This window comes from Condylostylus longicornis, unplaced genomic scaffold (assembly GCF_029603195.1).
Source record: "Condylostylus longicornis isolate FDR11 unplaced genomic scaffold, ASM2960319v2 ptg000077l, whole genome shotgun sequence".
In the NCBI taxonomy this organism is placed as follows: domain Eukaryota; kingdom Metazoa; phylum Arthropoda; class Insecta; order Diptera; family Dolichopodidae; genus Condylostylus; species Condylostylus longicornis.
This window is the reverse complement of record NW_026578045.1, coordinates 45,793-106,740: the sequence shown is the minus strand read 5'-3', so window position 1 is coordinate 106,740 and position 60,948 is coordinate 45,793. Positions and strand designations below refer to the sequence as shown.

At 26.0% G+C, this 60,948-nt stretch overlaps 1 protein-coding gene across 1 annotated transcript; it reads right to left on the bottom strand.

The window, feature by feature from the left end:
* Window positions 1-906: 906 nt before the first annotated feature.
* On the bottom strand, window positions 907-35,528 carry LOC129612739 (uncharacterized; the record flags this gene model as incomplete). Its single annotated transcript, XM_055526499.1, has 12 exons — window positions 907-1,041; window positions 1,988-2,090; window positions 7,739-7,901; window positions 10,428-10,493; window positions 10,590-10,644; window positions 13,410-13,621; window positions 13,705-14,046; window positions 25,540-25,661; window positions 27,984-28,154; window positions 28,370-28,497; window positions 29,109-29,265; window positions 35,353-35,528. Coding segments are annotated over 12 exons (1,830 nt in total), but the record flags the coding sequence as incomplete, so codon positions are not given.
* Between the last annotated feature and the right edge of the window lie 25,420 nt (window positions 35,529-60,948).

Genomic DNA, 60,948 nt, shown 5'->3' with positions numbered 1-60,948 from the left:
TATATTTTAGTTCTATAAGTACCTTTTAAATTCGTAATAAATTGTTGTTAATAATGAACTATTCATTTAATTTTAGATAACTGAAGATTTTGAAAACTAGGAGGATTTTTTAATAATTCGCATGCAAAAAATCACTATTTTCAATTTAATCCGTTTGATTCGGAGAACAATGTCTCGGAAAATTACCGTTCCTTATAAAGACTAATCTTACCTTTAATAGTCACAGTTTTAAGCTATAGCATGATCAACATTTTAGGAGGTCAACTATAAATAAGCTAGGATTTTTTTTCAAGAAAAATTAGGTAAAATTCTCCACGACATATTGTTATCAGAAAAATACTGCATTGAAATATTGTTATCTTAATGTTGAATAATTTTAGAATTCAAATTGAGTTGAATATAATATGGTGAGGTACATGGAGTGTTGTAAAGTTTGTGATAAAGGAATTTATAGCAGAATAATATTAATATTCCGAACGCTTAAAATTTAATGGCGAAAAATAATTACAAATTCTTAAAATTTTTAAAAAGTCTTGCTCAATATATTTTGTTCAATTATAATGACAAACCCTATATACGTTATATATTATATTCCTTCAATTCCTAGTCTTTTTGCTTATTCAACAATAATTCTAAAATATAACCATTATTATTGTTATTTTTATTTTCCGCACTTGAATATTGTATATGTAAAAGGTGAATTTGACAATGATGTCTACGAAAAAATTTCTAAGCCATCGTATTTTAAAATATATCAAGGAGGCCCCCGCCCCCCCTTATATTTCAATAAATAAAAATAAGAAGAGCACGTCTTTTCAATTCAGCATAAAAAGACAATATTTTTGTTCCTGTTTTTTTTCTTGGTTGTTTTTGTTTTTCATTTAAAATGTATGTGCATATAGTCTTCTATTTGGTGATGATGGTGGTTGTACTCCTGATATAGAAAAGGTTAAATAATATTTCAAATATTAAAATAATCAAGCTACTAGCAAATCCAAATAGTAAGATAAAAAATGCTGACAAAAATGTCTGCATATCAACCTGAAATATACAAAAAAAAAAGAAAATATTAAGAAAAGGATAAAGAATATTTTGCAAAGGAGGCGATTATAGATGTACAAAAAAAAAATAAATTTCAATGTTCATAAATTTAAAAACAAAGTCAAATAGAGTTAAAGGAAGCATAATTTTGCAAAGATTTAGAAAAATAAAAATAGTGGAAGAGTTAAATTCAATTTTAATGATTTTTTTTTGGTATTTTAAAGAACATTTTTTTCTAGATTTTCATTTCTTTAATTTGTGTCGAAATTTTGCACAAAACAAGTGATAAAATCCTAGGCCATTTGAGTAAAATCTCACAGAAAACTGCAAAATTGCTTTTTTAATAAAAACTAATGAACACTAATGTGTTCATAACCTTATGCCATTGAACAAAATACGAAAAACGAAACATTAATCTTAAATGATGGAACGAAAAATGATGGTGCTGTTAATTGAAAACTTCAAACATTTTCGGATCCAATTGGAAATTCTACGTAAGTTGAGTTAAATGAGTGGTATTATACTCAACAAAAATACATTACTCAATCGAAAATTTCGAAAAATTTATAAAATTTCGAAAAAGTTATAAAATTTTTGAAAAGTTTATAAAATTTCGAAAAATTTATTAAATTTCAAAAATTTATAAAATTTCGAAAAATTTATAAAATTTCAAAAAATTTATAAAATTTTGAAAAGTTTATAAAATTTCGAAAAATTTATTAAATTTCGAAAAATTTATAAAATTTCGAAAAATTTATAAAATTTCGAAAAATTTTCTAAAATTTTCGGGTTTGATACTCGTATTTGTGTATGGCAAGTATGAACTTAAATTATTGCCGAAAATTATGTTGCTTAAAATTTTTACAAAATTATAGCTTTATTGTACTTTTTCAAACACCTAGTGTACAAAAGCATTTATTATGAAAGAATAATAATAGCTACATACCGATAAATCACTTTGTTCAATTTTTTTAGTACAATGTGGTTTTCGAAAACTCCAAATTTTTCTTTGATAATCCATTAGGCCAGATTCATAAGTACGTCGCAATCTGGAAAAAGAAATTTTAAAGAAATTATTTATGTAATGAAGTAATAATAGTAAAGAAATTTGAAAATTCAATTATCAAATCCCTGGATTTCAACTCATATTATAATTATGAGATAATATTGCATAAATTTAGGAGATCTCACGAAATAATAAAGATTCAATTGAATTATTTACTAATTTAGTATAAGATTTTACTATATTAGAGGTATAAGATTTTACCATTGGATTAGAATACGATTACTTTTATGGTTTTGCTTTCATACAAGTTCGGTAGAGAGTTTAGAAAATAGGTAAATGATAAGATGGCTTTTATTAAGGGTTTAAGCCATAACATCGAAATATCGAAAAATCGAAATATATACCAATGAATTTTTTATGATATTTACTCGATATAATTATAATCTCAACATATCGACATTTCGATATATATCAGTTTATTTCAATATAAGTTTTTCGGCACCATAATTGTTCAATATCGTAAATCAACTTTCAAAATTCTAAATCGAATAAAATATTCATTTGATATATCATATTGAAATTTTTTCTAGAGTTGTAAGTCCCAACTCTAGTTTTTATGCAAATTTTTGAGGGTTTAATAAATATATTATAGTGTACACTATATGACTATAGTATGAAAAACTGCTATAGGTTCCTATTATTCAGCTTCCTTTATTTTCTCTATACAAAAATATGGAATAGGATATTTTTAATAAAATTTTAAAATTTTTGAAATTATAAATAAATTTTTCTAACCAATCCAAAATTCAGTAGTGTAAAATTAAATTGATAAAATTGCATAAAAGTTAAATAATATTGTGCTCTCTATAATCGTATAATTTTGAATATAAATATATGTGTAATCTGTGTATCTTGCATTTTTTTGAATGTATATGAAAATTTAAATATTTTTTTCACAGTTTTTGCCAAAATATTTTAAAATATAACAAAATCTACTTGGAATTTTAAAAAATATTTTAAATTTATTACTGAAAATATCTTCAATAGAAAGAATTCATTTAGGACCTCTAGAAATTCTGTATTACAGTTTGAAATTTGTATGAAATTTTCATTATATTTAGTTTTGAAAGTGTATATGGGTTTGTATGTTAAGTTGAAAATTTAGAATTATTTATGAAATTTTCCCAAATGATTAACTTGAAAAACTTAAATTTTATTAAAAAAAAAATTTCAATTAAATGCTAACACCATCTCCGCTCATACAGCTCTTAAAATTAATTACCACAGTGCATAGTTCAATTTCATTCCACATATGTATTTATAACAATAATTATATAAGTATTAAATTTTAGAATTATATTTTTATAAATATCCTTTGTATAAAAAAAGGATGTGCTTCAGTCATTATATGGTTGCGTTATATTGCATTTGAAATATAAAAAATATTTCTTTGAAAAATTTATTCTTATTCTATTGAAATACTCCATTCAATTTTCATATTATTTAAGAATTAATAAAGAAATAATTTAATAATTTTGTGATTTTTAATCAATTTTTCATTAAATTAAGAAATAATTTAATTTAATATTTAAATATAATCAAATAATATATTTAAAATTTATATTAAATTAATTTCTTTAATATATTTGAATTTATTAACTTTGAATTTTATGATAATTTAGTATTATATATTGAGCTATATATATATAAAAAAATAAAAAATTGAAATTAATAAGAATTTGTTGAGTTGGAGGGGGGTGAGATACAGAGTCGCGCTCAGAGCGGATTGCAATATCTGCAGAATGGCTGTGTATTGGGTTCCCATACATAGCGGAATAGAGGAAAATAAGATTTCGTACCGTCTTGTTAGGGCTGCTAGTTTTGTGTGCCGACATCACTTTGAGAATGAATAGAAAGAGTTGGAACTCAGCGCATATTGATGTGGGTGCTAACTGGGCACTGTCTTTTGAAAAGTACGGCTAAGTGATTGAGAATCGCTACTACAGAATTCTGTAGACGATGTCAGGATATTGTGTGTAGTAAAATAATTTCTGTGCCTGTCCATCTCTAATGTGGAAGAAGAGGTCATTCTTTTGAGGGCCTTCTTTGACTTCTTTTGGACGAGTTGTTAAGGGTATCTTTGTCTTTTCTCTATATCTGGCTGAAGGAAATCAATTGGTTTCGACATGTAGTTGGGAAGGTTTTTATTTTCGCCATGATTGATTTACGTCAGCACGTAGTCAAATGTTTAGTATGAAAGTTGCCAATGACTGTTCTTGTTGGTCTAATTCATGGGCATCAAGAGGGTGACTAGACGGGACTCCTCTTCTTTTACTAAGACTATATAAGCCTAACTATTTAAATTTTCAAAATTTGCTTAAAAACACACTCTCTTGCTCTGAACGCACTATTACAGGGGAGTTAACATTTTTCTCTTTAAGTATATCAATCATTATATTCTCTATTTAATTGGATAAACTCCTTAAATTCAATTTAAATTTTTTCATCCTATAGTTTAAATATTTTTTTAAAATTAAGTCATAAACTTCATAATTTTTTTATATAAATTGAAATATTTTTTGTTGTGAATTTATATATACTGTTATACAATATACTCGTATGTATGTATATATCTCTGAATTAAATTTTAACATGTTTAAATTTACTTAATGATTTTATTTGTTTATTTTTTAAATTACAAAATATTTTACGTTTTTATACACAACATTAGAGCATCCGTTTTACCAAAATAATAATAAATTTTTTTTTTCACAAAAATATTCATTTTTTGAACAATTACCATTAATTTGTATTCATATAATTTCCGAATTTTTTAACATGATCTATTGTATATAAAAATTAAATTCTCTATAAATTTGTGTAAATATTTTTAAAGTTTTGTGTTTTGTTTATTAAACTGTTTTATATATGAAAAAGGGGAATAGTTTTCGACGGCACTTTTGGGAAACATACGAAATATGCCACTTCATTTATAAGACCACGAATAATTTGATTTATTTTAATCAGGACAAAGTGGTTATAGAGTTTAATCTCATAATGCCGCTGAAATTCTGTAAGAATAAAGTAAGAATTCTAACTTTAAGGAGTTCTAGTGAATCGAATCCATGTCGATATGTAGAATTTGTAAGATAGGTACATTTTCTTTTAGTTTAGTACTAATATTTAAAATAGAGTCTTATTAATTTGAAAACGATGATCTGTTAAATTTATTCCCTTCTTTTTATTTCAGATTGCATATGTTTAGGAGGAATAATACAATCGAATATTTATTTGTAATTGAAAAAATTGTGGAAAAGACAGCTTCATATTGAGTGAGTATTAAACAAATTTTTATATACTGTTGTAGTAAGATTAGATTACATTAGATTACCTGGAGTAAAAATGGACGGCGATCAAAGAAGTAAATCTATTGTGCCTCCACTTCTACCTATCACGCCAAAGTTCTGATAAATTCGAAAATCTCGTGAGGATCGATTTGTGAGCACGTAACCGCTTTTTACCTACCAAAAAGGGTAATCGAAATTTCCTCCGCATTTCCCCACTTGTAAGAACTCGCAACTGCTGTCGTCATTCAGGCCCTACCTAAATTTAGGGATCACATGATAAGATCCCTGTGAGTTGGCAGGGTTTCGTTGAAGGATCCGTGTGCATTCTAACCTTGTTCCTTGTTTTGCAACTGCGACATGCCAATATTCAATTTCGTTCCAAAATTACTCAATTTTAATATTCTCTGGATAAGATCCTATTGTTATTCGATTAAACTATCAAACTTTTAACTTTTTCCGAGACTCTAAATACACAATAACAAATAAAAAGTGTGGCTCTATTTCCATGTACCATAGAAAATTATATAATTATCCTTACATATATAGATACGTAAATATATGTTGATGATAATTTATGTAGAAGTAAATTATTTTGAATAAAATGTAAATTGACCACTATATAACAATAAAAACCGGTAAATTTTTACATTCGTTCGTGTTTTATCTGCTTTTTGTTATAGAGAAATTAAAAAAAAATGTTTCGCCTTTTAACCAAATATTTTTAATTTCAACGCGTAAATGTTATAAAAGTCCTGTGCGAGTTTAAATCCGCATGTGTAAATGTATGTGTGAAGTTCACAATGCCTGTATATTTTTATTAAAAATAAAAATGTTTTAGCTATTCATTTTGTAGGTATCATTAGGCAGGTCCTTTAACAAAACTAAAAAATTAAATGAAAATTTTCTAAAAAAAAAATTGTCTATTACAGAGTGAAATAATAATTTAATTTGAATATGGTTTTTACCTTTTGAAAAAAAATAAACTTTTTGTTAAAGAAGGGTACCGAAAAATATCGGAAAAAGTAATTGTTTTCTCTCTTCCATTCTAGGAAGGCAAAAATAAATAATTTTTTTTTCTTTCAAACTATTTTCCAACAAAAACATTTTTATTTCACTATTTCAACTATTTAAAATATTTTTTCATTTACATTTTTAGAACATAAATCTTGCGTTACGTGTAATTTTGAAAATGTTGGAAATTCTGTATGAAAAATTGGTCTAAAAATTGAATTTTATCAGTCCATTTGTTTCATACCAAAAATTTAAATTCATTCCCCAACTAAATGAACAATTTGTTCAAATTTCTTGAGACGGCGAATTCGCTAGTACTTGGTGTTATATACGGCGAATTGGTTTCTTTATTAATTTTTTTTACACAATAGCAGAAATGTACAGTATTTTAAAACAAACAATCACAGTTAAATTGTTTATGATTTTGACAAATTCGTTTGCCTCTCAAATTATATTTCCACTCACTAGATTTTTTGGCGAATTCGCCATTTATAATATCACGATATTACATTACCAAAATATCTTAATGAATTCGCCATACATAACAAGTCTATTAAGAACGGATAGATCTCTAGAATATAAAAAGCAGTATAATCGCATCTGTGACATTATCTAATTAAAAATTACCTATAACGCAATTAGATTTAGTTTACACTTAAATTAATTAAGTAACATTGTAGTTAAAAGTTAAAGTGCAATTAAATATACGCCTTAGGAGTGCACCCTAAATAAATGTTGGAAATTTATATTTATATAAGAAAGCGAGCTTAAAAATGCTACATCCATGGAGCAAAATTGTTATCTAACAAACGCTAATATAAGAAAATAATTTCTAAGCATCTATGTTTTTAGTTTCTGGCTCTAAATTATAGCAAGGATACAATGTCAGATATAAGTTTTGAATCGCTACTGTAAGTAGAATTAGTAATTGCTGAGGCTACAATCCATCCTAGGGCCTTCATCTTGCTTCAGAAAATTGAGAATGAATTATATAAATTTTTGACAACTTAATGTGCAAAATATGGTATATTTTATTGAAAAAATGTGAAGTACAGTTTAGGACCTCCTACATACAGGCAAAGAGCATTTGAGAGCGAAAGTTCTAACATTATTTTAAATTTACATATAGTTATAAATTGTTTTTAATTGTTATACCTAAAAAATGAGAAAAAAATGAATTAAAAATAGCATCTCATGCTTCAGCAAATTAAAATATTTTAACATTTTATAATTTTTGTAAAATTTCAAAAAAATAATATAGCAATTAAGTAAATTCAAATTTAAATAAATATATTCATAATTATATGTAAGTGTATAAAATACATATACTTACCCGTACATTATAACTTTTCTGAGAGGAGAACCTTTTTGTACAATATTAACCATTTTTTGTGATGGAAATAGTTGAATTTCACTTAATTCGCATATTTCTTTTTCAGTAAATATTTCTGATATTATTTTATATGCAGCACTAACATCAACATGAAAAGCATAACCTATATGGTAAATATATAAAGTATGTAAAAAGGTGTTTGAAAAATATACAAAAGTTATACATAATGTAGAATACTCGTATTGTTTGAATAGGTTTTTGAATGTGTATAACAATATATTTTTGTTTGTTAAATTTTTCATTTCCAAAATTGAATTTTCTAATGGGATTTAAAGTTTGTGATATACTTAACAATATATAAATTAGTTGCGTTAAATTTTTAAGGTGTATAACACTTTAAACGTATAACAACTTTAAGTGTATAATAATTTAATGTACACCATCCTTTGTTCCGATATTATATATTTATTACATATTTATTCCAATAGATGGCTTTATATTTTTATATGGAAAATTTGAGAGAAATATTTTTTTTAATACCGCCGAGATTGATCACACATCAAACATTTAACATTTTAGATATATAACATTTGCTTCTATAGCGTTCTATGCAAAGGAATAGCCGAAGGAAGCAATTACCCCCTTTAATATTCCGAATAAATGTTCATAACATCCCATTTTATTATTCTAAATAAATGTTCACTCTTATGTATAATAGAATTTCCATGTAAATCACAGTTTCATTTACAGATTGCTCTGAGTTATTCCAGAGATTTTTGAAGCGTTTTTTTTTGTTCCTTTCCTGTATAAAAGGAATGTACCTAATGACGAACTTTTAATTATAATAAATGCTTTATATAGATTTCGAATTGAAGAAGGGGCCAAACATTGTGTTGTAAACAAAGGTCCTCTAAATAATTGTTCCGGATTATGTTCCGAATAAACTTACGAATTTTGCAATTTTGTAAATCATAGGGTATCTTATAGCTGAGCAAGTTAAGTTCATCTAATTTCGGTTTCTTTTTAATTTTAATTCATAAATTTTGCAACTAAAATTGTTGATGTTATGAAAAAGTGCATGGTTTCTTTTTACATATATAATGAATTTTGGTTTTGTTTTTAAAGTTTTCTCTGCTTTTCTTTTAACTTTAGCATGTAGAGCATATTTACGTTAATGAAAAGGTATATGTGTATGTGCATGTGCTGTTTTTGAGTCAAATTCATATGGAATTTCTTTTTCCATAATTTGTTTTTTTTCCTCAAACCACATTATATAAGTTAAACCACATCATCATTATCCAATAAGAACAAATTTTCTTTCTGCCAGGATTCAAATCCTTTTCAAATACAAAGAAAAAACTTAATGTTTTTTTTGTTTTTTCGTATTTTTTTAATGAATATGCAGCAAAATATCAAGAATAACAAAGAAAGCAGTAAAAAAAATTTTTCATATTTTTGTCTAGTAATGGTTGAGATTTTTAGTTGGGCAAAAGAAACACTGGTAGTATTTTCAATGTAATGTGAGAACGTTTTTTTCTTTTGAGAATGGTAAACCTCATATTAGGGTTTTGGCGAATGTAAGAAATTTTGTTTATAAACAAAGAAAATTAGAAAAATAAAGGTTATTTGGTCGATGTTTAGCGTTTCAGTTTCTGGAAAAACAGGAAAAGTTTTTGTTGTTTTTCTTCTTGGTCCTAGATTGCGTATGGGAAATATGTTATAAATAAAGGTTCTTATAATTTGTAATGCCATCATGAAGTATAAAATATTCGAAAGATATAAAGTTACTGAAGTTATTTTTTGGCAGAATGATTCTCTATTAAGCTTACCGCGAATTTTTCCACGAATTTTGGAAAATATGTAAACTTTATATTGGAATAAAGGATGATAATGCAGTAAATCTACGATATTGAATGTGTAAAAAGGCTGGCAACACTATTTTCTTAAATGACTTAGAAAAACAATTCTGTTCAATGAGCCTTCCACTTTCAGAGCCTTTCACTTTCTCTAAATAATTACATTTAAAGTAGAAATTGTGGCTGTCTCCCCGAATTTGAGAAAATTCTTTAATCTTTATTTTAATTTTGCACACCATATTGTTTCAGAGCGAACTGCACTTCAGAACTCATTCTAAACGTGATGACAATTTTTATAAGACTAGAATATTTTACATAAATTTTTTTTTCGGAAATTTTAAAAATTTGTTAAACTGACATTAAGTTAAATTTAGAAAAAAAAAAATTGTATTACATGACCTCTGGTTAAATTGGAAAAACTTTTTCAAAGATGTAGGAAAATGGTTAGTATATTCTATGGTTAAAGAAGCAAGAAAAGCATTTATTCACATTAGCATGAATTTTTTTTTTTTGGAGAAACCTATGCTTTTCATCATATGAATTCGGTGGGATTATTATTGTATATAGACGAGTTAAATAGTAAGGTTTGTGTATGACTTTTCAGAAGTTTTGAAAGTCGTGACCTAAAAATTTATTTTCCTGTAACAAAAGCAAGTTTCAAAACGTCCAGAAAATTTGAACTGATTTTAGAAAAAAGAATTACATTTGATTTGTTTTTGCAATATTTCCAGGAAAATGTCTGGTTATTTTATATATGTATGTGAATGGGTATGCCACTATTGCAAATACCCGGAACCGTGCATTAACTATGCTTTAAATTTTTTTTAACTTACCACCCAATTTAACTAATCTCATTCCAATTTCTGGTGTTAACCACATAGATTTTTTATTTGATTTCGGTTCTTTAGTCCCCTTTTTCCAAATCAATTCATCTTTAGTTTCAGTTTTGAATGGTAAAATTGAAGAATATGTTGTTGATGAATTATTTAAATAATCTTGGTGTCTTGTAAATTTATTATACAATTCGATTGCATCTGGATCTGTTGTACGCTTTAAGAGAAAATATAAAATAAAAGAAGATTTATGATTTTTGTTGTGTAAATAATTTTAAAACTAGGAATATATTCATGTAGCTGGGGCCTAGGAACGTTCATGCATTTATGAAAATCAAATATTAAAATCAAATTCAGGTCCCTGTAAACGTATATATTAATATCTTCTGTGAGTTTTCTTAAATGTAGATAGGACCCTCCAGAGATATTATAAAATTATGTCGCCTATATAGTAAGTATGTGGTCTAAAAGTGAAAAATACAAGCTTTCAAATAACTTAGAAGATAATGATTGTGGTATATAGGGGTGACATAAAATAGTTTTCCTTTTGCTTGCGTGATGTATTTTATTAAGTATACAATAAATAGGATATATCCCGTTAAATAATTAATCCACTCTCGGCTCCGTAATATCTTCCACCTGTACTACTATTGCTATCACGATAGTATGCGATCGAAGCAATGTATCCCTAAACAAATTGAATATAAACTTCTTATTATTAGAGAAGCCATATCTAAAAGTTTTGTTCCACCCGATATCAATCGACGGAATGACTCACTCTTTGTAAAAGAAGGCTTTAAGCAACTTATGCAGCTTATATTTCACTTTAACTAACTTTCTCTTAACAACTCTGAAAAGAACTTTTTTGAATATGAAGCAAGAAAATTCTTCAAATGATAACATTGTGCCACAGCTTTCACTTTACAACTTCACAACCCACAACTTTATCGCCTAATTACCTTTGAAATATTTACTAAATAATGAAGAACTAATTCTGTATTTCACTAAATTGATGTGCTATATCTCTCTCATTCTACACATTTATCAATATTATATGAAGAGTAAGTGCATAATCTAAAACATTCATTCTGTTCACAAAGTACTCAATTATTCAAAAAATTTCTAATGCAAATTTAGCTTTTTTTTCTAAACTCAATACTCATACAATATTGTAAATTATGATGGTGATTCAACAAATGAAATTATTCTTAGTTTCCAAGAATATTCTTATTTGACTATAAAATTAATTTTTTCTAATTTATTCATCTATAAACTCTGACTGGCAGGGTTTCGGTTACATATTTTTTCCTTTTTTTATTTAAAAGGTGAAATAAAGATGAATTACAATGATGAAGACTTACTTAGAATGCGTTATTCTAAAGATTTAAGTTTAAATTTGAATAATTTCTTCTTTTATTTTTTTAGATGTATGTGTTTTTTGAACTTTTCATATTGTTGTAGCTCTTGCATTATTCAAGTGTAAAATGGTAAAGAAAAAATTGCATTTATATGTGTTAAAAGAAAGTGATAAAAATTTAACCTTAAGAAAAATATTTAAATTAAATTAACATTTAAACTTTGAATTTTAATTTGATTGAAAGTACTAAATTAACATGAATTGTTATGGAATGTACAGAGTAACCGGAGTGTATAGTGTTAGTCATCCAAGGGGAGTTAAAGTAGTTGAATAATAAAAAGCATTTTTGAATATTTTTTCTAGTAAAAATTTTCATTTAATCTTTTGATTGTCTCTTGAATAAAATTAGTCAGAAGTAATTTTGGAGAAGAGACTGAAAGTATAGCAATTTAATTTGGTTCCATAAATGATCCGAATAAATGTATTTTGGAACTCAGATGAAGAATAAAATTGTTTACAAAATTATATTGTACATATAAATGAATAATCAAGCCGGGTTAAGGAAATGATGTGTAAACAAAATCTGATGTGAATAGCATGTAATCGCCCGGGTCCTTTCATCATTTATTTCAAATTCTATCAACAACATAGTTACTAGAGGCTTTCAACAGTCAATGTATCCAGAAAACTCAAATTTTTTTTCATAGTAGAAGTTGATTTTCTGTGATCCGGTATCCCCGAAAAATTCGTCAGTTCCGGCAGACACAACTCAAAAATTAAATCTCAAACTTGATCAAAATCTTAAAGTCCGCCCATAATAAAGGCCCAATTCCTGAGATGTGGAGTTCCTGTACCACAAAAATTGATTAATTCGTGATATGGCAGAAAGTTTACTCACATATAAATTTTTTATCAAAATCTGTTCAGCCAAAAATTAAGATACACGAATGCATACACAAAAAAACTGAGACACCGATATAGAGACATGTTTACAGAAGTAGCTTATTTTTTGTTTCAATATCACCGAAATTTGCTGCCATCACATAAAATTCTTTATTACTCGTTTACCCAATGCGCCCAATTATAAGTAAAGCTAAAATTAAAATTCTCTTATTACGTTTTCAAATTGCTTAGGAGGAAAATAAACACTTATTAGAAGAATCAACATAAAATAATTGAAAATTCTGATCTTCTTTTTTAGGAGTTCAGAAATTTTGTGGATCAAGATAAGAGACGAATGAATGAAAGGAGTTAAGGTAATAACCTCATTTTCTACAAAATTAAGAATATTAGAATTTTTTATTCATAACGCTTTAAATAGTGTTCAGAGACTTAAGCTTTATCCAATTTTCAAAAGCTTTCAAAGGTAAGATTAAGTCTGCCTTTATTATGAGCTGTATAAAATCTAACTGTGCTTCAATAAATTTTAACTTTTAATTAACCTCCTAAGCTTAAATGATAAAATTCTTAAAGCTGCATAAATTTCAGTATTCATCCTTCGTTCTTTTACGCTCTAAAAAGCCAAAACGTATGGACTAAGTCCTAGAATCTAATTTATGGATAAACGTCCCTATATACAAACAATTTAACATTAATATAATAAAATATAATTTTCTTTTGCTTACCCTAAAGAAATCCTTATTATAGACAATATCTTCAATACCCAAATTTAAATCACTTTTAATTAAATCACGTAATGTTCTAATAGTTTTCGGTGATTCAATTAATAATGAACCAACAATACTTGCTGAATAATATTGAAATATTAGGAAACTAAATAATAAAGTTGAAAATATTATTATACGTCCTGATAATAATTTCGTATTTATTGAAACACCTATAAAATATTAAAAGAGTTTGAATTTTTAAATTTCTGAAAAATATATGGTAAAAGAAAAAAGTGTATAGATTTAATATCACCTTGTAAACATAACATTCCAATAACAAATACAATAAAATCGAAAATATTAATTTTAAGAAATTTTTCATTTTTAGATTTTCTCAGACACTGGTTTTTATATGAAATCCAATTGCTCCAGGATAAAATAGAACATTTTTTATTAATAATTTTTTGCTTATGATATTGTCTACAGTTAGTTCTATCTTGAATTCCAATTATTTTTGGTCTAAATTGTTGTTGTTGTTGGTGCTGCTGTTCCTGTTGCTTATGATGATACTGTTGCTTAATATGTGGTAAAAACTTAGTTTCAAGTTTTCCAATATTTTTCTTATAATTTTCATTTTGAGTATTATAACTGGTCTCTGTATAAAAAATTTCTTTAAAAAAAATATTGAAAAGAGAAATTATTACTCATTTTTTTGCCATGATAGTAATATGGAGGAGGAGGAGGAACAGAAGGAAAAAACATTGGTTATAAGTTTTAAAAAATAATTTTTTTTTTTGTTTTGAGGAACACAGAGAAGAATTTTGTATATTATTTTAGGCATTTTTATTTATAATGAGCAAGGGCTCCAGCAGATATGCAATGTGTGATTTTACAACCATTTGATTGCTGCTTATTTTTATTCCATTGTCCTATATTCAAGTGCGCACATATGGAACTGTATGATCGGATGCAATTAACAATCGATTAAAATTGACGCAATAGTGTATAGTTACTTAAATTTGCGCTCAACGATTTTACAATCAAGCAGTAATAGCAAAACCAAAAATTTCATGTCTGCCTGAGCTCTAATTTTCATTTAAAATTGATACAAATTCTTATGTTAGTAAGTTATATATTAAATCCATTAAAAGTGAAGTCTAATGCACATAATTAGTGATTTGACGCTTAGTTATGTGAAGGACCCTCGATTTATCACTTGTTTTATATTGTTATAATATTATTATTGTTAATATGACTACGGCGAATCGGATCTTATAAGTAAAAAGAATTGAGGTTGTTTTTATTTGGTCTCACACAGCGTGTAGACGATATGCTCTTTATTATCTTTAAGCAGATCTGAATGGTTGTTAATCGTTTTCCTACAAATTATTGGCGCTTTTGAAAAACAAGAATATTTAATTTAAAGTATCACAAATCGAACATAATTTCTGCTTAAGAACCCTTTAATTACCATGTAGAAAGCCGGTCCCATATAATGTAGAACTTTAGTTGAAGTTTGTCATTTAATTTTGTTAAGCTGCATAATTTTCAAGTTTTACATATTTTTTCTCTGTGTATTTATGAATTTTAAGAGAAAAAATGAGTATGATTCAGTTTGTTAAGAAGACCGTAAAAAAGGATAAAAAATTATTTATAACTGTATATTATATTGCATTTACAATAATAACAGTAATAATAATAATGATTATATGAAAAAGAGAAAGAAAATCATAGTTTTTATTTAGAACGAGCGAGCGAGCGAGTTTTATATAATCACAGCGTATAAGAAAGAGCTGCTCTATTTTAATAATAATATTTCTTTTCTTTTTAATAAATTTTCTCTTTATAATATTTTACAAAATGTCATTGTTGCATTATTGTTAAAGTTATAAATCTAAACGGAATAATGTATAAAATATAGGGTGTTTTTTTTAAATTAATAGTTTAGTAAAATTAATAGTTGAATTTATTGTTGTAGTGGTGTAATTAAATTTAAATGAATTTGAACTTTTTAACAAAGTAATTTTTTTTATAAATATTGCTATATTTATGTAATATGCTTAGCACAAGAAGTATTGAGTGATATGCCACTCGGTGACAACTGTATAACAGTTTTCTGAATAACAAAATTTTCAATCAAATAAATGTCATTCTGCTGATCATTTTAAAATGAATATTCTTAATGTAAAAACCAAATATACTTCAGAATAATATGCCGAATATTTTGGACAACATATATAAGCAACGAACACCTTTGGATAATAACAGGTGAAAAACCTATCGGTAGATAAATAAGAAGAGATGAACCAGACACACTCTAAGAAAACCCTTCAAAAATATTGCTATTATGAGCTTGGAGTGGAATTCCCAAGGTTCAATAAGACTTGAACGTCACAAGAACACTTGACGTAGATTTGTAAAGTCAGAATTAAAAAATATTCAGATCTAGCAGAGTGTCAAATCAAGCAAATAGCAAAAAATGAGCTGACAGATCAAGTGCTCCCAAGACGAGACGAGAAATCTTTTGCTTTTAAGATGAGTAAGTTGACAAAAAGAAAACCAAATATAGAATAAAGAAAATACAATTACAAGTGTAAGATCCACATTCACTACAGAATAAGACGATTTCCTTTGTGTTGTAAAATGGTTGATGTAGTCTAAATAAATTGCACCCTATATATACCATTGTTGCCGATAATTCAATAGAATGAAAATTTACTACCTACGGTATAAACATGGGTAGTCAATATGTTTTCGATTTTGAAAAGTAGTTTTTTCAATATTCCAATATATTTTTTTCTTCTTTAACTATTAGATCCTTCTCTAACTAGTACTATTATTCCGATATTTTTATATTATATATCGATAATATATGAGATTTGTAATGATTTCAAATAATAATAATAATATCCTGGGTTGAATTGAAAGTTTTTTTGATTTATAATGTGTGAAGATTTTGTTGCTTGTATTCAAAACACAAGTTTCCATCGATTTCGTTAATGTTTTGTTCTTGTATCATGGGAAGGATCTTTTAAAATAAAGGAACAATTGAATCCTGCCTTCATTTTAAGGTTTTCTTTTTCTATTTTATTTCAATGGATTTTTTTTTTTTTTGGACATCTAAAGAAGAATTTTAACGTGTTAGAAGAATAAATATGATGAAAAAATGGTATTATGCTATAATAAAGGCAATATAATAGTATTAAAGGTATATTATTTTGTTTTTTGTAGATCATAGAGAGTGATAAAAAATAATAAAGGATAAAATTGTAAAAAAAAAATTGTAGGAAATTAGAAAATAGTTTTGGTTACGAGCAGAATTCTCTTTGGAATAAAGAGGAACTAGAAAAACACAAAAAAGTTGAACATTAAAAAGGAAATGCTTTAAAATAGACCTTAAATAGGATGAGAATCAAAGAAAAAAATATTCTCTGGAGGCAATAATTTAAATTTCATTTTTCTACAAAAAAAATTAAGTGAAATTTGGGTATAAAAGTTTTGGATATAATCAATGGTAAAGTTGAAGAGTTTGCAATGAAATATTGAAAAATTTTTAAATATTCAACAAGATATTTTAAGAAAAATACCGAGGTTAAATGGTTTTTATTGTATTCGAGCCTTTTTTTGAAAAATTTTTTCCAAAAACGATTCTATTTATGAGTGAATTTTACATTTAATTCAATTTTATGCAAAATTTTAAGCCTAGTGAACCTGTTAAAGGTAATCAATGTTAAAATATATTATTAAATTTTTTTATTTATCGCATTAGATCTCTTAGAACCACTCTTGGAGCTCTTGAAATTGCCTTTTTTTTTTTTGTTAATTCCACTTATTGATTAATGTGTTCAATTTAGAATGTAAGTTTACACCATGCTTTTGGGATTTATAAATTTTTGTTCCAATTATGTTATTAGTTTGCAATACATTTTTAGTGTATAATTTAAATGAGAGCATGGCATTATGCAATATTTTAACTATGTAATAATTGACCTGCTTATAAAGAATAGTAATAACATGAATAACATTAAGACCTAAAAGTTCTTTTGTTTTATTCTGCGATTTATTATTTACTCTGTGAAGCCATAATATTTCTAGGACGAACCTGTCTTAGAGACAGTCAATAGCAGTCAATTTTATTGAAAATCAGTGAAATTCTTAAATGATACTAAATTCAAGATGCAAATGCTGATTTTCAAGCTCAGCTGCTATCAATTTCAAGCTCATAAATGCAACTGAATAGGGAGCTGTTAATTTACTTGCAAAATTAATTGAGAAATTAAATTATTTCAACCCTTTAATATACAATTATTTAAACAAATTTATTTACTCATATTATAGCTTTTTATATAGTAGCATTATTCGAATATGATAAGTGTGGCATCCAGCCATATATCTTACTTTCTCAAATGTCTATTAATTGAGAAAAAAAGTTGCGAAAAAAATATTGCTTTAGCTCTAACAACTTCGAAACTATTACAGGTATCAAGCTTCAACAACTTCAAAGCTGTTGTAGGACAGATTTTTTTCAATCTGATTTTCTCCAAAATACTCCCTTAGACGACCGTGTTCCCGATACCCTATCTTCTAAATGAACAACATTTTTTCTCAATAAACTCAAAAGAATCATCCAATAAGAGCTCTAATACCAGTTCCGAACCCTTTTGTATAATTTATTAAAATATTCCCCTAAAAGTATGCAATAATTTTTTAATACTTAATAAAAAAATTTCCATACAATATTTTCCGATTACCATTATTCATTCAATATTTTATTTTCCATATTTTTCAAAATTTTTTTATATTTCCTCCATCACTTTTCCTACAACACTATATAAACTTGAGTATTCACCAATATCCCATTCGTTTTTATACTGTATAGAACCACTACAGGATATTATGTTACGTATAAGTACTTACAAGTTTCCTTAAATTTTCTTTTTATGATAAAATAAAAATATTTTATCGTTCGCGATAGTAGTAAAAGTGTGCATAATATTTTCAAGATTTATGGGAAGGGAGGGGGAGTATAAGTGAAGAGCAAGTTGAATTTTTATAAAAGTAAATGTAATTATATATCGATTACATTTTCATTTTGAAAATTTGTTTTTCTGATTATATAGCAAATAGCAGATAAGTTGTATAACAATAGTTTTAGTTCTTTTTCGTTTTCTTTTTTTTAAAGGATAAAAGAAATTATACGTTTATCTTTTCTGTGAAGCGTAAGATTTGTGAGAAGAACATCTTCTCATAATATTCAAAAACCGTTTTATATTATAGGGTATAATTGTATTTTGTAAGGAGGAGGGTATTGTTTTCGTAACAAATTTTTTTTATATGATAGATTTTTAATGATAGTTTTCTTTAGTCTGTTACGGTTATATGAGCTCTGCTCTTAATAGATTCGAGAAATTCAGCTAAATTTTGGTTGTATTAGCAATTCTTTAGAGATTGGACCTAGAGGTGTCTTAGGCGGCTCAAATCAATTTAATTGTAGTTCTGTTATTTAATATATAAGCTTTGCTAAATTTACGAGAAATCAATTCCAGCTTTATTTCTACATTAATTATTTTGTCAATAGTGGAATCCAAAAAATTTTGTACCGAAACAGTTTGTTCTTGTAGACGAATAGATGCAATTTCTCTCTCATCCCCCCAAAATTGTCTAAAATAAAATTTAAATTTTGTCGATTATAAAACTGATCAAATTTAAAAATTTTCCTTTTAGTTTCTCATTTACAATTTATATAAGCAGATTGAAAATATTAAGAAGACAAAGTTTTTCACTTCATTTTTCAGATTTTTCGTTTGATTTTCTTTAATAATTTTTATTATTTGTTATCCTGTGTAATTTCATTTTATTTTTCTTTATTTTTTATTTTTTATCTTGTAAAATTATTATAGGTATTTGTAAAGTTTAATTTAAGAGTATTGTATAAAGAGAAAAAAAAAAATTGAATTATAAGTTTATTATTCTTTTCCGATTATATTTATTTTCTTTATATATGGTTGGTAAAGATTTTATTTTATTTTCGACAAACAAAAATAATGAAAAATAATTAACCCCTTTAGTTACAATGTGAAATTTTTTATGTTGTAGCAAAAGGGTTAAAATACTTTCAAGTTAAAGTTAGAATATATAAGTGAAAATGTGTTGGAACAATGCAGTAAGGGTGTGTTAGGGTGAATTTCAATCGGAAAGAAATTATTAAACATTCCTGAATGGGTGCAGCAAAAGTGTTTTCAAAATTCGACAAAGTATTTGATAATTTTAATAAAAACAAGTAAAAACGTTTTAGTCGATCTTAACCAACTTAATTATTTCCAACACTAAATATTCAACATTTACGGGCGGACCCCGTACAAACTCGAACCCACACCCGACTCCGTTTTAGACTCGTCTGCATACCACACACTCGAATCCGACTCAAGTACCTGGCCACCCCAATCCCACGTCTATCGATCGGGATACAGAACCCTGTACTTGCGGTCGAAGTTGTACCGCGGCAAACAGGCATGCAACATGGTTATTCTTAGAATCGGATCGCTCTCAATGAAGTCTCTGTGAGTCCTGTGAGTCAACTTTCGCTCTGGCTTGTCCTCGCCAGAGACACGTCGGTAAGTCACTAGCCGAGCTTCCTTCACTATATGGAGGTGCAGTGGTGGCAACTCATTCATCACTTCCAACGCAGCGGTAGGAACCGTATATAGCCACAGTGCTATCCTGGGACTGATCCCCCAGGTCCCATCGATGAAGCCCCTACACGTCCATAAGGCCGCCGTAGCGCTCCCGATAACTCTATCTGTATGGGTATTTTAGGAGAGGCGATCGTCCAGGGTTACCCTCAGATACTTCACCTCCCTAGAGTAACTGTAGGAAGATCAGAAATATCTATACGATCTACAAGGTATAAGGTACAAGTGTCTTATTATAATACCTAATTTGACGCTAATCACGGGAATTTCAACCAATTAAAACCTTTTCAAAAATTGCGGGAACTCCATCGTCATTTGAGAAATAAGAACAATTATTTAATTGCTTTTCTCGCGGAGTCGTCTTAAAAAATTAATTAAATATCAATGTTTTGATCATGAAACACAAAAAAACTATGGTATTAATTCAAGAACCAATGGAATTGTTTTGGTATTTTACAATTATTATTGTCATAGACTTTCTGAATAATCTCAAGCATTAAAGAGTTAAACCATACCAAATTTTGATTTCTTATTTTTCTATGTGGTTTTGAAAAGTTATTATTATATTTTTTTGTTTTTGGTTTCATGTTGAGCAAAAAATGAAAAATGTTGAATTGAAAAGCTTTATTATTACCATTCAAATTCAATAAAGTTGAAATTTTCCTTCTTTTATGGATAATGAAAATTGATAAAATTTTTTACTATAAGAAAATTATAAGAAAGAAACTATAAAAAAATAATAATAAAATAAGCGGAATATTTTAGTGAAATTAAAATGCTACTAAAATAATATAAAAAACAAAAAAAACATAAGAAGTATTTACAGGATTCTGCAGGATTTACAAGAAAAATTTTTTTGATGAAAATGAAACTATTATTATTTTTAATATCATAAAAAAGAGAAAAATAAGAAAATTTTGAAAAATGTTTTTAGTAAAAAATCTTCTTTTAAAATATTTTCGAAATTTTAATTTCTATAGCGGGCGTTCAAAATAGTGTAAGTCCATTTTTTTCAAAAACGGTAAATGATAAACAAAACTCATGCCCCGTCTTCTTTAAAAACATTATAGCTCAATTTCGTTTAGAACACCTTCAAAAATTAATTGATAAAATTAGTAATTAAAACCCCTACAAAGTTACGCGATCAAAATATTTTGACTGTATATGGGCACATACTGTTACAACTACAATAATTTAATTTGTTGCTGCTATTTCAATTGTGACCAATTGTACTCATTTAACCACTAAGTTTTGAATTATGAATCACACATAACTTTTGTAAAAATAAATATTTTAAAGCCAAAGTTGCATTTTATTTTTTGAAATTAATTTTTACTCCTTTTAACCGATTGCATTGCATAAAATAAGGGTATGTTCAGATCAATATCTCAAATTCAGCTTCTTTTTAAGAAAATACTCAGTGAATTTCCCTGAAATTTCGTAAATAATATAAAAGTTGACGGAATTGAGTAATTTGAACAGTACAAATCGCCGCAGTGATCGATACTTAAATAAAGAAAATTTATCTTTTTTTTTAAATTTCTAAAAATGCAGCAAACCTTTAGAAAATTATTAAAAACATTAAAGTCTTTTTTATGAATTAGTAGAATTATACGTAACACATAAAATTTCATTCAATTTTTTCTTCTTCCTGAAAATTTAAATTTTTGGAGTTATACTCTTTCGGATGCCTATTATAGAATTTTTCTCTTGTTTTTCATGTTTGTTTGTTCTTATTGTTTGTTTGTATATATAAAAATTTAGGTTATTGGATTTTGTTGGAAGATTTTTTTTGAGAGAAAATTTTATTCAATCTAAACGGAGAAAAAAAATTTAATTTCCATTTTTATAAAATTAAAATTAGAATAAAATTATAAAAATTAAAATTTAAAAAAAAAAAGGAAATGGAGCGCAAAAGGAAAATTTTCGTGATTGAATTTTCATCATTTTACATAGATTTTCCTGATATATATAAAATTAAATGTAATTAATTTGAAATGTTTTTAAAGGATTTTATTTAATTGATTGGTAAAATTTTGAAAAACTAAAAAATTAGATTATGAATTGTTAGTGAAAGTTTTTGTACAATTATTGTGGGACAAAGTATAAATATTCCCGTTTTTCTAATTGAGTTACTAGAAAAAAATTTTACACAACATTTCAAAAACGAGAGGACTATGTAATATTCTGAGAGTGGAAAGCAAAAACCATTTTACGATTCACATATAAATGCGGTATGAAAGTATGAATGTAATTTTCATATTTCATTTGAAATATGCTACAAAAAAATCGGAAATTGTTAGGAAGGAATCGCATTTCTGAAGAATGATTTAGAGGAGCGGACTAAAAACGGAGTGTAGAAGGGGTGATGAAATATTACAAGGGAGATTATAAGAAGGAGAGGATCAGTTCATAATCCATATAATTGTAAAAAATTTTAAAAAATCTCGTGTATTTTTAAAAATTGCAAAAAAAATTTTTAATTATTATGTAAAAAATGTCAGAGATTATAATAGCAATTGGAAATCTATACCATCATTGTCCAAATACACTCAAAAAAAAATAATTGTAATTTTTACTAAGTATTTGGTAAAAAACGCTGTACAATCATTTTTTGGTAATATTTACAATTTTTTTGTCAAATTTACCAAATTTTTCCACAATTTTGGTTATATTAACAAAAAAATTTGGTAAAAAAGATAAAAAAACATGGTAAAATTATAATTTACGATTAGCTTAGTAAATTATGCAAAAAAAATTGGTAAAAATAAAATTTTTTTTGGTAAATGAAACAAATTTCTTAGTATAAACAACAAAAATTATTGGTACCGTACATACAAACGAATTTGTTAATTTCACAAAGTAATTTAGTAAAATATTACCATGTTTTTTTATTAGAGAAACAAAACTTTTGGTAAAATTTACAAATGAAATTGGTAAAAATTACTTACAAAATAATTTCTACCATATTTGCTTTTGTAAATTCCACTAATTTTATAAGTTTTACCATGTCTTTAAGTAGATTTTACAAAAGCTTGGTAAGTATTACAAAACAAATTCCTAATAACTTTTGGTAATGTAACGGCTTGTTGTATCACGTCATTTCGTTGTTCGTTCGTCAAAGAGAAAGAAGTGTTTTATAACTTAATTATAAAAGTTTTAACTACAATAAAATTAAAAAATTTTTAGTTATAATAAAATTAAAAAAAATAAAACAAAGTGAAATTAATTATTTATTTACCAATAAGTCTACAAATAAAATTTGAGAAGAAAATTACAGTTTGACAACAAATAAATGTTTGAATATATTTGGTGGTGGTATCAATTAAATATAATTTTAGGGACTGTATTTAACTTAAAAAAACCGTGTTAATATTTGTGCTCAGATTTAGTTTAAAAATTTTAATGTGTTGTACGTAATCTAAAGTATTTAAAATGTTTACTATAGAATGTTTTAAATGTAGGAAGAATTTCGATAATTTAGTAATTTTTTTGCGTCATTTAAAAACTTTCCATTACTTAAATAAAAATAGTGATTATAAATGTATATTTAAATCAATATTTAAAAATTTTAAAAGGTCCATCATTGACTCACACAGAGCTTGAAGAAATCTGGAAAAAAACTAGCAATTATAGGTTGACACAAATATCCGCCATGACCTCAACTAATGACATTTTGAAAGAATGGTTACAGTACAAAGATCCATTGGGATATAAACTGGTAAGGAATCATATATAACAATATTTATTATTTAATATTAGATACGTTATGTGATTGTATAATTTCAAATATTGCAGTTTGATATTGATTTTTTAAACTTGTTTCCCAATGCAAAAAATGCACTGCAAGATATTTCAAGTTTCCATTTGAAAATGAGAGAAATATTCACAGAGAGAATAAAAGACGAAAATTCAAAGGAACTAATCGAAGTTCTGCAAAATTACGAAAATTTTTCTGAAAGTAAGATTTAATTACATGACATAAAATTTAAACTTTACTCTAATACAATAAATTACACCTTAAAGCGTAGTATTCAAATTTTTTAAATTGATTAACAAAATATTTACAATATTTCTATTTTAGATGGTATAACACTCACAACGATGTATTTACTGCATAATATTGTCAGACCCTGTGGACAACTGTGGATAAAGGGAAAAAAAATTTACCATTCGAGACTCACAAAATGCCTTCGTAATTATAGGAAGGACAGCTCAAAACGTTGAAGATTTAATTCAAGAAAAAATTCAATCTCAAGATTCTATTCAACCTCTGCTGCTTGTTCAAGGTTGTATCTCTAATCCAGAGGCAATATTAGTTTACTTCGATGGAATAAGATACAAAATGTATTCCATAGCAAAAGCAGTAGATACATGTTTTAAAATTTTTTACATTTTTAATTTAAAATTTCCAATTCAAGCCAATTTATTTTGGAGCTTCGTCGCCAATTTTTTTTATGGAATATGTAACAACACTAATCATTCATCAGTTAATATTCTAATTGATGAAATAAATCAAAGTAGTATTACTGAAAAGTAATATTTTAGCATTGTGTATCTGCTATGATTTTTGTTAAAATTTTCTAAACTTTTTTTTTGTATAGTTTATTTAAAACGTTATTTTTTAAACACTAAAATGTTTCCTTTTGATATTAACTTTATATAATTAACAATAAAAAAAATTGAAGTGAATTAAATGTTTAAATAAAAATTTAAAATAGAAAAACAATTTATTAACAAGTTTTTTTTAAGTAATTTCAGATTCCATAAGTATCATCTCAGTTAATATTAAATGAATTGGTAAATGAAAAGAAAACTCAAATAAAAAGACGATTCTTGCCATATCACTTTTACTTGTACGTTTGGTAATAATTAAAATTTCCAGTTTTATTATTACTATATATATTTGTGAAACTTACTAGTACCATTTCTTATTTTTACCAAAGCGTATTGGTAATAATTACCCTTCTCATTTGTTATTGTTACCATATGTACTTGTAAAATTTACCAATGCCATTTTTTATTTTTACCAAAGTATATTGGTAATTATTACCATTTGTTTTTGTCACTTTTACCATGAATGCTCGTCATTCCTACCATTTTTATTAGTATAAGTGTCAATTTTAAATTTTAAGACTTTTACCAAAATATTTGGTAAAAGATTTGTCGTTTTTACCAAATTTACTTGTTAGCACAAAAGTACCATGAAAAATAGTAGTTTATACTCAGTTTTTGGTAATTATTACTAAGTTTTTTTTTTGTGTGTATTTCAATTGAATTACTCAAAACTACCTATGTTTTTTAATATTCAACAAGGTTTCGTTCTAATATTCAATATTTTACAGCATAAAATGAAAAAAGGAAAAAAATATACAAACCTGGAACCGCTCTTTTAATAATTTTATTAAATTTTTTCCTTTTTCTTAAATTTTCCTCATTTAAATTTAAAAACCATCCAATTAAAATTATTATTAAACAGCATAAACTAATTGATATCCAAACATTTTTTTCGAATGGTTGTAAAAAAACAATTCCCTTTAAATTTGAAGTTTTCGGGTGGCGAAATATGAAACAATTTCTATAAAATGGAAAAAAATAATATTGATTAAATTCAAAAAAATATTATTAAATTACAAATTTAACTATGGGTAAATTAGTGAGGGATCGAAGTCATTAAAGAGAGTATTTTGACTAAATGAAGCAAAAAATGCATTTGTAATTTAAAAAACATTCCAATTCTAATTAATTGATTTCGTATATTATCCGATTTATTGAAGTGGAAATGAAGAAGAAACTATTTTCAATATAATTTAAAATTTTAAATATGCGTAAAACTATGAAATATGACCCACTATTTTTATTCATTCACTAATGCATATTGTGAATATAATTGATTAATAATTTTCATATGGTGGACATCTTATTTAAAAATGTTGAAGGTGAATAATGCTTGAAAACACTTACATAAATTAAAAAATTACTATATGTTCTTTACAGTATTACTAAGTTACATATATTAGAGGAAACGTTAAATTAAAAAAAGTGCATAAAACAGGATGGTCTAGTAGAGACAATTTGTTAGTTATATTACAAGTCTTATAAAGTATTGTACCGAAATCTGCCGGGTAAATCTGAAAAACATTAATAAAGCTCAGGTATTCATCAATATATGCCTAAGAATCATATGCAAAATTTCCAAGGATAGAAGAATTAGCAATAATGACCTACATATATAGGGGCAATCATTGATTATTGAAAGGAATCGGTGCATGCACAACGCCACAAAACAGTCGAATGGAACCCATAGGTAAATGGTAGGGTGCAGAAATACCTCAGATATTGACAAAACACGGACACAAATTAGAGTATTGACGAATAACAGTGTTTGGTAGAGAGGTAATCTGGATGCTTTATACACTTAAAGGGGTGAATGCATTTGATATAATATCCGCATATGCAGATATTTAAAAAATTTTCCACCTATTCGTAAATTTTTTCAAATTCTTATATCGGCATTATTCAAACGGCCCCAGAAAAATTAATTATAATGAATAATTCCATAATTAAATATTAGCAAATTTATTTGAATTTAATTAAGAAATTGATGTCTAGTGTCTAAACCCTGTAACCATATTTGGTGACTCAAAGAACCTCAATATAGTTCATCCGTGTCGCAGATATATAACAACATTAGTACAGTATTGAATAATTGAATAAATATGACAATATCTCTTCTGTTTCTACTGGTGCACCCTTTATTAATTTTCTCTCATATTGTATTCCGCTATATAAATGGAACTTGCATACATGCAAACAATATTTTTGATAGAATTTATGATAATTTATCTATTCATTTTATTTTTATGTTGACAATTTTTTATATTTTCCACTTAACGTAATAGTTTTTTTTTTAAATTGTCAGAGTTTAGCATCTGTGCTCGTTTTGCAATAAAGGTAACCGTCCATCATATTTATTCAATCAATCAAATGTTCAAATAATTTCAAAAACGTTCTATCTAATGTTATTGTCTCTTTAATATAAATATTTTTATTTTTTTTTTATTAAACCTTGTATACATTGTACATACTCTTAATGCTGTTCTTATTGCTGGTTGTAATTGAAGATGAAAAACAATTGCATGTACTACACATAGACTAAGCAAATATATTGTGAGATGTCTTGATCTTAAAACCCTTCTTTTAATATCCTTTCAATTTTCAAATGCGTCTGTAGTATTTTTTTATGTTATTTTTTTGTTCATTTACCATTTTATTTTATGAGTTTTATATTTGGAATATTATGGTGTCAGGCGTGTATAATAAAAAATAAAATGAAATTTGAAGAAATATTGATCAAGGAATTTTGATTGATAATATTATGAAAATTAAATTGAATTTATGACAAGAAACTAAGATGAAACGGGTGACATGCAATACATTTTAAATTAGTTTGTTTTAAAAATTCATTAATTTTACCGATAAAATAGGTTATATGTAAATTTAACACGTTAGAAAATTCAATAGCGAAAATATATTATAAAATATTTTATTTTTATTGCCTATATTTAGGCTGAAAAAAAAAAAATTCTTTAGACATTTTATAAATGTGCTCAAAATTTTTTTTTATATTGGGTTCGGTGTTAAAATTTGGGGTACTATTTTATAGGTTGAGAATTCACTCAATTTATCATCTGAAAAAATTATTATTAGGATTCCCGCCATTACTGTCAACGTTGCTTTTATATTGATATAAAAAATTACAAGTGTACATATTCCTTGATAGCTATAGAGTAGAGAATTCAGATAATTAATTTTCTAGAGAATACATTAAAGGCCTTACTAAGTGTATAATATAAAAAAATTAAGTGTAGCTAGGGTATGTGTAAAACGCAATACATACCTTGATATCCAAGTTTTATGTAAAGTATAATGAATAACTTTTGCACGTTCTAAACGATAAAATATTGGTGAGCCACCAATATCAGTTTCATTTCGAATTAAAGCACCAATCATACCATCATATGTACCATTTATTAAATAACCCCATGAATTTGTTGTAGTTAAATTCAGTCTGAAATTTAGGGTAATTTTTTTAAAGGATAATTGAATATATTTAAAGGATATTTGAGTTTATAACGTATAATAGGAGTAGGTTACATTTGTAGTAAATTGCGTGTACAAGAAGGTTGAGGAATATTTTTACTATTTAGTCCTGGAAATTAGGCTCTTATATATAGTGTTATGTAAGTATAAGTATATATATAAATAATAGATATTTGTACTTACTTAAAATTAAATATGTCACTCACGTGTGATAGCAATGCAAAACTAAAATGATGCATTGAATCTAAATGAGCATTTGTACGATTTTCCAAATATTGAACTAGTGATTGATTTTCAACATTTTTTGTTGTCTGCAAAATATTATAAAGAAGTTAAATTAATAACATGTATGTTAATATATTATATTATTAAAATTATGGTGTAGGTTTTTTAGGTATTACAATTCTACTCAGTCGATTCCACTGAAATTTTGGGGAAACATCTCATGGTTATCTTTGTAATTTTGCATAGATGAAAGTGATTTTTCGTATTTGTGGTACGACACTGCTTTTATTGAAATTTTTTTTAAAATATCGTATAAAAACCCCTTATATATTAAACCCCTGTGTCATTTTTTGTTAAGCTAGAAAATGCCTTTAAAGATTTTCAAAATTTCACGGGTTATATGGTACCTTCCCTTATATGTAAGCTAATATAAATTTTTTAATATCTGTTATACGAATGTCAGTATTCCGTTCGCTGGGAATCGTCAAACCTAAGAAGGGATAACAAAACCTCGTCTAAAGCAGCCTGACCTCAAATGCTCTGCTGTTTTAGCCTGTTCCGCGCATAGATAATACAGTAGACTTTCAACCTTGACCACTCTTTTCGATGAATACAATGTTTACAGCACTTCAACCTTACAGTTACTTTAATAATATTCGTATATACAATTACAATAAATACTTATATGTATACTTACCACAATCATACAACGAATTGGTACATTTTGCATATTCATTCGACGTATAACTGTACTTTGACTTCTATACCATTTTTTCAAAATTAAACCATGATCATTTGAAAATATTCCAATTTTTGTAATATTTAATTTACCACCATAAAAATGTCCGGGATTCCTGTATATATTTAAGAAAAGCTTCATCAGTTTTGAATGTTAACCAAATAATAATTATTTATGTATAATACCCTATTATAATGTTATACAAATAAAAAAGATTAGACTTTGCATATATAACACTTATACACCTGTAATTTTTATTATAAATTTAAAAAAAAAATTAAATAGAGAAGATTATAGGAATTTTGCGGTAAATATTTTTCCATGTAGCTATTGTGAATTAAAAAAAAAAATTGAATTATATTTTAAATATTATTTATTTTTAAGGATTCACAATAATATTTCCATTTAAATTTTACACAGCATTAGATTTTAGAGAAAAATGAGAATAATAAAAACCCCATTTATTAAAAAAAAAAAATAAGGATTTTATTTTTATTGTCATCTAAATATGAAATTTGCTAAATATGAATGTGAAAGGATTCTGTTTTGGGTCTAAATGTAATATGTAAAACGGAAATAGTTTTTATTGCAAAAAAAGAAAAATAAATAAGTAAAATTTAAAATTATTAGTAAATATTTATCATACCTTAAAACTTTTATATGCTTTTTGCATATATTTAGGAGAATATTTTATAATAATAAAACGAATAAAGGTGATTTGAATTAAGGTTTTAATTTCATTTATTTATGCACCATTAACTGAACTGTTATATTTTAAAGAAGTTTAATAATAATAGGTTAGGTTATGTTGACGCCCATATGCTAGATACCAGATGAGCACCTTGTGATACCGCTGAATTCACAAAATCCCGCAACCTTATAAAAACACCAACTCGAACTTTCCAAAAACCGGCTAAGGCCTCTGACATTTACATTCAACCGGTCTGTCAAAAGAAAAAAGATCTTAGGAATCTCCGCCCCGTTTCTTGCCAGCGCCGAACATTGGCAAAGGGGAAGGACAATTCCTTCTAATATTTCTTATTAACAGTCTTTTGTTGTTATTTGTTTCGGAATATCGAATCATTTGCTTCGATTAATTCAAATTTAAATAGGTGTGATTACTTTTTAGGGGTACTATATAATCTAGATTTTCTAAATAAATATTATACGTAAAATAGGTAACATATTTTGTAATAAAATTTTAAGACTTTTATTTATTTTTCATAATTTAAAGGAAAAAATTTAAAAATTCTCTTTATTTATTTTATTCTCAATTTTCTACCTTATATTTTGTCCTTAGATCTTATCCCTTCCCCCTCATATTTTGTGTTACATGCATACTGTACAATAAAATCTAAAAGTTTATTTGATAAACGTGATTTTCCGAAAAAAAAAATATGTATTAAATTTAAAAGGAATAAAGTTTAAAATAAAGAATAAAAAGAAATTCAAATCTTTTTGATATTAGAAAACTTATGTTTAAAAATAACTCTTATTTTTTCCTGGGGTTTTCGAAGAATATTTTAAGAAAGGGATAAAAAAAAATTTAAAAAGTTTTATAGTACATGCATGTTTTCGAATTTTTTTCTTTAGATTATGTAACTATTATATTTTGTATATTGTTTATGAATAAATTTTATGTTGTAAATTAAGGTCCGGCTGTACACCAGCTTATAGGCATTTGGAAAATTATAAGATTTCCGTTGCTTCTATCCGATATCTTTTATAAGTTCATTTATAAGCACAAATTTTATTTATAAGCAAAATTTTCTACCCAGATGTGTATGTAGCTTGACATTTTGTACTAAAATATTTTTTAAATAAATACTATTTTAATATAAAAACAAATTTGTTTGACTACTAAAGGAGCTTTGCTATGGAGTAGCTATGGATTATGTGCTACAACAAAATTAGTTACAACAAAACTAACCTACCTATAATATACATTTTATAAAATTCTATCGTTTGGAATAGAAACTGTCTGTCCCAAACCACAGAAGGTCGATTTTGGAATTCTTAGTTTTATTATTTCGAGTTCAAATTCTCTGTTTTAATTGTTTAGTTTGTATTATTTATTTGTGAATTCTTTAGTTTGCGAATATGTCTTGGTTAATTTATTTACATGTCTGCAGAGAAGAGAATTCAAAGTGAGCTTGAATGATGATTTTGTTTTGATGCCTCGTATAATAAAAGCTAACTATATAGATCTAGTATGTCTGGTTTAAAAAAAAAGATGCAGTCTTTAATCTTGTTCCCCCAGAATTATCGTGTCCCAAGTTCATAAAATTAATTGATCTTTTTTAGAAGAAAATCGGCTTTGATAAAGTCCGTATGTAGCGCACGAAATATATTAGCAAAATCAAAAAGTATTTTATTCCGAATAAAAGGGAGTTTTCTTTTAAAAGTAACAACAGTTTAGGAATTAAATTTTAAACTTAATTTACTTAAAATACCTCAGTACACTCTCTGGGAAAGTATGTTGCTCTCGCTCGCAAGAGAAGTGAAATTGTGGAGGAATTGCACTCAAGGCGGCAGCGTTGCGGTCTTCTGTGCCTTACACCGTGCTTTAGTTTATTAGGAAACTGGCCTTTGAGCGGGTGCTCGATTTAACTTTAATTTAACCTATTTTATGATTTTTTAATGTATTGAGAAATATACTGAGATCGGCTTCCCATTACGACTTGTTCGAAATTTTTGGTCTGAACTAGTTTTATCTAAATGCAAATCGGCCTGTGGCGACATTGTACCCCTAAAGATAGAGAGAAGGCTCAACTTTGCTAGTTATGCTTCTATCATAAAAACGATTCTAGATTGAACTCTTTTTAATAAATGTTCCTATTTTCCCTATACGAAATTTATTTTCGAAATATGTTTAATGTAAAATATATTTAAAAATTTAAAAAAGAAAAAAATTTTTTTAATAATCTAGTTCAATAAAAGTTTTAAAAGTTTTGGAATTTTCGGAAGAAAGACTACGAAACTGATAGAAAATGTAAAAAAAACTTTATTTTTTCTTTTTAAACTTTATGAATTTTTGTCATTATTTAATACTTTTGTTCATAAAAAAGAAGGAAGAAGTAACCGAAAAGTTCTTGTACAAATTTTAAAGATCAGCAAAATATTTTTGTTTTATTTTTATAAATTGTAGAAATCTAACGAAAAAATTATGATTTTTTAAAGTTTTATTTGAAATCTTTAAAAATTACAACTTGAATTTCTTATTTTTAAATATGTTTTCTTAGTATGAACTTCATTATATAGCGAACCTTATAGTATTCTCCAGTGTTTTAATAGTTCCAAAGAAATTATTAACAAATAAATACAAATGAGGATGACATGATTAAGTTTACTAGGTTTATTTTTGAAGTTTTTCAAAGTAACATAGTACAAGTAAAGTTTAAGATTTGTAAGACTGTTGGGATAAATATCTAAGGATAACTATCTAAGGACTTATAATAAAAAGGAAGGTTTGAAATCAAAGTTGTTTAGAGTAAAGGAATTCAAAGGAATTTGTTATTATGTTGTGCCTGTGTAGTATTGATTCTTAAACTGCAAATTATTGTTTTTAGTGAATTTGTGAGGTTTAACCCAGTTTATGTCGTATGTGCATTGCAACTACCTATATTGTATTAAATTTTGAACTATCTATTTTATAAAGTTTCAACTTATCTGTCTGTTCGTTTGTTTGCTGAACTGGATATGTAAGAAAACCTATCCCTCTGTAAAGAAATGTCTATCTCCCACACTTAAAATTTTAAATGTTTTAACGCCTCTTTTAACAATTTATTGTGTTTTAATTGAAACCACTGTAAGGTATTATGTCCTTGGCTTTTTTTTCTTAATCCGGAGAGTAGAAACTCCTCGTTTTGTCATAGTAGATGTAAAATAGAGTAGTCAATTGAGAGTTAACTTTTGCAATTTTGATTCTTTTCATGACAGTTAACTGTGTTGCAAATGAATGTTTTTATAATTTTACTCCTTTTTCGAATTATTGCCTCTTAAACTAGCAAATGTTCTAATTTTCTGCAATAATCTGATTTCATCGAAATTATAAGGTTAAATAAAAAAAGTAATATAAAATAAAAGTTAATATGCAACACTTTTTCCGTGAGAACTTATAATTTCGTGTCTTAAATTTATAATCGATCTGATTCGCCCTTGAATGGTAATGTTTCTTTAATTTATATTCTTCTCCTATAAGTATGCAATAAGAGAACTTTAATAATATAGAAGATTTAGACAACAACTAGTCTGAAAAATTATGAAAATCGTGTAATTATTAAATTGACGAGGAAAGGAAAAATTATATTTATGGTATACGCATTTTAATTTAAGAATATATTAAGTGAGCTCCATGAATCGGATCTTAAATAAAAAAAATAATTTTTATTAAATATAAATTTAATATTTTTCTGACCTCATTTCAAAATAATAACCATATTATAATATATATGGGGCAAATATACCATAATTTAATGTTCAATGTTCAATGAAAATTTTCTCGATTTATATAAAACAATAAAAGAAAATGTGAAACAAATGAAAAAGTTTAAGTCGAAGGATATTTGACTTTCTCTTATATTGTCCTTTGTTTTCTTCTTCTTCTTCTTTTTCATTTTTAAGTCGATATATTACTTGAATTGTCAATAAAATTTTAAACTTATATATAAAATGTGTGTAAGATAGAAAGAGAGAAAAATGGAAAAAAAAATAAATATTTTTTTCTTTTGTTTTCATTTTTCTTTTTGAGATTTTGCTTAGAGAAAGTTTAATAATACTTTTGTGTGGATTTCCCAGATTGTCTTTCAGTTTAAAGTTTGATTTTTCGCTTAAAAAACTTTTAATACCAATTTCAAAATCCATAACATGTACAAAAAACCATAAAATAAAAAAAAAGAACAAAAAGAAAAAATATTATGGGAAATATTTAGAAAAAAAATTTAAAATAGTGTGATGGGAGAAAATTTAAAGAGAATTTAAGGAAACGAATGCAAGATCATAGTGTTTTGTATTTTTTTAAAGCATAATGAAATAAATGTGGGAACTTTTTTGGAGAAAATAGCCTTGACTGGTTAAATCGCATGACCAGAATGTCTTATTGTCTTATTCAATACTTAGAGGACATTTCTCATCAAGCACATTCTTCAACAAGCTCATAATAATGCACTGCTGTACGGAATGTAGTTCCGAATTACTGAAATCACTCATCAATTGAGTTGATGCTCTTGGAATATTAGCTTAAATTGATATGAACGCGATAAATTAATAAATTGGATTCCAATGTAGTGTACTTTATTAACACTATAGTGACTACTTTTTTCTTTGTAGAAATCGGCGGCTAGATATACATAATAGTGTGAAACTAGAATAAAATTTTGATTAGCAATTAATGATTATATTAATGATTAAATTTTGATTTTGGGCGAAATGAACTGTTTGAATATAAATCTAAATTCTGATCTAAATTCTAATCATTAAAGAAAAATGGCTCATGGAAACAATAATAATTGAGATCATAGCTTAAAAGTTAAAATTTTCTCTCTTCTGTGATATAAAAAATTTAATTTTTATACCCTGCACTTCGTGAAGGGTATATTAACTTTGTTATGGAGTTTGTAACTACTTGAAGGAGTCATCTGCGGTATGGACATATATGTACATATATATATATTCTTGCTCAGCGTAAAATTCTGTGTCGATTTAGACATGTGCGTCCGTCCGTCCGATCAGTTGTGTGTTCGATTATAGATTAGATATATTTGTGAAATTTTAGTGGAATTGCTTGACAGGTTCGGGTACTTGCCATACAACTTCAAAAGCTTATTTTACATATTTGGAAAAATTATAAAGTCAGATTCATGAAACTTGGCAGTCGGATGTCCAATTATAGGTCAGACATGTCCGTGAAGTTTCTATAGAAGGATTCCACAGGTTCCAGTAATTGCTACACAATAACGAAAGGTGCAGGGTATAATTCAATCGGTTTATACCAGCTGAAACGTTTTTACTTCTTAATTGTAATAATTTGTAATAAATTAAAGAGTTTTGAGATCAACTCAGGCAAATTAAAAGCTGTTAGAGAATTTTGTTTTGTAAGTTTTCTCACTCTTCGCTCTTTTGCGAACTTATTTCTCTTGTTCTTTACGTTTTACATTTTATTTTTATATTATTATAATTTAAAAAAAATTTTTTTTAAACTCACCACACATCAAAAAGTTGATAATAATCCATATGATTTGAATTGATTTCCCCTTTTTCATTATTATCATTATTATTATTGTTACCATCTATAATTGATTTTTGATATCGTTTTGCTAATATTAGTTCTGTATTAATATTGATATTTAATTCAGAGAGGAAATTTTCAATAAATGAAATATCCTTTTTATCCTGTTTATATTGATTTATTTCTTCATTTTTAATCTTTTCATCATAATAATAATGATTATGTTGATTATCATCATTATTATAACAATCACCACTACTATTATTATAAATTTCTTTTTTATTACTATAAGTTTTAGTATCATTATTGTTGGTTGTGACAATATTAATAGTTGAACTTTTATGATTCATGATGTTGATGTTGTCAATTGATATTTTCTTAATATTATTATTGTCATCTTTATTAGTGTTATTGCTATTGTTGCTATTATTCTTATAAGAGTTTGATCCTTGATTTTTTCTACTTGAATTTTTATTAATGATGTTATTATTACTAACATAATCATTATTAGCATTATTATTATTATTACTAGTTAAATAAGTATTTTGATTATTTTTTATTAAAAATTCATAACTTTTATCATTATTGTTGATATTTTCATTTTTAATATGATTGAAAGATTTATCAATATTGTCATCAATAAGAATCCAATGATATGTTGAACTAAATAAATTTTTCTTGGATGCCTATGAAAAATTTTTTTTTAGAGTATTAGTAAATTTTTATAATAAATGTAATAAAATAAAAATTTAGAAATTTAAAATTTATTTAAAAAAAATCGAATTTTCATAAATAAATATTTGAGTTTGCATAAATAAGAAAGGAATATGATTATGTCGTACCTTAACCTAAAAAAGCAGAATTATGTATAAATCAGAATACTTCGGAATATAAAATATTAAGCAGTTGTTAAATTCTTTTTACTTTGGAATATTTCGGAAAATAATTTCAGCTCTGTGAACTGATACAGCTCTGTTAGATTTTCATTTAAAAGAAATGTGAATGTGGGCGTATAGACGGCGCGAGATGTATAGGACCAAGTAAATGAAGCGATGATAAAAAGTGTTTTGGGATCAGGTGCCAGGAAGCAGGTCTCTAGGACTCCCAAGGGAGCATTGAGGATATAGTAGAAGAGAGGCCTAATTGTTGATCGGCCTTCTTACTTGAAATTGTAGACTTTGTTATCACATGTACAAAATAGGGTAGCGTTAGTTTAGATTTTGCCATGATTTTGCCATATTTTTGATTTTATGAAGCGTTAGATCGGGTGGTGACACACTCGGCTTGGACGAATCTGTAACTACGTGAGGATTATATGCAGATTTATAAATGGTCGAATGTTACAATACAATAAATCTTTACCGATGCATTGATTTGGTCTTAGGTCAATACCTGCTAATCTACGAATCAATTTGCTACTAATAGATTTTTGGTCTGTAGTTCATAACAGATTTCTATTTAAAATTAATGGAATGGATATTTTGCAGGCGTGACGAGTGCTATAAATATATTTTAATTAATATAAAAGAAAACTAAAAATAGATGCTCAGACTATAATTCTATGTATGTATAGAACTATTTTTATATAGCACTCGCGCTATTGTTACAAATGGAATAAGATTTTCATTATTTTTATGAGGTGAAATTAAAGAATACATAATTAATATTTACTACTTGCACTAGTTCACTAGCTGTAATGGTTTTCTTTGAGATTAAATCTACAAATTTCTACTAGGTTTCTAATCTTATTTACTTTAACATGTTATCGTGCATATACACACAGTTAGATGCACAGGATTTACAAATAAATTTAATATTTACCATTCTAAGAATTTCTTTTGATTTTAATTCACCACATGCCATCAAATCCAGAATAATAATTTGATGAAATTTTTCATATTTTGCAATACGATCATATAATTTGTTACTTGATAAATTATAATTATGTAAAATATTAAAATTAGAATCAAAATTAGAATCGTTATTTGATGAGGAACTTCCAGAATTTTCTTTTGATTTCAGTTTACCTAAAAATAATTAAAAGTAAGTATAAGTTTATAAGTAAAATGCATGTGCATATGTGTGTAGTGTGGTTATTATTGAAAATAATGATAGTTGGCGTTATTGGGGATATACAAAATTTGATATTGACTGATATAGGGTGTATAAAATGTCGAAAAAATGGAACTCACGACGTCATAGTCTTGAAAAAGAACAAATTTGAGTTCATGTAGAAGAATATCTCACGCTTATTCATTTCCGCGACCTCGAAATTTAGAAAAAATATATCATAATAAGCCGCATGCTCGTATGACAGCCAAGCCTATTCAACGATATGCGTAGCATGCTACTTGTTACAGATTATTTTTTCCTAAATTTTTTAAACCCCTTATCGGCACGTTGTTTGTATCAATAGACAATGCGTTCTAGAAAGCTGATATTACTCTTCCACAACGCCGGCCAGCGTGCGTTAAAAATAACTATCTGTGCAGAATTTAAAGCTATTAGTTCCCTGTGTTTGAGGATCTTATTTAAATATTCTTCTTACACTCTACTCTACACTTAGTATAATATACACACTTAGTTAAAATATACTTGCAATATTCAAATTGTAATTTAAATTTTCAATAATAATTTCAAAAAAAAAAAAAACAAAAATATTCTTGTTATTACCATTCCTGTTCGTGCTATCATTATTAATTGTAGTAGTACTGAAATTTAGCGCGAAAATTTTTGAAGAATATAATGAAGAATTGACTTCAGGTATTGCTATTGGTGATGATGATATTTTATCATTAAAAATTGACTTCTTATTAAAATTCAGATTATTACTGAGATTTATATTATTAAATGGATTCAATGTAGAATTACTTGAATTTTTCTGGTACAATGATAAATTTGGTAATGATATTTTTGATGATGGTGATGATGATGACGAAGTAACTTGCAATATTGATGACGAGCCAAATAAAATATTAGTAGAACGAGATGGTAAAGATGTTACTGTTGTTGTTGTTCTTGTTGTCATCGTAGCTGTCGTCTTCTTTGTTGTTGTTGAAGTTGGAAATGAATGCAATATTTTTTCAATTGGTATTACTTTGATTGAAATGCTATCGGCATTATAATTTAATTTTTTATTTTGAATGTATTTTTGTTGTTGCTCTTGTTGTTGATGTTGTTGTTTCAATTTACAATTGTTTTTAATATTACAGTTCTCATTTTTATTATTTTTATTATCAGAATTTTCAATCATATGAAAATTCTTATGATACAATTGATTATTCTTTGTTTTATATTGATGAAATGAATGAAATTTTTTATTATTATTTTTATAAATATTTTTCATATCTTCATTATTTATATTGAATTGTTTCTGGTGTTGCTGTTGTTCCTGCTTTATTTCTTTTAAATTTTGTTGAATTAATGGCTGTTCTTCTTCTACTTCTTCTTCTTTGTCTTCATTCAATCTTGGATTTTGATGAAATTGAGAATTGAATGTGTCTACATTCGCATTATTATTATTATTTTTATGATTGTTAACATTACGCTCATGATAATTACTGTGATGATTGGAGAAAGTATTGTGTTGTGTAAAAAGATATCGTAATAATGTAACAGTATCAATAAAATTTTTTGATAAATTCTTTTTAATATTAATTTCATATTTTTGCTCTATATCCTTTTTATTATTATTATATTTAAAATTCATTGTATTCAATTGTAGATTCTTTTTAAAATTTTCTTTTTGTTGCACATATTCATATTGCAATTTTTTAATATTAGTGATATTGTTTATGTTACTGTTGTAATTGTTATTGTTGTTGCAATAAAATTTATTGGAAATTTTTTCATGATTTGATACTAATGTTGAAGTTGATGATGTTATTGTTGAAGCCGATGATATTGATGTTAAAGATTTTCCTGTTCCAGATTTTGGTATTATATTTGATGGTGTTTGCATTCTATCAACATTTATTTTTGAAAGTATTGATGTGAGTGATGATGATGCCTTGTGGCATGATAGTAAATTTAATCGAAAGATTTGTTTATATTTTATAGCAATTTCATAAATTAATTTTTCTTTTAATAAATTTTTTCTCTCATTTTCATTATTATTTCTTTTTTTATTATAATTTTTGTAATTATAAGTAAAGGATAATCGTCCTGATTTTTCTTTTTCATTTTCTTGATTTCTTTTCAATTTTGGCGTCTCTACTTGTTTGGTATCCCGTTTAAGTTGATGATGATTTTCCGGCTGTATGTTTAAATGTGGCTGTTGTTGATATTGTTTTAATAATGTTTTAGTAGATGATAATGATGATAATCCATTTGTATAACTTTTAGTATCATTTAAATGATTAAATAAAATTGATAACAACAATGATGATGATGATGTTTTTGATTTTTGTTCTACATTTTTCTTAAAAGATTTCTTTTTTATATTTAATTTTAAATTATTTTCAATATTATTGGACTGTACGGAAATAGTAGCATAACAGATCAAATTATCTTTGATATTATCGTAAATTTTCTTACTATTGTTATAATTATTATCATAATAATTATTGTTATCAGTTCGATTCAATGAACTTTTATAAATGATAGTACTTTTATTATTTTGTTCTTCTATTGTTATTGTTATGAAAAATGTTATAGTGATAATAATTATTTGGGTTAAATTGATAAAAATTACAGATTTTTGATGTTCCATTAAATCGATTGATTTTTTTCCGATAATAACTTAAAATTACAAAAATGTAATCATTAAAATCTTATATAATGCAGGTATTTTGAGTAGCAATGGTATACAACACTCTTCTAATAAGTGAAATTTATTAGCACTCTCCAAATTTTTCGAAATTTAGAGTTAAAATTTGACGATTTTGATATTCGATTGCTGATTGAGTGAGTGTGAAATTAAAAATTCTTCCGGTGCTACGACGATTTGTTAAACTCGATCTATTTGTAATAATTTGCTGTATCGTAATAGCCTTAAAATTATTCAAATTTAAATTCAAAATTTTTTAAAATTAATGAAGAAAAATTATGGAATATATTACGATTTCAGCCTTATTATAGTAATAAATTTTGAATTTATTTCAAAATTATGAACATGCCATTAAAATAATGATTATGTCGTGATACAAATTAGAATTTTTGCTTTGAAGAAATTTCAAAATTTAATTTTTATTTTATTATAATTTTGATAGTTACATGAAAATTTGATATTCTGTTTATGATGTCTATTGAAATCTATTTTAAAAGAGACTGTCTCAGTATTGCGGAGCTCGCATGCAACTCCCGAGGGATATCTCCGGGTATTTGTTTGGGGCCAGAGTAGCGTAAGTGTGATATGGGAGAGCTACATAGCTAGCCATGGCTGCGGTGGTCTGAGTGAGGAAATTCCGTATCTCTTTTTAATGCAGAAATAAAAAAAAAAGTTGTGCTGTTTTCATAATGTAAATTGAAATCCGTCCTTAAGTATACATAGGTAAATGGTAGTCCTTTGAACGTCTAAATTGTTTTGAAACAAAAGCACATAAATTCAATTGGTGTTTGATATCAACCGCGAAATTTGATGATTTGCAAGTGAACTCGTCTGATTCTTAAGTATCATATTGGAATATTTGTAATAGTTTCTCCATTGTCAGACTAGGAGTTTTTGAATGCTCCCCATTTCTTACAAAAGTAAAATTAATAGGAAAAATCCTTCAAATTTCAATTCATTTGATTTCCATTCAATTTTCTCCTTATTTCATTCATAAATCCATTTGTAACGATTGCAATGAGGAACTATTTTAGGCATTTGAGCATTTTATTAATAACAAATATATTTTTCAATTAAATAATACTCAAAATATTTCCAATAAATTTTATTAAAAAATTCATGAATTTACTTACATATAATAACAAAAATTTTTTTTTGATTTAAATTGAAAATTTTATATTTTATTGAATCCAATGTCATATACATACATAGGTACAAATGTATGAATTATATGTGACAATATGAATGCTTAGATTTATAATTGAATTTGTCAAAATTGTATAAGGGAATATTCCATGTAGAGAGAAACAATAAAATTGACAGAATAATTTGAAAGCTAAATTCAAGGTTACATTGATTTCCTATTAAAATTTAAATAAATTTTTCAATGTCCTTTTTTATTTTTATATTTTAAAAAAAATACATACTGACACACATACATATTTTATTTTAAATTTTATTTTTATAGTTTTAATATTAGTATGAAATTTTTATTAGAAATTTTATATTGAATTTATAAATGTGTGCATGTTTTTATGTTTGTAATGTGAATATGAACAAATTCCCCAATATTTTGTTTATAAAATATAAAAGAAAGGTTCTCAAAAAAAATTGGAATATGTGTCTAAATAGAGAGAACATACCGTGGGTATATAATTCAAGTTATAAGACAGCGTGTGTAACTTATTGAGATGGCAGAATTTTTGACTCCCTCATTGCATTAGTATTTAGTTAATGTACTCTCTTCTTCGGAATGCAGTTCCAAGCAACAGAAAGAATTAAAACTAAATCAAACGCATGATAATTTTTATTGCAATTTGATCCATATAGAAAATTATTACTAATAATACATATAGAAAATTAATTATTAATACGTTTAATTACTACTAGGGCTGTAAAAGCGTAAAAAGAGTTCATATCAAGCACATATTATGGAGTGAAATATTGAAGCAAAGGTCTTTATTAAGCAAGTATTATATACATACATATATTATTGTTATTATTGAAAATAAAACCTCCATTCAATTAGAGAGTCTGAATAAAGTTTAGAAATAATTTTCCATAATTGGCTGTTTTATTAAAATGGTTTTAGTAATCTTAATATCAAATAGAAAAGTGCTTTAAGTGTCTTTATTCTTACCTTAACTATTACCAAACTTATATTTTAATGAAATTTTGTTTTTTCCAGAAAACTTTGTTATAGCACAAGCATAATGTGTATATGCTTAAGAGAATACAACCTTTAAATTCATAAGTATATAGATTACAAATTATTTAAAATTCAGATGATCGGGTTCCAGGAATATTTGAAATGAATTTGTGGCAATTTGTTAACTTCCTTACCGATTTACGATTGAGCGGAAACAACCAACAGGGAAAATTGGAATTTATTCCTGGTAAGTTGGCAAATTATTAGTATTAAATTAATTTATTAGAAATTTGAGAACCTTTCTCATTGGATTTGAAACAATGCGATATTTACTTTAATTCACTTAGTTTAAGCTATTCAATATTTTCTTTGTTATTATTTAAAATTTTTAAGAGTAATTAAACTTTTCGTTTTCTAAAATATCAACCAAAAAGTAATAGGATTCCATTTAAATTTATTTTTAAAATATTTTTCTGAGATTTATTAACATCCCCAGAAGACTTATAATCAATTTCAATTTCAAATTCTTTTTTTTTTAATTTTATACAACAATTACTTCAAAACTTCATTTAGATGTTGCAGAAAATCACAGCAACACAACAAGTTTTTTTTTTTTTGTGGAAAATCCATTATGTGCACATATCCTTTTCAAAAAATACTTGTATATATGTATATTGTATAGGTACGTATACATGTATTGTGTGGGATGAAAAAAAAAACTCGGAAATTTGGAATTTTTTTATTGTACTTTATGGTTTTTATGAAACAATTATTATTGCCTTAGAGCAAATTAAAAAGTTATAGAAAATGAAAATATATTTTTGTTTTCAAAAAAATTTTAATTCCCTATGGTGCACATCAAATATGGTTACAGTCATGGTAAAGCCTATAAGTCCAATGGTATTAATTAAATTGTTCATGGTTTTTATTAAGGAATTTTTAAGAAGTTTAGAATGTGATTAGTTGATTTAGTAAAAAAATTACTTAAATGAAAAGGTAATGTGAAGATAGTCTTGATAGAGGTTTCGCGGTTTCAATTTTTGTGAAAAATTTTACCCAGGCTTTCCGCACTTTAAAAATTTTACCCAGGTAGTATACTCGTATCAGCGTAAGCAATAGCCTCTCACTTGTACAATAACTGCTTTAGAATTTTGTTCTTTTTCGGACTAAATTGGATGACTTTGTTATTCCATCTTCCTTAACATTCTTTCTAAGCAGAGTATGGAGTCATAATGTTTAGTTCCAATCCACAATAATTTGTCTGCTATGTACAATATATTCAGTTAGTAGTCAACAATAGTTTGTTTAATAAATATGCCAATCAACAGTTCTAAGTGATATAAGGATGCTCTCCTTCTGATGATGCCGCCTTCACTCGCCTTCTTCTGAAATAAAGATGGTGATAAAGTAATTATGGTTGATATAGTCTATAATATGATATAATATTAAAAATGTTTTCTTAATTTCTATTTAAGCTTTGGCTTGCATGTTCCAAAATGCGATTCTAAATTAGTAATTTTAAAAATTCTTCCAAATCATGAGTAAAGCTCATTTAAGGGTGATTTTCCGCGCTGAAATGTCAGATTCCTTATATAAAACACATATTTAAATGAGGCTGTCCAGAATCAAGTGAAATTACCACCGCAAATTTCACTTTCGACGATGAAAGTTCTATGTACAGTTTATTCTGCCTTTCCGCATTTAAGTTAACAATGGAAATCGTTCGCCGTTGCCGCACACTGCTTTAGTAATATTTTTACAATTATAATTATGATAATTAAAAATCTACCTCATTATTTAGTTAAACAATTCTTGCAAATTTTAGCTTGCAACCACCTTGGAGTAAGATGTGCCAAATATTCAAAAAAAGGTTCTAAATCCCTATGAATAATAGCAATAAAATACAAAATAATATACTTGGTACTTATGTATTATAATTATGAAGTTAAAATTGAAATAAAAGTAAAAATTATATTGCACTTGAAAATTATTTAGTAGCTATATTGAAATACGTGTACGTGACTTTAAGAGGACATTTTTTTTTGGTTGTTGTTATTATATTTCAAATGAAATTAAAAAAAATTCAAATATCAAATGTGAAAATTTTATTATGTATAGGAGGCCAAAAAAAAAAAAAATAAAAAAATATTTTATTTTTATGCTTACGTGTGTCCATTATTATAATAGAATAAGAGGGACTAAGTATACATATAAAAAATTAAAAAGTTTAAAAATTTTCTAAAAAACAAAAAAAGAAATTAATAAAATTTTTTTTTATTTTTGTGAAAAAATATCATCAATTTTATTTTTTAAATTAATAAATAGCTTGTCAATGAATTCTTTGGTTTTGGCATATTTCTATATTGTAAAACAAAATGATTGGGAAAAATAAAGGAAACTGCAATGATTTACAATTTGGCAAAATAGTAATGAAAAAAGCAAAAATTCAATTTACTGAGAAAAATCCTATTAATAATACTGGTAAACTTGTTAAGCACCTATATTTCATTGATAAAAAATGATAGAACAACAAATTTTGATTAAATTCTAAGAATCAATTGAAAATAAGGTGGGGAAGGCAGAATTGAAATTCAATGGTTGCCGAAAATTTTTGCGATTCTTGTTAAGTGATTTGGTTGCCAGATGAAACATTTAATTGTAAGAAAATTACTTCTATATGAGGCTGTTTTACTATTCTACGAGTCTTAACCAGAGCTCTCAGAGATGTCGAGGAAGAAATCTGCTGTAATGCAACATTCAATGGTAAGAGGCTTACTTCTATATGAGGCTGTTTTACTATTCTATGAATCTTAGCCAGAGTACTCATTTTATGTTGAGACAGGAATCTGTTGTAGTTATTTGTAAATTTTAATAATGGTTTGGAACTAGGACCAAATGTTTTTCGAAATCAAGAGATTTTACGGATAATCGGACTAGGTAAGATCGTAATTTGAAACATTTTATGTTAAGAATCGTTATTTTGAAGTTGTTAAAAACAGTCACTATAACAAAACCCCATTAAGCCTTGTTGTACCAATATTGAAAGTCACCAAATGTATATGCGAAGTATTTTTGGGAAGGTTCGTTAAGATTTTTGTTCTAGTCGATTTTTTTGTAATCAGATCAAGGAGGCCTGTGGTTACCAGACATTTTAAACGTGACTAAAATTTTAGGATGATCTAGATTAGGAATTAAAGCAGTTGATAGGAAATTGAATATTTCTTTTCTTCGAAGATCGTAGTAATATGCGATTGGTTGGCTAGTTTCACATATGGTTTGTTCGAAAGATCAGTTTTCTCCATATATTTAAATATTGTAACTTACCATGGAAGTTCTAGGAATATCTACTAAAGCAACATTCCATTTTATTATATATTGTATTAAGTGTATTATTTCCCAATGACTTATCCTCTTAATAAATTTTACATATCTTATTAACTAGATTTCATATATACAATTATGGATCTAGTCATTCCCGGAATTGCATTTCCGAGAAAATATCTCTTTTCTTCGATTATGGAAATTAAATATTGCAAACGTATTTGTCGTAAACCATGAACATCCCTCTTGCCTCTTACAGTTTACTGAGAGGGTGAGATACAAATTTACTGAGAATTTTTAAAGTAAAAAATAATTGTAAGTTATTCTGTGCAACAAAAATTCCTCAATATTGCCAAAAGGGTTACCAATATGGTTCATTTTAAATTAAAAAAAAAAAATCAAATAAATAGGAAATTCATTCATACATGAATTCCTGTTATTTGTTCCTGTTTCTACTTTTCAAACTAATCTTGTTCTTTTATTTTTGTTATTTTTATGATTATTTTTACATTTTTATGGCATGCGAAATGTCATTTTTCATTCTGATAGATTGATATGTAATTTTTTATGTAAATTATTTTGCATTTCATTCATGCATAGAGTATAAGAGTTAAAACATAGGGTAAGAGTGAAAGAGTGAATGTATAAATGGTTTTTCGTATAACTTATAAGTGAAAAATGAAAAAAAAATTGGGAGAGAAATGAAGAGAACAAAAACTAAAAAAAAATGTCATTTGTTCTCAAAAGAATAATTTTTCATTAAAAAATTTATTCCGTTATTTTTTTCATTTTCAACTCCTTTTCCTGTTTTTTTTCTCTTCGGTTTCATTTTTGCCTACTGTGAATGTTTTTTTTTCTTGTATTTATGCCGCTTTTCAATATTATACCGTTATTCACTGAAGTAAGTTAAGACTTTCTTTTGCTTCCAAATTACCAGTTGCCATTCTTATATGAAAAAAACTTCATTTTCTGCTTCTTATCCTTTTTTTCTTTTGATTTTTACTTCCTGAATGAAAAATAAAAAAAAAATTGAAATAGCAGCAGAAAAAAGGTTTTCCCCTTTTTTCATTTAATTTTTTTTTTTGTCGTAATGTGCTTTTACTGTTGTTTTTCATTATGTTTTTGCTTTTGGTTGTGGAAAGGCGCTGTTAACATGATTGTTTATTGAAAAATAAAATGTCTTTGTGAACAATTTACAACAAATAAGAAATAACAACAATTCACAACAATTAAAAAAAAATATTGTTGTATTGTAGAAATGTCAACTATAGGATTCTTAAGATGCCCTTATTACCTTAACATTACCAGAATAATTAAATTGGTAATTATAATGGTTATCGTAATGGACTTTGAATTATTAGAAATGATTGCATTGCTCCACAAAGGTATAAAACTACTTTCTACATAAATTAATTTCTGCAATAAATAATTTCCTAACTAGAAGACCTAGTGACTGAGGGAAGGATTTGTAGAAAACATCTCGGTGGCGGCATCACTCTTTTTCTGCAACCGATTTTTAATTACAGAAGAATTACAGAAGAATTAGTATAGAAGCGATTTAAGAGAAAAGGTGTTTTTTTTTTTAGCTACAAAACTTGCGACCATTTCTGAGCAGTATATATAAGGATATTTGCTAAAAGCGGAGCTCTTATATACCTAGGTAGGTATAATATTAAGTTATTTATTAGACCAATATACCAGTATAGAAATTCATAAGAGTGATGGTGAATTAACAAATATTTCAATGAGCGCCTTACCTTTTCAATATCCAATCTGATTTAGATATGAGAAACTTAAAATTCAAGCTTCAAAAACATATTCACTCTGTTATTCTGTTCCAAACTCTGCAATATTGTAGTTTTTTTTTGCTAAATACTCTAAATACTACCGTTATTTGCGATATTTTTGGAATAAACGAATTGTCACTGTCATTATACCAAGCTTTATATACCGAAGATAAGTAATTACGGTAATATACCATATACGAGTTGAACTCAGTTTTATACTTTTCTTTCTTTATATAAGGTTGTAAAAACAAGAATTTTACAAAATGTGAAAAAAAAATATATTTTTTTACTGTTTATTATTGTTATTACTGTTATTGTTACTTGTATACTGTTGTTGTTGCTGTTATTGTTGTTGTCATTATTATTGCTATTATATTTGTTTCCTCTTTGGACTTAAAAGAAGAGAAAAATATTTTATAAGTAAAATATAGAATCAAAAGAATTTTTTTGTATACAAAACCATACATACATATATGTGGATAAACATACACATACATATGTATTAAAAATATTGTACTATTATTATATTCGAAAGGATTTATGGGACAGGCATATAAAATATAAGGAAAATTGTGTAAATTGGAACAATTGCTTCAAATGTGTTAAACATTGTTATAAGTGATTTATAGAAATAGCTCTATCCACATTTGTATATATGTACATGTGCATATTATGTTGATATATGTGTATACTCGGGTTTATATGAAAGGATAAATTGAGTTCGAAATGGAAGTTGAAGGTCGTTCGGAAATTATATGCGTTTTTTTTTCTTGAATTCTCCCATTTTCTTTATTTTTTGTGTGATGAAAAATGTCATTATAGATTAAAAATTAAAGTTTTCGTTTTTTTTTTTTGGGTTTTATTTTTCCTATTTCATATTTATTCCTCAATTTAATTTTATTTAATTTGTTATATTTTTTTGTTATTTTTTGAGGATGGAACATCAGAAAAGGAAAATTTTTCTTGAATGTTTTCATGTGGAAAATATGTTCAAAACTAGTGACTTTAAAAATTTTCTCCATGTGTCCACGTAATGTATGTATAATGGTCTTCTACATACTCATATATATTAAGTGAGTTTGTTTGTTTCGGGTCTTTTAGTAAATTATGAAAAGAATGACATTGGGAATTAAGTTTATTTTATGAAAACCTTTAAAAAATTTCTTAAAGAATTTTTTATTTTCACATGATTTTCGAAAGTTTTTTTTTTTTTTTTAAAGGGACCCGACAAATAAGGATATTATTCAAGAATTTTGATTAAATTTTAATTTTTATAATTATTTCCGAAATTATAACATATAGGAAATGCTTTTCTTTTAAAAATTTAATTAGATTTTATTTGAATAAAATTTGATTATTAAGAAAAAATTAATTGAAACTATATTTTTTACTCATCTAGTTGTAGAACTACTGAATGACGTGGATAAATTAACGGGTCAAAGGAATAGCTCGAAGAACAGAACAATTCATAAACGGGAATTTGAATTTTAAAATCTCTAGATTAACATGATGGCTCATATTGAAAAAAATTTAAAAGACCAAAAAAAAAATTGTTTTCTTTGAAATGCCAAAAACGTTCATATGGGAACAAAGAGAAATGAATATAAATGGTTTTCAAATTATTTCAAGGACAGAAACCAATATATCGAAGTTGACAAAATCAAAAGTCTTTTGCAAATGGTGGACTGTAGTGTGGTGTAAAGAAACTTTCTGTGTCCAACGCTACTTCCCTGCTATTTAAATAAAGTAGCTGATATGAAACTCCCTAGATAAATATATGTACGCTGATGATTTGGCGATTGTATACTCTGAGGATAACACTTATGAAATACAAGAAAAAAAATAATTTAAACAATGAAACAATACACAAAATAGTAAATTAATATAAACTAACAATAAATATTGGCAAAATGAAATATATGTTAATGAAAAATATAAGAAATGATGAACTTGACATTAAATTTAATAATATTAGTATGAAAAAAATCACATACCAAAAATATATTGGGTTTATAATTGGCAGTAACTTTAATTACTGTCGAAAAAAATTATGGAAATCAAGCAATGCTAGCACCCATCAATAATGGAAACCAGATAATGTTACCCACTGGTACAACCACGGAGAACTTAACAAATATGGAAAGCAAAATGTAGCATTATCCTAGTAGGATACAGATTAGTCCTCCCTATTTGAATGACACAACTACTTAAAAATATAGAATGTTATAAGAGCAAAAAATAAAGGTAATCTTTAAAAAACGGGAAAAATGAAGACTGAAGCATTATTCATAGAAGGTGTCTTCAAAAACAAATTAATTGAAAACAAATTTTGTGAAACAGATCAGTCGGTACATATAATGTTAATAGTATATACAAATAGAAAATGGATATATACTACTACCAATAAAGATATAGAGCAAAGATTCAAAGAATATCAATCTAATTCGTTGACTAGGTGTGCGAGAATATTTCGCATATTTTATTCCAGAAGAAGAATTATGGAAGTTAAGAACGGTTCTGAGAAACCGTCCGTTAAGAAAAATACTACATCATTGCCTCACCATCATTGACTTCTAACGGAATTCTCAAGGGAATATAATTATTGTTGTTGAATGAGCAAGAGTAACTTAGAGGAGAATTGTGCGAGTGCAATATGATCGGACCATAAGGCTGTAAGGCACAATTATCGCAAAATAAATAAGAAAATTTAGAGAAGGAACTAATTATCTACCTATGAGGAACACAAAAGGTAAGTAACAATTAATAATTCTCATATGAACTTTAATATTTATGAAATTATTTTGAAACTTTACATTTTATTGTATATTACAACTAAAATTTAATTGTCGTAAATAGTATTTAAAAAAATCATTTAAATGTGTTCTAAGTAGGTATATGGCGGGCTCGTCAGTCGTTCGCCTCCATTCTAGAATATTATAATTGGTGGTTGCATACTTATGTACCCACCTCGCTAATTTTATTATTGCCTATAATCGTCCCCTTTTGTTATTTTACTATATACGTTCACATAATATAGAAAACTTTAAGGTTTTTTGCTAAATTTATTCACGTATTTATTGTTTTACACTTAACTAAACTACTACTATTTTTTAACTTTTATATATACTTGTATATTATGTAGTATAACAGTTATTATATAGTATAAAATTGAGTTTGTTGAACGAATTTATTTTTTATCCTTTAATATTCCTTTCATTTATAAAAGATAAAGATGGTATATAAAATAGGTAATATAAAATAAAAACAAAAAAAATAATATAACCTATAGGTAATTTCGTATACAATATACTTTCAACAATATTTACCGTATATTGTAACATCTAACGTAAAGGACGATGACAACATTATGTATAGGTATTAACTTTAATTTCCTATAAGATAAAAATCATCAATGATTTTGATAATCAGTTAATCTGGCATATTGGATTTTAAGAACTTTACTCCTCCAGCTCTACTGTATAGTCTTTGGATGTTATACTAGAGTGTATATAGACAAGCATGTCTATATCGAATTTAAGAAAGAAAATTTGCTATTTATACTATTTGGTATAAAAATAAAGTGTATAACATTGAAAGTTTGTACAATGATGCTTTCTTATTGTTTTACAGCAGGAAACAATAAGGCAGGAGGAAACGAAAACAATATGTGTTTAAATATTATTTCTGTTGTCTCTCTTTTACACACTAAGATCTCATTTACACACTAAGATCATCTTGTATTATGTGAGAATTTTCTAGTTCAACTTCAAATTTCAAAATACTATAATAAAGTTTATGAACCGTGAAAACATTTTTATAGTTACAACAAATACATTAAATGCTTACATACACTTATAACAAAAATTTATTATATAATTCAGTATAGAATCTTAAAATCTTAAAAAGATATCATACACACATGAATATTATGCCAAGAATAACTAAACGAAAAAAAAAAAAGAATTCAAGAAAATCGCATAATAAACCTTATCATCAATATTGCTAACAAGGGAGCTAAACGTTAAAAAAAAAAGCCATCATGGAAGAGTCAATTTCTTGTGAATTGTTGATGTGGTTAACTATTTTTTTTTGCGTTTTGGTCTTACTGTTTTCTTGTATACGCGGTTATTATACATTAAATGATTATTACCGACCGTATTGTGTAAACAATAGGTAGGTTATGTGATGGCAACAAATTTTGCATATCGAGTTTTCGGTGGGAACGTACTTCTCCATAGTAGGGAAGTGTAAATAAACTATTTTTAGCAACCTGTCGGTCTGTCGGTCTGTCGGTCTGTCGGTCTGTCCGTCTGTCGGTCTGTGTGTGCACGCGTGTATCTCAAGTTCGGCTGAACCGATTTTGATGAAATTTTATATGTAAGTTTGTTTCCACCATGGCACGGATCGATCAACTTTTGGTATATATCAGGCCTCGGGAACTGCACTTTTTAGCGGGCCTGTTTTACATTTTTGAACATTTTGAAGAAAATATTCAACCGATTTACTTGAAATTTTATATATAAGCTCAGCTCGACCGTCCGCAAAAATTCGTATGTTTTGGAAGAAATCAGGCATCGGCAACTAGACGTTTACTACGGGCCAAATATACATTTTTGTATATATAAAGAGAAATAATCAACCGATTTCATTGAAATTTAATATATGAACTCCTCGTATTAAAACAATGAACATGTAAATTTTTTGGAAAGGTCAGGGCTCGAAAACGGATTTGCGGGCCGATTTTACATTTTTCACCATTTTGAAGAAAGTATTCAGCCGATTTACTTGAAATTTCATATATAAGCTTTGCTCGATCATACACAAAAATTCCTAACTTTTGGAAGAAATCAGGCATCAGCAACTGGGCGTTTACTACGGGCCAAATATACATTTTTGTGTATATAAAGAGAAATAATCAACCGATTTCATTGAAATTTAATATATAAATTCCCCGTATTAAAACAATGAACATGTAAATTTTTTGGAAAGATCAGGCATCGGCAACTAGACGTTTACTACGGGCCAAACATACACTTTTGTGTATATAAAGAGAAATAATCAACCGATTTCATTGAAATTTAATATATGAATTCCTCATATTAAAGCAATGAACATATAACTTTTTTGGAAAGATCAGGGCTCGAGAACTGATTTGCGGGCCGATTTTACATTTTTCACCATATCCACAGAACAAATTGATGGAATTTCTTGAAATTTGATATTTGAGTTCTGGTTGTTACCCAAACTAACTGGTGAGCATTTCAGGGAATTCGAGTAGCACAAAGCGAAACTCTACTAAGAGCCAAATTTACATTTTTCTAAGTATGTTATCTATAAGCTTACTAATGTCCTAAAAATTGGAAAGAAGTATATAACAGACATTTTTATAATATTCCGTAACCCTTTCACTTAACTAGACAATACACAATGCGGTCGGTTATGTGCTGACCACATCAGATTTTTTTTATTTTATATACTTACTTAGTTTCTTAAATATAATAAAATGTGTTAATCTGTATAACAAGTAGAATAAGTATATAACAATATGATTTTTAAAGGGATAAGGAGAAAAGAGCTCTGATAAATCAAAGTATACATTATTATGAAGAAGGGATTTAAGAAATAGATTTCTGTACTACAGCCATATTAGATACTTTATTGCCGATATATGAGATAATCCTGCATCATGATCCTAGAATGGTAGCTATTCTCCGGTATAAATTTCCCCTAACCCTTTATATATCAAAAATTTATAATTTTTCATAAAGTATCATGAATTTTTGGCTGAACCAAAGTTTGGTATACGTAAATGGAATCCAACAAAAACTGAAAAATTAAAATGAAATTTGAAGAGCTTTAGATGGAAGGGATATTTAAGATTAGATTGTAATAAATTACATGGGTTAGCAAAGTATCGCTACTCAAGAAGTTGATCTATTGTGGTCTGTCCGTTCTCTTTCCACCTATTACGTTTAAACGCTTCCTGAGATTATTATTATTATTATTATTATTGTTATTATTATTATATTAATCTGCTGAAAAATACAGGTATCTTCCTGGAAATTTTTTGACTTAAACCAACATATTCTCTTCAATAGCCTTAGCTGAATTGTTCGCAAGCAAATTTGACTTTTTTTTTCTAATCAGAGCGATATCAACTAACGTACGGTTTTATTTTGCGTGAGATATAAAATCCATTTTTTTGCAATTTCTAATCAATTTAAGGATGACTTCAGGGGCTTTAATTATTACTAAGGACTTGTTATATTTTTATACCCTGCACTTCGTGAAGGGTATATTAACTTTGGTATGGAGTTTGTAACTACTTGAAGGAGTCATCTGCGGTATGGACATATATATATATTCTTGCTCAGCGTAAAATTTTGCGTCGATTTAGACATGTCCGTCCGTCCGTCCGTCCGTCCGTCCGTCCGTCCGATCGCACGATAACTCAAAAACGAATAATGCTATCGACACCAAACTTTCACAAGTTTTTTCTTTTGTGCCAAGGACGAACCCTATTGTTATTGGACTAATTCGGACAACGGGTTCGGGTAGCTGCCATACAACTCCAAGAGTTTATTTTAAATATTTCAAAAACTAATAAAGCTATAAATATAAAATTTTGTATACATGTGTCCAATTATATTCTACACATGCTCTAAAAATTATAATGGGATAGCTGCACCGGTTCGGGTGGCTGCCATACAACTCCAACAGCAAATTTTTTATATTCGGCAAAATAATAAAGTCAGATTCATGAAACTTGGCAGTCATGTGTCCAATTATAGGTCAAATATATTTCCGAAGTTTTGGAGGAATTGCTTGACAGGTTCGGGTACCTGCCATACAACTCCAAAAGCTAATTTTAAATATTTTGAAAAATTATAAGGTCAGATTGATGAAACTTGGCAGTCGGATGTCCAATAATAGGTCAGACATGTCCGTGAAGTTTCTATATAATGATCTCACAGGTTCGAGTAATTGCTACACAATAACAAAAGGTGCAGGGTATAATTCAATCGGTTTATACCGACTGAAACGTTTTTACTTGTTTTTATAACAGTTTAATAAATAAAATGAAATTATATCATGAAACCAATTTAAACCCGATTCCTCTAATTAGTTAAACTTACATCTTAAAATTCTAAAAATTAAATTGAATTTTTCAAAAAAAAAATGCCTAACTCTGGAATTTTTATCTATCCTACCATTTACAATAATGTTAAGATTATGTTAATGATATAGGTTAAATATATAGACAGAAGATCAATTATATAGAAGCAATAAACATTCCAAGAAAAATTATGTAATAGAAAATTTTCTTTAAGGATTTGCGGTAAAATTTTTATAAATTAAACACTTGCATGAATATAATTAATCTTTGTTGTTTTTTTGAAAATGTTAAGGAAATAGTTGTAGTTTCTATGGGAGAGCTACATACTGGTATAATGGTATACGTTAGTTGTTAGTACAGAATATTGTTGAGTATTAATTATTAACAGTATAATATTGTATAATATAGTTAAGGTTCATTAAATTTTATTAACCCTATTCTATCAATTACCTGAAAATATACTTTCAATTTTATATCAGTAGTCTTAATAATAATAAAAATTTATGAAATATTCATAAAATATGCAAATAATAATTTAATTATTTAAAATGTTTAATAAAAATTTAAGAAAATGCGTATACGAACTAATTAAAAAAAAAATCTAATTATTTAAAAATGTTATTGCCTTACTACTATATCAATGTCAATGACTAAAAACTGATATTTCCAGTTAGTTCAATAATTTTTAAGTCAACTTCATAAAAGAAAAGTTGTAGACTGTTATAAAATTTGTTGTGTGCCCCACTTTGAGCACGAGACATGTTCTGAAACACTCTCTGGAAATCCATCCTACTGATAAACCCGTGCACCCTGTGAAGCCCGGAAGTTTACAGCTTCCGCCCAGCATTTCCTTCTCCTATGAGAGAGAATGCAGTTTAATATTCGACTCCGAATTGAATTTAAAATTAACATTAAGGTATTCCAATAGGCGCGTTATGTTTATCCATCGGTACTTCAATTTCTTTGCGGTTCAATAAAGATAATTATTTAAAAATTGATTGCAATAGGCACAAAAATCATGCTTATCCAGATTTCTGTGGGAAATCATTCCTATGTTTTATTACTCACAGAGAAGAGTATGAAAACTGTGAAGGTTGGGATTACTTAGAAAATTATTTTAATATAAGATGTAATTTTGTAAAACCCATCTGAAGCGTAAAAAATTACCGTTTATTGTGAATGTGCTGCTGATAAGACAAACTGATAAGACAAATTACATATTAAGAAACATTTTTTAAATAGGCAGATGCAATATGTATTATACATTTTTGAGAGCCGTATTACAATTTGTGCCAAAAATTTACTCTCTTTTTCAAACAATTTAAAATTTAAAAGTGTTTTCAACGAAAATTTTAAAGGTTACATTTGATTTTAGCTTTTAGATGTTAGATGCATACTTTTAGGTAAGTTTTCTTTAATAACTCTGCCTTTTCTTTAAAATTTTTTTCTTTTAATAATTTCTGGTTCTGTCTCCTATCCAATTAGATAAAATTTATTTGTAATATTTTCTTTTTTGGTACCGAAAATTGGCGGTAACCAAAAAATGTATAATAGTAAATTTTCATTTACAAAAAAACAAAACTGTCATAAAACTTTTCCTTCTACATTTAATATTAACAAAAATCTCAGAGAAAATTTTCCTTTTAATATCCTTTGTAATTAATATTCTTTTATTATTTTATTTATGTACTAAAAATAAGTACCCAGAAAAAAATTTCAAAACATGACGCAAATATTTTTGTAACCAAAAAAAGGAAGAGTCTTAAAATTTTACTTTCTTACGATGTTATAATACTCGTATGCTAAAAATATGTTTCTGTGCCAAAAAATAAAAAAAAAAAATTTAAAATTATATGAAAATGCATTTAATAACTTAAAATAAAATTTTATTAGTAGAACAAGTATGAATTCGTCTGTATACAAAATGTATGACGTACATATATACAACAGTATATAAATTATAATATTTTTTCAAGATTTCAAACTTACATACTTAGTTTAAAGAAGGCAATAAATTTTTCACATGAGAATCTATTATAAATTTTAGGATAAACGGGATTTTTTTGAAATTTCAGAGTAGTATACAAAAATAGGAAAGATAAAGAAAAAATATCTTAATTTTTTTTATAACTGTATTATAAACTGTTCTTCATTATTATAAACTGCTTTTTATGCAATAAAGCAGGAAGTGCAATTAAACCATATCAAAGGACACTTCATATTAAGCCATGTCAGAAAGAAGTTTTCTATTTTCAGTGACATTTGAATTGATTTGTTTAGTGATCACAGATTCCGCCAATATTTAATATTAAGCAAAAACATTTTTAGAATTTGAAAAATCCATTTATGTAATAAAGATGGCGTAAAGAAAAAAATGCGTTTTGCGGCTAAACTAGAAGAGATAAAGCAATTCTAATTGTTTTTTGTGATCATTAAAAAAAAAATAAATTTTTTTTTTTTTTTTTTTTTAAAAAAAACTTTAAATGCGTTTTGCAGCTAAACTAGAAGAGATAGAGCAATTCTAATTTGTGATCATTAAAAAAAAAAATAAATTTTTTTTTTTTTTTTTTTTTTTTTTTGAAAAAAACTTGAAATGCGTTTTGCGGCTAAACTAGAAGAGATAGAGCAATTCTAATTGTTTTTTGTGATCATTAAAAAAAAAATAATTTTTTTTTTTTTTTTTTTTTTTTTTTTGAAAAAAACTTTAAATGCGTTTTGCGGCTAAACTAGAAGAGATAGAGCAATTCTAATTGTTTTTTGTGATCATTAAAAAAAAAATAATTTTTTTTTTTTTTTTTTTTTTTTTTTTGAAAAAAACTTTAAATGCGTTTTGCGGCTAAACTAGAAGAGATAGAGCAATTCTAATTGTTTTTTGTGATCATTAAAAAAAAAATAAATTTTTTTTTTTTTTTTTTGAAAAAAACTTTAAATGCGTTTTGCGGCTAAACTAGAAGAGATAGAGCAATTCTAATTGTTTTTTGTGATCATTAAAAAAAAAATAATTTTTTTTTTTTTTTTTTTTTTTTTTTTGAAAAAAACTTTAAATGCGTTTTGCGGCAACTAGAAGAGATAGAGCAATTCTAATTGTTTTTTGTGATCATTAAAAAAAAAATAATTTTTTTTTTTTTTTTTTTTTTTTTTTGAAAAAAACTTTAAATGCGTTTTGCGGCTAAACTAGAAGAGATAGAGCAATTCTAATTGTTTTTTGTGATCATTAAAAAAAAAATAAATTTTTTTTTTTTTTTTTTTGAAAAAAACTTTAAATGCGTTTTGCGGCTAAACTAGAAGAGATAGAGCAATTCTAATTGTTTTTTGTGATCATTAAAAAAAAAATAAATTTTTTTTTTTTTTTTTTTTTTTTTTTGAAAAAAACTTTAAATGCGTTTTGCGGCTAAACTAGAAGAGATAGAGCAATTCTAATTGTTTTTTGTGATCATTAAAAAAAAAATAATTTTTTTTTTTTTTTTTTTTTTTTTTTTGAAAAAAACTTTAAATGCGTTTTGCGGCTAAACTAGAAGAGATAGAGCAATTCTAATTGTTTTTTGTGATCATTAAAAAAAAAATAAATTTTTTTTTTTTTTTTTTTTTTGAAAAAAACTTTAAATGCGTTTTGCGGCTAAACTAGAAGAGATAGAGCAATTCTAATTGTTTTTTGTGATCATTAAAAAAAAAATAAATTTTTTTTTTTTTTTTTTTTTTTTTTTGAAAAAAACTTTGAATGCGTTTTGCGGCTAAACTAGAAGAGATAGAGCAATTCTAATTGTTTTTTGTGATCATTAAAAAAAAAATAAATTTTTTTTTTTTTTTTTTTGAAAAAAACTTTAAATGCGTTTTGCGGCTAAACTAGAAGAGATAGAGCAATTCTAATTGTTTTTTGTGATCATTAAAAAAAAAAATTTTTTTTTTTTTTTTTTTTTTTTTTGAAAAAAACTTGAAATGCGTTTTGCGGCTAAACTAGAAGAGATAGAGCAATTCTAATTGTTTTTTGTGATCATTAAAAAAAAAATAAATTTTTTTTTTTTTTTTTTTTTTTTGAAAAAAACTTTAAATGCGTTTTGCGGCTAAACTAGAAGAGATAGAGCAATTCTAATTGTTTTTTGTGATCATTAAAAAAAAAATAAATTTTTTTTTTTTTTTTTTTGAAAAAAACTTTAAATGCGTTTTGCGGCTAAACTAGAAGAGATAGAGCAATTCTAATTGTTTTTTGTGATCATTAAAAAAAAAATAAATTTTTTTTTTTTTTTTTTTTTTTTTTGAAAAAAACTTGAAATGCGTTTTGCGGCTAAACTAGAAGAGATAGAGCAATTCTAATTGTTTTTTGTGATCATTAAAAAAAAAATAAATTTTTTTTTTTTTTTTTTTTTTTTTGAAAAAAACTTTAAATGCGTTTTGCGGCTAAACTAGAAGAGATAGAGCAATTCTAATTGTTTTTTGTGATCATTAAAAAAAAAATAAATTTTTTTTTTTTTTTTTTTTTTTTTTTGAAAAAAACTTGAAATGCGTTTTGCGGCTAAACTAGAAGAGATAGAGCAATTCTAATTGTTTTTTGTGATCATTAAAAAAAAAATAAATTTTTTTTTTTTTTTTTTTGAAAAAAACTTTAAATGCGTTTTGCGGCTAAACTAGAAGAGATAGAGCAATTCTAATTGTTTTTTGTGATCATTAAAAAAAAAAATTTTTTTTTTTTTTTTTTTTTTTTTTTGAAAAAAACTTGAAATGCGTTTTGCGGCTAAACTAGAAGAGATAGAGCAATTCTAATTGTTTTTTGTGATCATTAAAAAAAAAATAAATTTTTTTTTTTTTTTTTTTGAAAAAAACTTTAAATGCGTTTTGCGGCTAAACTAGAAGAGATAGAGCAATTCTAATTGTTTTTTGTGATCATTAAAAAAAAAATAAATTTTTTTTTTTTTTTTTTTTTTTTTGAAAAAAACTTGAAATGCGTTTTGCGGCTAAACTAGAAGAGATAGAGCAATTCTAATTGTTTTTTGTGATCATTAAAAAAAAAATAAATTTTTTTTTTTTTTTTTTTTTTTTTTGAAAAAAACTTTAAATGCGTTTTGCGGCTAAACTAGAAGAGATAGAGCAATTCTAATTGTTTTTTGTGATCATTAAAAAAAAAATAATTTTTTTTTTTTTTTTTTTTTTTTTTTGAAAAAAACTTTAAATGCGTTTTGCGGCTAAACTAGAAGAGATAGAGCAATTCTAATTGTTTTTTGTGATCATTAAAAAAAAAATAATTTTTTTTTTTTTTTTTTTTTTTTTTTGAAAAAAACTTTAAATGCGTTTTGCGGCTAAACTAGAAGAGATAGAGCAATTCTAATTGTTTTTTGTGATCATTAAAAAAAAAATAAATTTTTTTTTTTTTTTTTTTTGAAAAAAACTTTAAATGCGTTTTGCGGCTAAACTAGAAGAGATAGAGCAATTCTAATTGTTTTTTGTGATCATTAAAAAAAAAATAAATTTTTTTTTTTTTTTTTTTTTTTTTTGAAAAAAACTTTAAATACGTTTTGCGGCTAAACTAGAAGAGATAGAGCAATTCTAATTTGTGATCATTAAAAAAAAAATAAATTTTTTTTTTTTTTTTTTTTTTTTTTGAAAAAAACTTGAAATGCGTTTTGCGGCTAAACTAGAAGAGATAGAGCAATTCTAATTGTTTTTTGTGATCATTAAAAAAAAAATAAATTTTTTTTTTTTTTTTTTTTTTTGAAAAAAACTTTAAATGCGTTTTGCGGCTAAACTAGAAGAGATAGAGCAATTCTAATTGTTTTTTGTGATCATTAAAAAAAAAATAATTTTTTTTTTTTTTTTTTTTTTTTTTTTTAAAAAAAAACTTTAAATGCGTTTTGCAGCTAAACTAGAAGAGATAGAGCAATTCTAATTGTTTTTTGTGATCATTAAAAAAAAAATAAATTTTTTTTTTTTTTTTTTTTTTTTTTTTTTTGAAAAAAACTTTAAATGCGTTTTGCGGCTAAACTAGAAGGGATAGAGCAATTCTAATTGTTTTTTGTGATCATTAAAAAAAAAATAAATTTTTTTTTTTTTTTTTTTTTTTTTTTTTTGAAAAAAACTTTAAATGCGTTTTGCGGCTAAACTAGAAGAGATAGAGCAATTCTAATTGTTTTTTGTGATCATTAAAAAAAAAATAATTTTTTTTTTTTTTTTTTTTTTTTTTTTGAAAAAAACTTTAAATGCGTTTTGCGGCTAAACTAGAAGAGATAGAGCAATTCTAATTGTTTTTTGTGATCATTAAAAAAAAAATAAATTTTTTTTTTTTTTTTTTTTTGAAAAAAACTTTAAATGCGTTTTGCGGCTAAACTAGAAGAGATAGAGCAATTCTAATTGTTTTTTGTGATCATTAAAAAAAAAATAAATTTTTTTTTTTTTTTTTTTTTTTTTAAAAAACTTTAAATGCGTTTTGCGGCTAAACTAG